Source organism: Pinus tabuliformis, chromosome 6, assembly GCF_031772625.1.
Source record: "Pinus tabuliformis cultivar Carrire ecotype Pingquan chromosome 6, CPIR1, whole genome shotgun sequence".
NCBI classification, from domain to species: Eukaryota; Viridiplantae; Streptophyta; class Pinopsida; order Pinales; family Pinaceae; genus Pinus; species Pinus tabuliformis.
In genome coordinates this window covers 2,033,895,658-2,033,967,746 of record NC_142292.1, presented here as the reverse complement: position 1 = coordinate 2,033,967,746, position 72,089 = coordinate 2,033,895,658, and the positions used below count along the sequence as shown (strand labels likewise).

At 38.6% G+C, this 72,089-nt stretch overlaps 3 protein-coding genes across 25 annotated transcripts; 1 reads left to right on the top strand and 2 right to left on the bottom strand.

The window, feature by feature from the left end:
- The first annotated feature begins 17,540 nt into the window (after positions 1-17,540).
- Positions 17,541-20,524, top strand: LOC149267417 (pentatricopeptide repeat-containing protein At4g02750-like). 3 transcript variants are annotated; one of them, XM_089432594.1, is made up of 2 exons: positions 17,541-19,590; positions 19,811-20,524. In XM_089432594.1, the coding sequence occupies exons 1-2, from the start codon at positions 18,508-18,510 to the stop codon at positions 19,859-19,861; spliced, it is 1,134 nt and encodes a 377-aa protein (XP_089288720.1). In that variant the 5' UTR covers positions 17,541-18,507; the 3' UTR covers positions 19,862-20,524. The 3 variants fall into 3 exon arrangements, with proteins under 3 accessions (XP_089288720.1, XP_089288715.1, XP_089288711.1); XM_089432589.1 differs by having other exon boundaries at positions 19,725-20,524; XM_089432585.1 differs by having other exon boundaries at positions 17,541-19,724.
- A 983-nt stretch (positions 20,525-21,507) lies between these two features.
- On the bottom strand, positions 21,508-26,626 carry LOC149267416 (uncharacterized protein C24B11.05-like). 13 transcript variants are annotated; one of them, XR_016260872.1, is made up of 11 exons: positions 26,199-26,619; positions 25,922-26,037; positions 25,658-25,752; positions 25,452-25,517; positions 25,229-25,326; positions 25,024-25,067; positions 24,616-24,703; positions 24,177-24,401; positions 24,039-24,104; positions 22,335-22,456; positions 21,508-22,123 (listed from the first exon to the last, which is right to left on the bottom strand). XR_016260872.1 is itself a non-coding variant. In XM_089432618.1 (10 exons), the coding sequence occupies exons 3-10, from the start codon at positions 25,704-25,706 to the stop codon at positions 23,525-23,527; spliced, it is 819 nt and encodes a 272-aa protein (XP_089288744.1). In that variant the 5' UTR covers positions 25,707-25,752; positions 25,922-26,037; positions 26,179-26,624; the 3' UTR covers positions 22,398-23,524. The 13 variants fall into 13 exon arrangements, 6 of the variants coding, with proteins under 6 accessions (XP_089288744.1, XP_089288749.1, XP_089288731.1 ...); XR_016260881.1 differs by having other exon boundaries at positions 21,508-22,014; XR_016260876.1 differs by having other exon boundaries at positions 21,508-22,011.
- Positions 26,627-26,671: 45 nt separating this feature from the next.
- On the bottom strand, positions 26,672-30,912 carry LOC149267415 (uncharacterized protein C24B11.05-like). Of its 9 annotated transcripts, none has more exons than XM_089432569.1 (10): positions 30,611-30,905; positions 30,334-30,449; positions 30,068-30,162; positions 29,862-29,927; positions 29,639-29,736; positions 29,434-29,477; positions 29,026-29,113; positions 28,587-28,811; positions 28,449-28,514; positions 26,672-26,866 (listed from the first exon to the last, which is right to left on the bottom strand). In XM_089432569.1, the coding sequence occupies exons 3-10, from the start codon at positions 30,114-30,116 to the stop codon at positions 26,861-26,863; spliced, it is 642 nt and encodes a 213-aa protein (XP_089288695.1). In that variant the 5' UTR covers positions 30,117-30,162; positions 30,334-30,449; positions 30,611-30,905; the 3' UTR covers positions 26,672-26,860. The 9 variants fall into 9 exon arrangements, with proteins under 9 accessions (XP_089288695.1, XP_089288687.1, XP_089288666.1 ...); XM_089432561.1 differs by lacking the exon at positions 26,672-26,866 and adding an exon at positions 27,233-28,117 and having other exon boundaries at positions 28,587-28,646; positions 30,611-30,912; XM_089432540.1 differs by lacking the exon at positions 26,672-26,866 and adding an exon at positions 27,233-28,117 and having other exon boundaries at positions 30,591-30,909.
- Between the last annotated feature and the right edge of the window lie 41,177 nt (positions 30,913-72,089).

Here is a 72,089-nt window from a genome sequence, read left to right as displayed (position 1 = left end):
TGAGGATACAATGCCACATAGTTCACCCGTGGGGGGGCATAGTCTACTTGAACACTTGGAACATACCAAGGGGTATTCTATAGTAAATTCAAATTGGGAGAGTGATTATCGGATGCAAGATGATCAATAGTGACAATACTTCCAATATGTGGAAAACACATGACTCGAAAGCGTGAATACCTTACAACATTCATAGCATAGACATAATCATGCCTAAGTAACATATTAAAATCTAAAGGTTGATCAACCACTGCCATATCTATTAAGACAGTCTTCCCACCTATAGTAATCGGAAATTTAGGAAGAACACCCATAGATTCACCAAGTCTTCTATCATAAGCTAACAACTAACTATCAAATTCCAACAACTTTGGAGAACCCAAATATTTCAAAGTCGAGGAGGATATAATACTTTCATAGGATCCTTCATCCATCATACATCGATAGACATTTGTGGAATTAACTCTAACCCTTATTTGAAAAGGTGCAACAAAAGGAAGACGAGGCTCGACAAGATTATCCCAATGAAAGGAGACACTCTTAGAACTTGGAGGGGGTACACTCGAAGAGACTGACATGCCCCCTAGACCAGAAGAATCTAAACTATAAATCAAGAAGACTATGTTGTTAGGCACTTCACCCCCAAAAGAGGAGTGGAATCGGCCAAAGATTGGATTGGATTGACCACTTCATCAACTAGTGGTTGATTAGACTATTGAGAAACCATAATAGATTTAGGAGTATAAGAATTTTCAGACTCGGATCATAACCTTTGTACCACTGAAATACCAGGGCAAAAATGAGTAATATGGTCTCCCTTACATATCTTACACGGGAACTTAGGTTAAAATGTTCTATGCCTAGGTTTTCAATCAACATCCATTCCACCAACATGACTAGCAGTGGTTGGTGGAGAGTCCCCAACATGACTCGCAAAGTTTAGTGACTCTTTCCCAAGAGAGTTAGGACTTATGCACCCAGTCCTACTCACAGAAGAAGATGAGTCAAAAATAAAATGACTCATACAGGTAGGTGACCCATTGCTAGTCTGACTTGTAGTGACTAAACTTATGCCCCTAGTGTGACTTGTAGTGGCTGAAGGCTCAACTCCAACATGACTTGCAGAGGTTGGTGATGATTCATGGAGAGAACTATTCTTCTTCTATTCTTTCTTATTCCTCCTCTTTCTCTTATTTTTAGATTTATTATTACAATATGGAGGCGAAATATGAATCCTAGATTTCTCTTGTGAAGAATATTAACAATTAACATCCATTTGGTGCCCTTGAAATAAATAATTCATCTTAGAAGCTTCAAGAACATTCATAATATTCAGAGTGGACCACATCCAAACTAGTAGTCCAACATTCAATCTAGGAATATTCAAAGTGGCCATCAAGGCGGTACCAACGTTTTGAGAGAAAGGAAAATCACAAGGATCCCCCTTAGGATGGGTCCCTTCGTTGGCCACCATAGAAATATTGGCCATACCTAGCTGCTATAGCATCATTTATCGCCCTTGTATACTTGATGCTCCAAGTCATGGCCTTGGGCGTTCCTTTCCCTTCAAACTTGGACCTTTTATTAAAAAATATTATTTTAAATTCCACACGTGACTCTGCGCTTCAAAAAGCGCGTACACACATGGGTCCATCTATACCCAACCCGCATATATAATTTGAAATATAAAAAATATAAAATCCCTATTTTATGGGAGGGGTTTACGAGTTACATTTGAAGCCCACATATAGGAGCTCATGGCCTAACTATATCCCAAATGAAACAACTATTTTGAGGTCATATAAATACACCACATAGGAAGGCCTAGGGGGGGAGAAAAAGATAGGATATTGATATTATATCCAATTGGCCCCTCATTAAGTCTAATTTATCACAGTGCCTCATACACTCTGAGGTATAGGAAACCCTTGTTTTCTTATAAATATTTCCATCTCCTTTATATGGCATCTATTTGTATGCATTTCAAAGAGGATTGTTGAGGCTTGGGTTTGACGGATCTGGAGGAAGGTTTCGCTTGGAGTCATGGTCGAATCAGGTTGTATTCTTCTAGATTTCTTTGCAAACATCAATAAAGAAGCTTTGTCCTATTCACGATAGTTATGATCTTTATGCTTTAACTCATGTTATGATCTAATTATGTATGATCCCATGTTTTATATCCATATTCTTATATGATCTAACATTCATATATTGAACATGCTTTGAACTATTTCTAGTATATATGATTTTATGGAATGTGTTGCAGGTTTTGAAGCATTGGAGGAAGCAGAGGGTTTGAACCCTGTGGGAACATCTTCGAACTTAGGACCTACGTGTACTCTCTCTTCATCCCACTTTATTAGTTTAATCATTAGGATTGTGTGTTTGATTACTTCTTGTTGTTGTATTCCCTTTGGTCTATTGGAGTTTCCAACCCAAACCCTAGGGAGTTCTATTTCGTAGCATAATTGATGACTCTGCTGGGGAATAAAATTTTGCATTTCCTTGTTGGGTTGTTTCTCTCTTGATCTGGGCCTTCTTGTTTGGTTTCTTGATTTTTCCAGTATCTTTGATTTGTTTGCAATATGGGAAAAAAGTCTGATCTTTTGGATCATGCCTAAAAAAATTATTTTCCTTTGTTGGCCTATTAATGCTTGGTTCTCAGTTCACACAGTCACATACAGACATGTTTTTGTCCAAAGAAACATGCATATACATGGGTTTCCTTTAGTACAGTCACGTATACACACAAGTATGTCACTGCACAGTCACATATGTTTGGTTTTGAATGGATTTTTCAGATTCTAAGTCCAATAAAGAGTTTTTCCTTATTTTTATTGCTTATTTTTAGTCATTGATTGTCTGGGAGAGTCTTTCTTCTTACATATTTTTAGTTTCCTATCTCTCTTTGTGGAAAAACCTAGTCAACCTAGGGTTTGCTTCTTAGTGAAGTGCTAGTTTTTTATGCTTGGGTTCAAGGCTTCTTAGTGAATTTCCTAGTTGTTCTGAGCTTTTGGAATAGGGAATTCGTATCAATTCACTTATAAACCAGCATTTACATTTCTTTTCCATGCTTTCTTAAAAGTTGACATATTTAGTTTTTTCTTGGTTTTTGAGAAAGTCCTTGCAATCTTGAAAAGTTTTTCTTGGCCTTCTTGAAATATTTCTTGTTTGCTAGAGTTTTTATGCTGCTATTCAAATCAGTTTGTTTGATTTTGCAGCCTCTTTTCACTTTAAGTCTTATCATGTTAATGATTCCTATGGCTTGTGAAATTTAAGGTTCTTTATGCTTGAATATTGATCTTGAAGTCTTTAGTAGTTTTTGTTTTCTCAAGAACTCTTTGTGCCTTTAAAAAGAAAAAAGATAAAAACATATTTTTGTTGCCTTTCTTTTTCTTTTTGGTTTTATTTTTTGTCTTCTTATTATTTTAGAGCAAGTGTGAAGTCTTTTCATTAGGTTAAATTTGCTTGATTTTTGGAAAAAATTTGTGATTGAATTTGTTCCTCCTTTTTGTCAAGTTTTGGCCTCTTGATCTCATTGAGAAACACATTCTCTTGGTTTAAGTGTATCCTTATAATATTGCATTAAGCATTTTTAGTTTGAATTAGGATAGTTGCATTGTAAGCATTTTTAGTCTTTTTGTAGATTTTGAGTGTGTGAGCGTGTGTTTTGAAAAATAAAAGAAAATTTTGTTTTCTTAGTTTGTTCGTAGAACCTTTTGTAGAAATCTATTTCATTGAAGAAAAAGAGTTGCATATGCATGTAGCCAAGTTTTCTATTGATTTCTTCTTGCATCAAATAACATCATAAGTTGCACTTCCATTTTTCCTTGACTTAAGAACAACCATTAAAATCAAGTGCTAAAACTAAAATGAACTAGAATTTTTTGATTTGTCATAGTTACATAAACTAGTCTAGGTCATTTAAGGCCTTGGAATAGGTGTGTGGAGAGTTAGATCTCCAATGCCACTTTGAATTTAAACATAGAAGTTGATTAAAATAGTGAAATCCAATTTCATTAAGTTGTCCATGAAATCTCTTCTCTTATGGGAGTTAAGAACAAGGGTGAGTGAAAACAGGGAAGAGAGATACCCCCCCCTCCTACTTGTTAGACCCCGAACAAAGACTGTTCCACTCGAATTATAATACGAACTGGTGACCTTAGTTTCCATTCCTAGGGACCACATAAGTGAATGTGGGAAGGAATACCTATGGTACCTGAGGTAGACATTGTATCACTCTCATTAGTACTTTTGGAGGGTTCCCTTGCGAAGCTCGGGTAATTGCACCGACAAAGACTTTTATCTGGGGGTCAGCATAACTGTTTATGTTACCTTCACTAGTAGGATTTGCCCGTAATTATACCAAACTATCTTTCAAAGGTCCTTATCTTCACATTCTTGCATTTTGGTGTCCAATCCTATTCACCCGGAGCAAAAATACCTGAAAGTAGCTTGAATGGTTGCATCTTTAGGGACATTTCAGTGAGTTCTCTTTGCTCCTAGATTTCCATAGATTTCTAATTTTTTGAGTATTTACAAGTTCTCTTAATAATTAAAAGTGGTTGATCAACTAGTTCGTGGGTCCAGGAGGCTTCATGGGCTCTCACCTATGAGTGTCGAGCCTTCTTCTAGAAGGTGTAGGAGAAATTCTATTGGTGATTTTCAATTAGTAGTAGCAAATTCATCAAAGATTGATCCCTCACTTCAGGCTATAGTTTCATTGGGTGGACCTAGTGTAAGTTGTGATTTGGCTAGGAACACTCTAGTCCTTTCTAGGGTTCTCTTCCAGTCGGAACGAAGTTGAGTTTGAAGAGATTCTTGAGTCCCATGTGACTCCTTCTTCACCTCTTCCTCCCAATTATCCAGATGTTCTATTATACATTAGGACCTTGATTGATAGGTAGGAAAATTTTGGTCTTTCTCGTTCTTTTATTCTGATGGCCACGGTTGGGAGCATGATTTTGGCTATGAGTGTTACTAGTGTGCATACTCCTCTTTCATTTCAAGGAGGATGTACAATTTCTATATCTATTATCACTCCTAGTACTATAATATTTGGCTCTACCTCCATTCCATCTTTGGGTGGGGGCACCCAATATTTTTCTTCCCACACTGGTTCCTTCTCCTTTGGGATGTCTTCTAGTGCAATTCCTTCAGTTCCTTTAACCGTTTCATTTGTTGTTTCCACAACTATGACTTCTATGGCTAGTGGTTCAGCATATTTCCATGGTTTTCTTTTTGGAAGTGGTTATATACCTCATTCTATCCCTTCTTTAGGATCACTTCCTTTCTCCACTCAAGGTAAAGGTTATAATCCTTTTCAAGGAGGTCAAGGATGGACTAACCCTTCTTTTAGTAGTTTAGGAGACGTGAATCAATTTTCTTTTGGTCAACAGGGGAACATGCCTTACTCCTCCATAGGAACCTTTCAGGTTTATTCGCCCTTCACCAATGCGTGGAACCCTTACCAAGGGCTCTCCTCTCCTTTCAATACTTCTCTTGGGGGGGATTTTCCTAGCTATGGTAACCCTTCAACAGGAGGTGGTCAAACTCTGAATTTTTCTAGACCACAAGGTTTTCCTTAAGGTTCAGTCTCTTCTACGAACAATCATCAGAACCCTGGTGCCTCTACAAATCCATGATATTATTTTCAAAATTTTGGGAATCCTACTCATGGTGGGTGGAATTATCAAGCTCCTCCATGTTTACCATTCCTGGAAACCCTAAATTTGCCAGATCTTTCAAAATGTACAAATGACCCAATCCGATATAATCTAACTTGGCTTCCAGTTCCCACAAAGCTTCCATCAAATATTCCAAAATTTGAAGGAAAGTTTGGGGAGGATCTGGCTGACCATGTAACAACATTCCATTTGTGGTGCTCATCTAACTTCCTAATTGACAATTCAATCAATTTGAGATTGTTCCAATGCACCTTATGATCCGGATTTAAATAGGAACGCAACAAAATACAGAGATAACCATATACACAAAGATGCAGTAGAAATAATACTTCATTTCATTAATGGAAAATACTGAAACATGCTTACAACCAAAAATGGAAATAAGCCAGCTAGGGAAATGGTAGCTTATCTCTAAGAAGAGATGTGGTGGCTACATGCCTCTGAAATATTCTGAACTGTGTTACAATGAGGCTCGAAGGCCTATTTATTATTGAGAAACAATGGAAAACCCTTCACATCCCAAAACCTAACCCTAGAAGATGAAACGCCAAATTGTGGGCCCCATTTTCGGGTGAGTTGGACAACCAACTTCCCGAGGTCACGAATTGGTCGTATTATCTCCATTTGATGCACATGATAGACCATTGGAAAGATCTCTCCGAGGACTACGACGGAAAAGACAATTTTTTGACAAAAAATTCACTGGCGCTAGATTTCCCAAAAAATGTCGTTTAGGGCCTCAAAACGGCTCTGGAAGTTTAGGACCCGAAAAAACTGCTAAAAATAGTAAACTGCTATAATTAAGGAAACTGAAAAACTGAATGAGATAGTTGTGGGGGTCCAAATGGGATAGGTGGGTGGCCACCAACATCCACCTGGATCACCTTAACTAGAAATGTTTCCAAGTGGTGTATAGAGATTTGAGTGGGGGTACCTTTTATTCACTTGGTGAATTGGCTACTATGTTTTTGAACCATCTTCAAATGCCCATTTGATATGATGTTGGAACTAAGATATTGGCTAGTTTCTAACAAGATAAGGAAACTCACATTTCTGACCATATTTAGGAGTGGAGAAGAAGGAAGAGGCTTATTAAAGCCAATATTCCTAATGAATTCCTTCTCGAATGGTTTTTAAAATATTTATAGCCAAAAATTTCTAAGGATGTATCACTCTATGGGGTATTCACTGAAGAACAAGCTATCTTTAGAGCCTAACAGTTAGAACTTATATATTCTCAGTCTTGGATTCTTGATAAGATTTTTCCTGATGCTCCTCGATCCAAGTTTGATTTAGCCAAACTGAAGCTAGGTCCCATGTCGACAGGATAGTCCAATAGATCGATAAAATCATGACTAACCTATTAAGTCAATTGCAACAGTTTTCTTTACAAACTGCTTCTTCGATTTAGGCATCGTCGTTAGCGCCTGTTGTTATAGACATTTTTGTGCCTTACAACATAGAGCATGAAATGTCAATAATCTAAGGAATCCAAAGTCCCTAAACAAGTTGTTCTTACCCTTAGAGGAACAAGGTCAGCAAACCACAGCACTACAGTTCAGTTCTCCACTGAAAAACACTCAAAAACAAGTCAGTTTTGGATCATTGCAGCTGCTCCACTAGGCATCTGCGCTGCATAGCAACTACAACAAAGGCTACCTGCGTTGCATAGCAGGTAGAACAAAGGCTACCTGCGTTGGGCGTACTTGGACATGTGGAGGAATCTTTTTCTCAAAGTGCCAGTGTCCAGGAAGCTTCCAAAAGACACTTGATCATAAGATTCGCCTAATGATGAGTTAAGAGCTTCTAAAACTCCAAGTGGAAAGCAGAAACTCTGAGTGAAGGACTGAAGAACAACTGGAGTTGAAGAGGACAACAAGTCACACATCAAGCTTGCTTATCTTCACTCCAAAACTCTATATAAGGATCTCATCCCATGGGATCTGGAGGGCGGAATTCAGTGCAAAGAATCGTTGCTGGTTTGCAGTTGAGAGTATTGGGTGATTGCTTGAGGGAGGTGAAGAAGAGATTTCTCTCCGTCGGGAAGGTGATGCTGGATTGGACCTCGCATGGTTGTATCACCGCCTGAACCTTACTTCCATATATTAATAAAGCATTTGAGGTTCTTCTATTCGCATGTGTTTCAATGATGAATTGTCTTACTTGCGTCTTTGATTTATGCTAATCCTTGAATCATTTATGCATGCATGCCTCTTGTAGTTTCCTTTTCTTGTCTTGTTTGCAGGTTCTCGTGTAGCTGGGCCTGTGAAAAGACTTGGAGTTGGGAGCAAGCGGCAACCAAAGGAGATAGGATCGACCATTTGCGCAAGACATCGGTAAGTGGATCTATCTTTTTTATCTCTTGCATGTCATAAAGAAGAAACTTTAGATAGCTTTGCTTTCAGCTGTTGCTAAGGAACTGTCACCCTTAGAGTGGGTTAGGGTCATTCCGAGTTGGATACTTTCCCCCACAACAGACTGGCGACTCCGCTCGGGATCGTGTCTTGTTGGTAGCTTGTGTTTCTTGCTATTCATTTCTTAAACAAAAGAGTACCAAATCGAACCGCATGCGAGTCCTTCGAATGCAAAGTAGAGGGCAGCTACTCTAGCCCAGTGCTGGGCATGTTTATGATCTGAAGAGCTGATCCACAAGGACTCTTTTTAGCTCTTTGTGATAGTGTTCATCTTCCTTCAATCATCCTCTAGAGTATACTTGACTGATAGCAACTGATTTGGCCAAAAATCGCTCATTTTTTAGCAAACTGTGAGCCGGAATCTGAGAGAGACGAGAGTTGTCTCATCAGTGCAGCTGCAACAAAGGCTACCTGCACTGACATCGCAGGTCCCGAAGGGGCTACCTGCGCTGCATCGCAGATTGACAGTGCAGCACCTGCGCTGATCCAGTTTTGCCTTGTGCAACTTGGATTCTCCACTGTCTGTTGCCCAGTTTTCAGTATTGTTTTTGCAGCCTGTTGTCAACCTGTATACCCAGCTGAAACCACTTCTCTTTACCCTCATTCCCCCTCAGTTGTATGAAGAAACCGTGATTGTTCTTATTGTATTTCTTGCTGTCATTCACTGTTTCCCATAGTGAAAGCGAACTAGTCTTGCTATGACCTCTTGGATCTAGACCTGTTAGAAAGTGTCGTTGTGATTCTAAGAGCTAGTTTATTGCTGTTCATAGCTGCTTGAGCATTTACTTTCGTTATATGGTTCGAATTTCAGTATTTCTTGTGTTGAAACGAGTGAATCTTAAGGTGTTCTTTTGATTATTGGACAAAACTTGTTTGCTTACGCTTGAAATCGAATTCGAAATTATACAACAACTTTCTTTTTGTATACATCAACATTAAGGAAGAAGAAAAGAAATACTTGCATTGTGCATGTGCATTTTGACAGTTTGCATGTCGATTTAGGAAAAGTGCATCAGTGTGTGCTCTATGATCTGTTTGAAAAGATGATGTCTTTCTTTTCCTTCAGTAGTTAAGGTTTTCATAAGTTGAAAGAATTGAAAAAGCTTGCTTATCATTCTTAGACTGCATTTAGGAGTTGTCTCATACATCACGTGGTGATCCATAAAGGCAAACTACTAAGCAAGATCAACCTAAAAAGAACTGAATTTATCTAACAACGCTTTGAAACATAATGAAACACAGTAGAGGTCTAGGTAGATACGTGAACCGGCGTCGTTAAACATAGTGACTGTCGATCTCTACGAAGGTGGGTGATTCCTCCTGAGGGACGATAGCACTAATACGGACTTGTGCCCCCGCGTACCGTCACGTATATTGGGGGACCCCTATAGGAACAAAGCCTTTATCCATAGGAAGCCGTGTCGGCCGCCCTACTGATCGCGATGCAGTGAACACAGCATTCACGAAGATCGACCACTCGTACCGTAAAACGTATTCTGTGGTTTCGCGAAAGGTTTGGCACACCCTTGCCTAGAACTCCAGAGTAGTTTCTTTTGGCCTTTTTCAAACTCTATAACTGAAAAAGTCCATCCGAGCATTTGTCACTTCGGGCTCGTTAATACATCGAAGGAGACTAGAGTCATCTTTAGCTTTTTCTCGACTCTTAAAACATGAAAAAGCAGGTTGTGTCTTTAAAAAGCATCGTCATATAAAATTCATCTTAAACGGAACATAATTACCCCTGATTCCTACGTTGATCTTAAAGTTGAGAACATGGAACACACCAACAAAGGGATTCCACATGATGGGAACCCTAGCCCTTTCTCCTCTTGGGGAGAAGTTGGTGCGCCCCACATGGCCACATTGTCGCTTCCAGGACTGACGATTGGCCTGCCAGTTTGGCTATTCTCAACCGCTGTAGTTCAGACCACCATGGTTCCTGAAAAGTCGAGTCAACAGTTAGACCAATCTAGAGCTACCCTCCATCCTTCCACTTCTTATGAGCCTTCCTCCGATCCTTCTTCTTCGAAAGGTCAAGCCGCCAAAAGCGGAGCTCCCATAGAAAAGAAGAAGGAAAAGAAGAAGAAAGAAAAGAAGCAGAAGGATCCAAAGGCACCTGGGGGCAAGCAAAAGGTATCTAACGAAAACCCACACACATCACGGACCGGGCCCAAATCGCCATGTGTCATATGTAGAGGAGACCACCTCCACCGTGATTGTCCCAGTATTCCCCGGATACTAAGGGACTGGTCCCCTCGTTTGCACGATTCGGAAGCGTCAACCTCTGACAACCAGGTTGAATGCTTACCGTCGACCAACGAAAGTGAAGGTCGCAGACGACGAAAGGGGATGAGATTCCCCTGCGAACTGTGTGAAGGCGATCACACCCTTCGCCGTTGTCCCTTTTTAGACGAAGCAAAGAGAGTTTTGGAAGATCAACCGGTGGCACCGGTGCTACTTCCTCCTGGATATCAAAAACTCGCGCCAAGTCCTTCGTTGGTCGAAAATACAGCTGCCCTGCTCATAGGGCCAGTTGAAGTGTCAGTCGCTGAAAGTGAACCTACTGAATCCGGACCGGACGAAAGTCCAAAGGTCGAAATGGCAGTTGACCCGGTTCTCCCCTCAGAAGTTTCATCTTCACATACCACAGTCACTGAGGATTCGTCTTCAGTTGACACCCCTACCGAAGAGAGTAAGGATGACACCATCCAGGTCCTCTTCGTCAACACCGATTCTGATGAACATCAGGGCAATGTGCCCACTCCTTTATCACAGGAAGGAGCATCGTCAGGATCATATCCGGCCGTATATTCGGTCCCACCACCAAGCAACCTAGTTGCGTCCTTTGATTGGAACCAACTAGGCGGACCCCGGTTACCAGCCAGTATACCATTTAGAATTATAGTCCAAATATACCAAATGGTGATGGCTGGAACTATCATTGATGAAGGGGCATCTGTGAGTATTATGTCCTCTATTGCTTGGAAAGCACTGGGTTGCCCGGCGCTTTTGCCTGAGACAAGAAATCTCTCGGGTTTTGACAGAGGAACCAGTCGACCATTAGGGATTCTACCTAATGTGCCTATTACCTTGAAAGGGAAGGCTATCAAGATGGGCTTGATGGTCGTCCAAGGACCCTTGGATTATAACCTACTCCTTGGACGAGACTACATATATTGCATGGAAGCAATAGTCTCCTCACTCTTTCGAATAATGTGTTTTCCATACGAAGGAAGAATGGTCAAGCTCGTAGACCAACTTTCATTTCCGGGATCACGCATCGCAAATAGTCACATACCTACCCTGAATGGTCTATTTGATCAATTTGATCAAGAAAGGTCTCTACCTCCGGTTCTTCTTCCTGATGAAGGCGAGTGATTCGGGAAAAGAAGGCCGGAACCTAGGGGGCATGCATCCTGGTCTGCTCTGGAGGCAGAAGAAACCTTGGGTGTAAAGTAGAATTTCCGCGGAAGAATATGACTAGTCCGTACCCCGTCCCCTCCTTCATCTTTGTGAATCTTCCTCTGAGCCATCTTCGTGGAGAAGAAGGACAAGAAGACAAAGAGAGACTGGGAATCTCAGAAGGGGCTGTTAGGAGTGGGGTTGTTCTAGAATAGGATTCTTCTGTCAAGGTTACTTGTTTGACAAAAGTCATTCACCTTTGTCTAGATAGGTAGGCTCCATCAAAGAAGGGGATCCATTTGCGGCAGCAAGTAGGTACCGTCTTTGGGTAAAAGGCCAACCTCACCCATTAAAACAAATGTTTTAAAGGATAAGTAGGGGCAGCCCCCAAAGAAAGAGATGCTATTGCTGCAACAGATTGTAACCATCTTTGTGTAACCTAATGATAGACATCGCCGAAGAAAGAGTTTCATTTGCGGCAGCAAATAAAACCATCCTTTGGGTAACCAGAAAGAGGTAGGCCTCTCCCGGTAGAACAATTTGTTTTACCTGCAAATTGAGGGGTAACCTTGAAATTAGACTTACACCTGGGGGCATGCAAACCTCTTGGAAGGCAAGCATAGGCGACTTTTAGTTTTAGGTAGAACTAACCCACTAACCCGTAGATAAGTCGATACCTGGCTTGCACAAAAAGAGGATATGGAGCAATGCATAGGGAGATGAAAGCTCTTTAAAAAATAGGAATCTTCCATGAGACCTTTCTACATTATGACTGGTAAGAACGAGCAGTTTTGGCAAATTTCATGCTCGTTAAAAAATAAACACAAGATCCGAGCAGTTTTAATGCGGAAATTCATGCTCGTTAAAAAATAAACGTAAGCTTGTGAGCATGCTTCCCCCAGTGTTCAAGCTCATTCAGAAAAATGAACCGGTAAATAACCATTTGAGACCGTAGATTCATCAGCCATAAAAGCCTTGGTCGTGTTTGTGCACTGTCACCTCCACTTTTCATTTGGCCGATCATTCACATCCACTTGATTGTTTACCTATTTTGAGGAACAGCTGCGAAGAGTGATCCCACCTAGCCATCCTTGTAATACTGCCGTGATTGGAAAATTCCAACCTGTACCTGGAATCTGCTGCTATCCCTGTTTATCACTCGTTCCTCAAAAGACGAGTCTTCTTTGAGCTCTTTTCACTGACTCGTAAAATATGAAAAGTTTGCCGAGTTTTGGCCTTCCAGCTCGTTAAAAGGACCGGAAGAGCTATCCCTCCTCTAGATTTTAATCTTTTTGGACCTGAGGGATTATTGCACAAAAAGATCGAGCGCTTGTCTGGTTCGGCTCGATAAAGATATCGAACATTCATCCCTTCTGTATTGTTTTATACTTTTTCGGACTTAAGGGATTAGATGACGAAAAAGGACCCCTGGAGTCTACTTTATGTACACTTTTCAGACTCTCTAAAAATGAAAAGGACTGAGTTGTCTTTGTCGCTGGACTCGTTAAAAATATTAGATAGCGACAAACTTGTCTTTAGACAAGAACAAGTTTCCCTATCGCTAGGCTCATTAAAAACATAGCGATGGGCTTGCCCGAAGGGCAGGTTATAGATCAAGCATATGTTATCCTCCTCAAGCTTGTCAAAAAATAAAGAGGTACTGGTCAGAAATGACTGGGGAAAAATTGGGAAGAACCTCAAAGCTTAATGGTAGCAAGTCGCTCTTGAACATGACACTTTTGCCTCCGTAAATATCGGGTTGGGTTATTATCATTCACCGGTCCCTTCACCATGGTCTCGCCATACCATCCATACATGGGGTAATGCTACCGATCCATCTCATCAGTGTCGTTATATGTTCAAGAGATGTCATTCAGAAAGTGTCAACCGAGTCCCATCCACTACCGTACATCATCTTTCATCCTTCCATGACCGCCACCCTGAATCATATTTCACAGATCGTTTTCACCAATCATCACTAGCTCCGTTCCGTGTCACTGATGTGGGATTCATTAAGGCCCTCCTTTGACGGATCACTTCTTGTCGACATCAGCTCACTATCCAAGAAGTTGATCTAGGAACACCCCCTCAGTACTGTGAAGCTTGCATGCCTCAATGGCAAGTTTCTCACTCCCGACGATAGGTATACATTAATGACCTTCGACCAGGAGACTTTGCGTGGTGTTCGACGTCAGATCCTATATTCACACCACGTGAATTGTGCTGCAGTACCTTGAGGGTCATCATCATTATCGGTGATTCCTCTCGCGCTTGTTAACAGTTTACATTATTGACTGGTAATCAAGCGATGTCTTTCCATGTTCGACTTCAAGAAATTCTCACGTGGATCGACTTGTACTAATGTGAAGATCAGACAAGTTTGAAGACCCCGGATCTAGTTTCATCCATCCGGGCTGCGATATATATTCAGGAGATAAAGACATAGACATGTGCAGCAGATGATCATCCTACTAAAAGGATGATAATTAAAAGCAGAGAATTATCCGTCTATTATCAGACGATCGTCTGTTTATGTACAGCAAATGTATTTACAAAGCTGAGCATGGGAAATGCCCGCCTCAGCTAGATCATGAAAAGAAAGTATGAAAAGATAATGTATTGTATTGTATTTTGTTACAGGTCACCTCCCGACAATTGAATGAACTTCGGATCCTCCTAGTAAAGCATTTCACCCGATAAACGACCTCATACTTTAGGGGGCAACTGTTATAGACATTTTTGTGCCTTACAACATAGAGCATGAAATGTCAATAATCTAAGGGATCCAAAGTCCCTAAACAAGTTGTTCTTACCCTTAGAGGAACAAGGTCAGCAAACCACATCACTACAGTTCAGTTCTCCACTGAAAAACACTCAAAAACAGGTCAGTTTTGGATCATTGCAGTTGCTCCACTAGGCATCTGCGCTGCATAGCAGGTACAACAAAGGCTACCTGCGTTGCATAGCAGGTAGAACAAAGGCTACCTGCTTTGGGCGTACTTGGACATGTGGAGGAATCTTTTTCTCAAAGTGCCAGTGTCCAGGAAGCTTCCAAAAGACACTTGATCATAAGATTCGCCTAATGATGAGTTAAGAGCTTCTAAAACTCCAAGTGGAAAGCAGAAACTCTGAGTGAAGGACTGAAGAACAACTGGAGTTGAAGAGGACAACAAGTCACACATCAAGCTGGCTTATCTTCACTCCAAAACTCTATATAAGGATCTCATCCCATGGGATCTGGAGGGCGGAATTCAGTGCAAAGAATCGCTGTTGGTTTGCAGTTGAGAGTATTGGGTGATTGCTTGAGGGAGGTGAAGAAGAGATTTCTCTCCGTCGGGAAGGTGATGCTGGATTGGACCTCGCATGGTTGTATCACCGCCTGAACCTTACTTCCATATATTAATAAAGCATTTGAGGTTCTTCTATTCGCATGTGTTTCAATGATGAATTGTCTTACTTGCGTCTTTGATTTATGCTAATCCTTGAATCATTTATGCATGCATGCCTCTTGTAGTTTCCTTTTCTTGTCTTGTTTGCAGGTTCTCGTGTAGCTGGGCCCGTGAAAAGACTTGGAGTTGGGAGCAAGCGACAACCAAAGGAGATAGGATCGACCATTTGCGCAAGACATCGGTAAGTGGATCTATCTTTTTTATCTCTTGCATGTCATAAAGAAGAAACTTTAGATAGCTTTGCTTTCAGCTGTTGCTAAGGAACTGTCACCCTTAGAGTGGGTTAGGGTCATTCCGAGTTGGATACTTTCCCCCACAACACCTGTGCCTTCACAACCTTTAACTATTAACATTGTCTAATCATCTAGCCCCAAAGGAAATCAACAATCTGATGGGAAGAAAAAGGTACGTGGTAAGAAGAAAGATAAGGATGGGAATGGCAATTCGAGCAAATACATTAATAATGTTGGGGAGGGTAAAAAGGAGCCAAAAAAGAAAGTTAAGTTTCCTTGCAAATTGTGCAATGGAGACCATTTATCTCATCTTTTCCCGAAGAGTCAGGATGCTTAATGCTTGTTAGTGCAGCAGGGTTCTTCTAGCTCCCAAGCTATTCTGACTAACCCTTTTCCCCAAGGGAAGCAAATATTTGCTACTATGAGTGCTGATACTGGAATCCCCACAGGGGGCAACCAGGAAGGGGAAAATCCATTGACTGTATACATGATGAGTTCTCATGATGATGTTGCTACAACATCACATGATTATGGTGAACTAGAATTCTCTAAGGCTAAGGCCACTCCCGATGTTCCAGAACCACTCCATATTTAGAGGCCCACAGTTGAGCCTATACCTTGGATTCCTAAAGACTCTAGAAAACATTTGACGATCAACCCTAATTCCAATGTTTCCCAGAACTACTCCATTGTTGAAGATCCAGATTAAATTCCTTGTGTGATGTCTATGTTAGAGTTACTCCAGGCATGTCCATCAAAAAGGAGTGAGTTTCTCATTGCATCATGGCAAGAGATCCGAAAAACTCTCTTATTATTACATTTGACATGTCATATATTAAGAACAAACTCCCTCATTGGCTTTTCAAATTAAATCTACATACCAAAAGACCAATATATTTTGAACTATAGTTGATGAGGGAGCTTCCACATGTGTCATGTTGATTGCATGTTGGAAAGATATTGGATCTACTCAAGCTATTCCTTCACCTACTCTCTTGAATGCATTTGATGGTCATTCTCATAGGCTACATGGAATTTTTACAGCCTTTCCCATCTGTGTTGGGGGAAAGGTGCTCAATATCAAGATGGAAATAGCCTATGTGGATTTGGATTATAATCTTTTATTGGGAGGAAATTGCATTTATGAAATGGATTCCATTGTAGCATCATTATTTCACATCCTATGCTTTCCCCATGAAGGGATAATTATTATATTTGATCGGATGGATTATTTTCAGAAAGAATCCAACGCATCCATTGATTCTACCATTCCATTGTTGAAGAATTCCAAGTACTCTATTGAGAATTTATGACTCAGAGTGTATTCCTCATTAATGGATACTTTTGATCTTCCTTCTTCTATTACTCGAATAAATTCCATTTCATCATCCAAGGCCCCTTCTCGAAGAGAGTTCTTCCAAAATCATTATTTTTAATATACTTGGCCCTTACCCTCTTCCACAACCACATTAGAATAAGGGAAAGTGGGTGGAATGGCATACCCCATGTCTGCAACTAATATTGCTTACCAATTTATAGTTAAGACTGCAGATTTTGATCCTACTCCTCTTTCACTGGGGGATTTGGATGGAGATGTGACTCCTACTTGGACTCTTGACTCTACTTCTTCTATGGGCGGCCTTGACACTATTTTACCATCTAAGGAAGCAATCCTAGAAGCAATGGCGGGTATAGAAAGACCGTGGGATGATTTGCATCATCGGTCATATTTTATCCTAGAATTTCATGAAGTAGAATCATGTTTGTCTAGCCCTTTGTCAATTGGTGGTCTTCACACAATTTTAAACCCTTTCGCTCCAACAAATATTTCTGTCGAAGGTAACATATCTATCATTTCGAAAACAATTCGAGTGAACATCTCCAGGGATCCCAATATAATTGAGAATGTTTTCATTGGAGCCGAATGCTCCCCTGAAGAAATTAAAATTTATACCAATATTTCTAAATATTTTCGTGATGTGTGGGCTTGGTCTTATGAGGAAATGCATGGAATTGATCCATCAATAGTTTAGCAAGAGATAAAGAATTACGCGAATGTGAATCCTATAAGGAAAATACTTCGACCGGTAAACCCTAGGAAAGTAGCAGCTATCAAATTCAAGGTTGAGAAGTTGCTTAAGGTAGGGTTCATATGCCCCATTATGTTGATTGAGTGGGTATCAAATTCAATATTAGTTGATACAAAACAAGGCACGGTCCACGTATGCATAGAATTTACAGATTTAAATAAGGCTTATCCAAGTATAATTTCCCCACACCTTTAATTAATCAGATTATCAATGAATGTGCAGGAAATGAGATTTTATCCTTCATGGATGGTTTCTGGGGTTATAATAAAACTAGCATTTGCACCAGATGTTGCAAAGAAAACGCCGTAAGGCATAAAGTGCGGAAATCCATTATCCATGTAGTGTGTGCATTATTCAACAAGGTGGATCTCTTTAAATTTGTTGCAAACATTTATGTTATTGCATTGCTAATTTATTTAGAATCTACTACTACCTCCTCTTCTTGGAATATTAAATTTCTTATCACCCCATGATGACAATTCCTCTAATTATTGGAATCACAATTTTTTCCACTTTAGTGGGTTTACCGTCAACCTAAAGAAACATGAATTTGAGTCACTCAACTAAAAAGAAATTGCTAAATTGCTATTTATCATGTTTTGAGTAAAAACAATTAATAACTCATATTTACAACCCTTGAAATATTTACAACCTTTTAAGTCTTGTATTTATAACTCATATTTATAACCCTTTAAAATGAAACTAACTATCTATATTTTTATTAATAATAAAAAGAATCTTCTTTATAAAACTGATACTCACATGCTACTCCTATTGAAAAGAATCAATACTCTTTGATAAGCAAGGAAAGCATTATACTCGACCTCAAGGAACTCAGTGGGCAAAATTATCAATAACTAGTTAATATTGATTTGCATCAATTTCTTTTGGTCCAACCAACAATTAAAATCCATCCCCTGCCACTACAACAATAATACACCATATATCACCTTCCCATTAAAACTGAGAATGAGCTGCAAGTAACTGTGAGAACGCGGATGCCTCATAAGCATGGAGTTAAGTTTGATCCCTGAGCTTTGCTACAATCCTCAACTGTAGAAATATTGAAATTTTTAAGAAGACTTTGGCCATTTCATAAGCTGCTGAGTTGACAGCAGAGTTTGTCTGTTGCTGAGTCCCAATCATAGAGATGTCTATATGAGTTATGTCAATGTCTAAGTAGAGCTGTTGAATATGGAATGTCGGTGTAAGTCCTCATCTATGTCCAACTTATGTCAAAGCAAGGATGCTACATAGGAACAAAGAATTGGTTAATTGGTTGTGTTAAGTTCATGTGCTGGCCTAGCAACCTTGGAACAGGGCAAACAGGTTCATGCTCAAATAATCAAAGTGGGATTGAGTCAGATGTTTTTGTGAGAAGTGCCATAGTTGATATGTATGCTAAATGTGGGAACCTAGATGGGAACCTAGATGATGCACGGCTATCATTTGATAAAATTTACAAACCTGACACGGTCTTATGGACCACAATTATATCAGCATATGCTCAGCATGGACATGGCAGGGAGGCATTACTACTCTTTGAAGAAATGCAACAAGCAGGCTTGACTCCAAATCACGTTACATTTCTTGGTGTTCTGGCTGCATGTAGTCATACAGGCCTAGTGGACAAAGGCTGGCACTATTTCTTATCCATGAGTCAGCATCATGGTATTAGACCAAGAGTGGAGCACTATGTCTGCATGGTAGATATTCTTGGTCGTTCAAGGCACTTGGATGAAGCAGAGGACCTTATCAACTCCATCCCTTATGAGCCTGATGCTATTCTGTGGAAGGCCTTGCTTAGTGCTTGCAGAGTCCATGGAAACCTTGATATAGGTAGACGTGCAGCAGAACACCTTTTTGATTTGGAACCTCAAAATGCAGCTTCCTATGTCTTGCTGTCAAATATTTATGCTACTGCAGGCAAGTGGGATGATGTTGCAAAGGTGAGAAGAATGATGAAAGATAGGGAGGTAAAGAAAAATCCTGGATGTAGTTGGATTGAAATCAAGAATGTGGTGCACAAATTTATTGTAGGAGATAGATCACACCCACAGTCAGAGAGAATTTATGCAATGCTGGATCACTTGTCTAAGCGGATGAAGGAGGCAGGATATATGCCTGACATGTTGTCCGCCCTGAAAGCAGGGAAAAGTCTAGCTAAGGTTCAGCTAATGCGACACCTTCTGAAGCAAAGAACGATCCATTACCCAGCTTCTGGAGTGAGGATACCAATCCTCGACCTCTCCCTTGGCTTACAGGAGCGGAAACCTTGCTCATTTCTTGTCTCTGCAATAATCCTCGTCTGGCGGGTAATTGACTCCACGAGGGTTCATCATCTCATCTTCCTCTTGCGATTGCTCTCTTGGTTGAAAGTGGTTCTTCTCCCCTTTTTGCTATGAGTTATCTAGGTCTTATGAGACCCGTCTTGTTTTCTTGTTCACAGGTGAGTGAATGGTTCTCAATCACAGTTCGAAGGTGGTTTGAAATTATCTTCCCCTAAATAACCAAGTGCTTCCTTTCTTTTTCCAGGTTGACAAATGTTCCACCAAGTCTGCGGCTTATTTATTTTTTTGTTATTAATGCATGGACCCTATTTAATTTCTACGGAAGAGTTTCTCGGAGGAGGGTTTCAGATTTAGCTATGGCTACTTCAACGACGTTTAGGTAGTTTTAACTGCTCTAATTTCTTCTTAATAGTCTAGTCAAGGAGAATGATTACTACAGTTTCCTAGCTTTTTTAGTTTAGACAATGCGATTGATATTTTCATATTGTTTTTCAATTTTCTGGATGTAATGGAACTTAGTTCTTCTTCTGCTTATACCCATACCATGACTATAAGGATTTATTTTAAATTCAGTGTGTAATGAATGACGATTTTTCTTGTTATGTTGTTATTCTATATTTTCAGAATGTCTTTCAATTTTATGTATGTAATGGAACTTAGTTCTCCTTCTACTTATATCCATACCGTGATTTCTGTGTGTAATGGAACTTAGTTCTCCTTATGCTTATACCCATACCGTGACCATAAGGATTTATTTTAAATTCAGTGTGTAGTGAATGACGATTTTCTTGCTATGTTGTTATTCTATGTTAGTTATCTTGACAACCACCATGGATTTGGTTCCCTTAAACTTGCTATTTACAAGAATATGGTTTGTGATCTTTCCCGGGTAAGCAAGGGTCTGGCCTGCCTGAACTCGGTTTAACCCACAGGTATAATGTTCTACACTTTTCTTAAATGCACAGTCAGGGATTACTCTTACCGATGGCTCTTGACGGTTATCAAGTGTGAAACTGTGCAATGCCCTGTTTGGAAACAACATGAACATGGAGTATGGGATGTTAGCCACCCCATCTCAAAGCAATTCAACAATTCAAATGTTGAAGTGTTTCATGTTGCCCATTTTCTCAGAGCATGCTTTCTTTGCAACCGACAATTGAACCATTGGAAGGACATCTACATGTATAGGTTTGTTATAATGATCACAACATGGTTTTTATGTTAGAATTTTCTTTAATCTTTGAAATTCACCTTGAATTGATTATAATTTCCAATTCTCAAGAGCTAATCTCATTCTCTGTTTGCTGATTAATGCAGAGGTGACAAAGCATTCTGCAACGTGGAATGTCATTACAAACTGATTTTGATGGGTGAACAAATGAAAAAATTAATTGCTTCTCCACCATATTCATGGAGTGATACTTGTTACGGTAGAAATATTTTCTTAAGATTAGAGGCATGAGAACTGTCCATCTGTTATATTCTATGTATTGTTTGCATCAGAGAAGCTGTGAAAAAATGCAAGGCCACAGATGATATAAAAATATATCTTTGTTTTGCTCGGAGGGAAAGGGAAGGAATGGGATGGTGTGCCCTTTTTTGAACCATATCAATTTGGAATGAGCTTTCTTGTGGTAAAAAATGCATGGCCACAGATGATATAAAAATATATCTTTGTTTTGCTCAAATGGAAAGGGAAGGGATGGGAAGAGGGATGGGATGGCGTGCCCTTTTCTGAACCATATCAATTTGGAATGAGCTCTCTTGTGGTAAAATTTGTTCTATTTTGAAATTTGATAAGAAAACTAGAACTATTGATGCTTGACATATTCTCTGAGTTTTGTTTAAGTGAATCTTATTGGTTTTAAATACAACCCCTGTTGTACTTGTTTCAATGTGATTCAGATCCAATTCACAGGAAAGATTAAAAAACACGAAGTGTGACTGCAATGCAAAATTTGCACATTATGTAATACTCCTAAAAATTCATCTGAACGATGTTTCATAAACTCATAAAATCGGTCTTAACTATGACTGATAACTGATAAGCCAGGCAGGATAAGTTATTTATTGGGGAAAGGTCATATGTTCGATCCCACAAATAAATAAAGAATGGCTCCTCTTAACACGATATAAATTGAGTACCTTGTTCAGTTTAGTGACACCCCTGCAATTAGAGAAGAGAAATGGATGAAAGGGAAAACAAAATTTGGAGATAAGCCCCCTATTTGGGAACAAGCAGCTGCAGTGTTGTTGAGTCTTTTTGGTTTCTGGATTGATCCTTTTCTGCTCCTTTTCTGCTGCATCACAGAAACAAGAACACCCACCTCGGAAGTTATATAGCTTTCTTCAACTTTCATAGTTTGTGCATGTCCATTGAAGTTGGTATTCTGCAGTGTTGTTGAGTCTTTTTGGTTTCTGGATTGATCCTTTTCTGCTCCTTTTCTGCTGCATCACAAAAACAAGAACACCCACCTCGGAAGTTATATAGCTTTCTTCAACTTTCATAGTTTGTGCATGTCCATTGAAGTTGGCATTAGAAGTGCCGACTTGGCTCCTGATTCCAAATTCAAAATAGAATAGATTGAGCTTTCATATAACACAGAAACGTAACCATGAATTTGTGCAAATTACACTTATTTATGAAGAAACCATGAAAACTTAGTATTTTCATTCAAAACAACATTAAAAAACTATATAAGTGTGAATGCAATTGTTGAATTTTGATTAATATCATGTGCTACTACTTTAAATGTTAATGAAATAACCTTTCCTATGTAGAAGGCAGAGTGATTACTATCTACTCTTAGGGCTACCGCTTGTTGACTACCTGGCCCTGCTGCATTTTCGAATGTTATATCCCGTGCTAAGAAGCCATCAGCATTTACAGCTGCAATTGTGAAAACAAATAAATTAGCAATCCTCAACATCTAAAACAAGATTTAGTGGGATCGAGGAATATGGATTGATTGAATTTTCCTTTGATAAGAGTTCAAAACCAAAGAACAATGGTAATTGTAAGTATTAAATTCCGTCTTTGTTTAGAAATAGCATACACATATTTATCTAGTTATCAGAATAAACAGAGGATCTGATTTTAGCATATGCCCATTGAAATTTCTCAAACTTACAAACCCCAATGCATGTTGAAAGACATTACACCTATCATATGAAAGGGTTCCAAATATCTTATTCTTAAAATGTAAAACGATAATTAATTTTTTTGCTGCTTTAATAGGATGAAAGAAGTGCAGAATCTGCAAAAATAAATGTTATTGCTCTCTTCTTCTCAGCAACCTACAATCTGAAGAAAAGCATTATTGCTTCCCTTGCAAATGACGGATTGCATTCCAAGCACTGCTGGATTTTGATTGTTTCCTTCTCCTCTCATTTGTATTTTGTTGATGCTTTCTAGACCAGCATTCCTTTGCAAGGGAAAGGGAATTAATCTGGGTTGAACTCAAGTAGAAAATTTCTCTCTCATTAATTGGATGGTCATTTTCACAATTGATTGTCTCCAAAGAAGTCTTGTCAGCCAAATCTCTACCTTTCCTCAGGCTTTTAAGTTTAACCAGCATGCAGGCCCTCAGTGTTGTGGTTTGGCATTTTTATCCAGTAGTTCTTAGCAACATGGCAGAAAGGGCACACTTTATGTCCATGCAGAAGGAATTGGAAGCAATGGTAGTGGATTCCTTGGCCACAGAATTGAACAAGCGTTTAAAGCCCTTTGGGTTCTGCAAGAAGACCCATAAAAATCTGCAAATGTATCAAAGAGAATTGCTTCCTAGATCATACTTGTACAATAAGTGATCATAGTAGAAGGTCATTTGATTGTGAAACCGTTGTGGGATTCAATCCAAGTGACCTGAATGTAGAAATTAACAAACTCTACAAGCTTATTTAAATGTGAATATTTTATCATTTTCCATTCAATGATAAATTTTTTCAGAATGGCTAGTTAACCCTCAATAGGAGTTTCTTCAATGGAATTCACATTAACAATTGAAAAGTCAAAGTTGTCATCTCTATCATGGCCCATGTATTTGGTTGTCTCCTTCCAAATTTCAGGAATTGCCTCCCTCACATTATGAATACTTTCTAGGGAATAATCAGCTTCCTCAGATTTTACAGAGCTGCCCACCTTCCCAAACAACATACCAAATTAAGTAAGAAACCAATAAATATCAAGCCACCAAGAATGATAATCTAGACTTTCAAGTAATCTTTTTACTTCTCTCAGATTCAAAAGAAATTTGACTACGAACAGGAGTTTTCGAGTCCAATGGTCAAAACTATTAAAACAATTTTCACAATTTACAACACAGAACTCTCTTTCCCCCACTATTTTTCTGTAACGAATAAATTCCATCTTAAACCTTTCCCACTATGTCACAAAGAATTATAAAGTTTCCTGCAATTTGATAAAATTATGACATGCACTAGTAATTTCTGAGGGTCATTTGAGGGCTTACCAGAACTGTATTAAGGCCTGTTGCTTTTGCTCCTGCTATGTTTCGGACATTGTCATCAAAGAAGAGCTGCAGAAGAGTTCGAAGAAGGATCACTGTAAAAATATGTAAACAAATTAAAGACAAACGCTGGAAACTTACTGTTCTTGGTGGATCTGCATTTGCAATTGTGAGTGCATGCTTCATGGCTTCAATTGAGGGCTTGATAAAAACAGGAGAAGTATTGGGTTTGCATTCATCAGTTTGTTGATTAAAAGGATAAGCCATATTAAGGCTCTCAAAACATATGACATCCTCAAAACAGTCTTCCAAGCCTAGTCTTTTTAGGACTTTACATGCATGAGTCTTATCTGAATTTGTAAATATCTGCACATAAGATATCTCCAAACAATAGTTATGGTTGCATTCATTTCATTTTATTCTTAGAGAAATAATGCCAACTATTGTATTTTTCATGATCTCTTTCAACTATCCACAGGGGAAGCAACCTTATAGAATTGTGTTTGTGCTTGTAAGGCTTTAAATTCTATTGAAGTTGACCTAAAAATTGAATTTATGCAACTCATTACCAAATACTTACCAATTTCCTTTGAGGCATGCTCATCAAAACGCTTCTCAGTGCAGGGTCTGGTTCAATGACTTCATATGGCAAGTTCCCATGCACAAATCTAGAAATTATGAAAATTACACATGTATAAGATTTTCCTTTTGATAAAATGCCAATAAAGCATATGCACCTAGCCAGATAAATTTCAATTATCTCAGGGGAGAAATAGAGGTGAATCTCCTCACTAAGCCATGATGCTTAGTGATACAATTTAAGCATGAATGTCATGGAAAATTAAATACAAAAGCTGAAAAGCTATTTCTATTTTTCTGAAATAGGTCTCTCACAGCACTCTATATTGATTTTCTTTTTTGCTCATTGTAGGAAAGGAAAAATGTGACAGAAACAATCATTCACAGCACAAACAAAATAGAATTGCACCTGTGATATTCATCTGCATCAACCTCATAACCCAGTTTCTGCAACTTTAAACAACAGTTATTAGTCACAGTCAAACAGCCTAAATCCTCCAAGCAATGATACCTCTGTTCTGCTCTATGAAGTTGTCACATGGTGATGCTTAAAGGGGAGTGAATAAGAATTGATTTTTTCTTGCAGATTGAATATGGAAGGCGGGAAATCTTACTCTCAGCCCAGCCAGAGTGCTCCCATTGGTTTTATAAAATTCTGTACGGAGGCTGGAAATAATTTCTCTGCTGAATCCGAAAACTTGTGCAAGAAACTCTGGAACAACATTAATCAAATCCATGAAACAACACCCAGGGAGAAAAAACTAATTGAATTCTAATAGAGGAAGGAAAAAATAATCTGTATGTAAAACTTAATACGGGACATAATTCACAGCACACCATCAATATTCTTGCGGCAGGCTGTGGCAATGCCTGTACTGGAAGGATACAGAGTATCATCCAAATCTGTGACAAAAATAAAACAGAGCGTCAAAATAACTTTGGAATTTCTGGCAAAATATTCATGATAAATGCAATTAAAGATATGCGAAAAGTTCAAATTGAAACAGAATCCAGGATTTCTTCTAAATTCATGCCAAAAGTACCGAAGAGCAGACAATCGAATTGAGTTGTTGATTGTTCCATCATATTCATATCACAGAATTCGCAATTACAGAGGCAATGGATATTTGCACTGAGCCTACGAAAACCACATTGAATATGCAAAGAAGTTATAGATATATATATAGAGAGAATTCAAGTTGCAGGCATGGTTGGTCGGAGGCTACGCGGTGAAGGAATCGACGTGGAATCCTGCAACTAGATTCATGTGAAATGAAGGTGTCACACTGAAATACAAACGCATTTACCATTTGGAGATTTTCAGTAGGATTGTGTACAGGGTTTTGTTCTTCAAGCAGCATTAGAAGCTTCTCTATTTCGTTCCTTTTAGCCACTGGAACGCCGAAAACACCCCTGTTCAGGCCTTGCATTGACATTCACAAAACCCAAACGGGCAATCAGCAATTTACTTTCAGAAAAGGCTTAAATCCTTCAGCTCCGAATTACTGTTATCATCCAAAATGCAATAAGGACCCCAAATTCAATAACAGAAAGCATAACATACCCATGTAAGAATAAGCTAACCTTGTAAGGAATTTTTTAGGGCTATTTTTAGTTGATCAGTGCTCCCAACCTCTGGAGTCTCCCTGGAAAGCTCTGTTCCTGCACTCGCATTCAGAGACCTGATCTGCTGCACATCGCATCTGATGGCGCCGCCTTTGATGGCATGATCCAGCAGCCTATGATCCAGTGGAATAATTACCCAGAGGAAAAATACGAAGACCGGCAAGAACAGGGAGCCTGAAACCAAATCCAGAGCGATGAAACCAAATCCAGAGCGATGAAACCAAATCCAGAGCGAGGGCAAGCGTTTGATCTGAGGTACAAACCCTGCTGCCCGGATGAAACTATTCGATGAAACGCCCAAACCGTTTGGGCAACCCCGATCAACGGCTGAAATGGTTGCAATCGTCTAACATATAATCCTGTGGCTTAGAAGATGACAGGTAGGCAGAGAGGGAAGTTGGTATTTTCATTCAAAACAACATTAAAAAACTATATAAGTGTGAATGCAATTGTTGAATTTTGATTAATATCATGTGCTACTACTTTAAATGTTAATGAAATAACCTTTCCTATGTAGAAGGCAGAGTGATTACTATCTACTCTTAGGGCTACCGCTTGTTGACTACCTGGCCCTGCTGCATTTTCGAATGTTATATCCCGTGCTAAGAAGCCATCAGCATTTACAGCTGCAATTGTGAAAACAAATAAATTAGCAATCCTCAACATCTAAAACAAGATTTAGTGGGATCGAGGAATATGGATTGATTGAATTTTCCTTTGATAAGAGTTCAAAACCAAAGAACGATGGTAATTGTAAGTATTAAATTCTGTCTTTGTTTAGAAATAGCATACACATATTTATCTAGTTATCAGAATAAACAGAGGATCCGATTTTAGCATATGCCCATTGAAATTTCTCAAACTTACAAACCCCAATGCATGTTGAAAGACATTACACCTATCATATGAAAGGGTTCCAAATATCTTATTCTTAAAATGTAAAACGATAATTAATTTTTTTGCTGCTTTAATAGGATGAAAGAAGTGCAGAATCTGCAAAAATAAATGTTATTGCTCTCTTCTTCTCAGCAACCTACAATCTGAAGAAAAGCATTATTGCTTCCCTTGCAAATGACGGATTGCATTCCAAGCACTGCTGGATTTTGATTGTTTCCTTCTCCTCTCATTTGTATTTTGTTGATGCTTTCTAGATCAGCATTCCTTTGCAAGGGAAAGGGAATTAATCTGGGTTGAACTCAAGTAGAAAATTTCTCTCTCATTAATTGGATGGTCATTTTCACAATTGATTGTCTCCAAAGAAGTCTTGTCAGCCAAATCTCTACCTTTCCTCAGGCTTTTAAGTTTAACCAGCATGCAGGCCCTCAGTGTTGTGGTTTGGCATTTTTATCCAGTAGTTCTTAGCAACATGGCAGAAAGGGCACACTTTATGTCCATGCAGAAGGAATTGGAAGCAATGGTAGTGGATTCCTTGGCCACAGAATTGAACAAGCGTTTAAAGCCCTTTGGGTTCTGCAAGAAGACCCATAAAAATCTGCAAATGTATCAAAGAGAATTGCTTCCTAGATCATACTTGTACAATAAGTGATCATAGTAGAAGGTCATTTGATTGTGAAACCGTTGTGGGATTCAATCCAAGTGACCTGAATGTAGAAATTAACAAACTCTACAAGCTTATTTAAATGTGAATATTTTATCATTTTCCATTCAATGATAAATTTTTTCAGAATGGCTAGTTAACCCTCAATAGGAGTTTCTTCAATGGAATTCACATTAACAATTGAAAAGTCAAAGTTGTCATCTCTATCATGGCCCATGTATTTGGTTGTCTCCTTCCAAATTTCAGGAATTGCCTCCCTCACATTATGAATACTTTCTAGGGAATAATCAGCTTCCTCAGATTTTACAGAGCTGCCCACCTTCCCAAACAACATACCAAATTAAGTAAGAAACCAATAAATATCAAGCCACCAAGAATGATAATCTAGACTTTCAAGTAATCTTTTTACTTCTCTCAGATTCAAAAGAAATTTGACTACGAACAGGAGTTTTCGAGTCCAATGGTCAAAACTATTAAAACAATTTTCACAATTTACAACACAGAACTCTCTTTCCCCCACTATTTTTCTGTAACGAATAAATTCCATCTTAAACCTTTCCCACTATGTCACAAAGAATTATAAAGTTTCCTGCAATTTGATAAAATTATGACATGCACTAGTAATTTCTGAGGGTCATTTGAGGGCTTACCAGAACTGTATTAAGGCCTGTTGCTTTTGCTCCTGCTATGTTTCGGACATTGTCATCAAAGAAGAGCTGCAGAAGAGTTCGAAGAAGGATCACTGTAAAAATATGTAAACAAATTAAAGACAAACGCTGGAAACTTACTATTCTTGGTGGATCTGCATTTGCAATTGTGAGTGCACGCTTCATGGCTTCAATTGAGGGCTTGATAAAAACAGGAGAAGTATTGGGTTTGCATTCATCAGTTTGTTGATTAAAAGGATAAGCCATATTAAGGCTCTCAAAACATATGACATCCTCAAAACAGTCTTCCAAGCCTAGTCTTTTTAGGACTTTACATGCATGAGTCTTATCTGAATTTGTAAATATCTGCACATAAGATATCTCCAAACAATAGTTATGGTTGCATTCATTTCATTTTATTCTTAGAGAAATAATGCCAACTATTGTATTTTTCATGATCTCTTTCAACTATCCACAGGGGAAGCAACCTTATAGAATTGTGTTTGTGCTTGTAAGGCTTTAAATTCTATTGAAGTTGACCTAAAAATTGAATTTATGCAACTCATTACCAAATACTTACCAATTTCCTTTGAGGCATGCTCATCAAAACGCTTCTCAGTGCAGGGTCTGGTTCAATGACTTCATATGGCAAGTTCCCATGCACAAATCTAGAAATTATGAAAATTACACATGTATAAGATTTTCCTTTTGATAAAATGCCAATAAAGCATATGCACCTAGCCAGATAAATTTCAATTATCTCAGGGGAGAAATAGAGGTGAATCTCCTCACTAAGCCATGATGCTTAGTGATACAATTTAAGCATGAATGTCATGGAAAATTAAATACAAAAGCTGAAAAGCTATTTCTATTTTTCTGAAATAGGTCTCTCACAGCACTCTATATTGATTTTCTTTTTTGCTCATTGTAGGAAAGGAAAAATGTGACAGAAACAATCATTCACAGCACAAACAAAATAGAATTGCACCTGTGATATTCATCTGCATCAACCTCATAACCCAGTTTCTGCAACTTTAAACAACAGTTATTAGTCACAGTCAAACAGCCTAAATCCTCCAAGCAATGATACCTCTGTTCTGCTCTATGAAGTTGTCACATGGTGATGCTTAAAGGGGAGTGAATAAGAATTGATTTTTTCTTGCAGATTGAATATGGAAGGCGGGAAATCTTACTCTCAGCCCAGCCAGAGTGCTCCCATTGGTTTTATAAAATTCTGTACGGAGGCTGGAAACAATTTCTCTGCTGAATCCGAAAACTTGTGCAAGAAACTCTGGAACAACATTAATCAAATCCATGAAACAACACCCAGGGAGAAAAAACTAATTGAATTCTAATAGAGGAAGGAAAAAATAATCTGTATGTAAAACTTAATACGGGACATAATTCACAGCACACCATCAATATTCTTGCGGCAGGCTGTGGCAATGCCTGTACTGGAAGGATACAGAGTATCATCCAAATCTGTGACAAAAATAAAACAGAGCGTCAAAATAACTTTGGAATTTCTGGCAAAATATTCATGATAAATGCAATTAAAGATATGCGAAAAGTTCAAATTGAAACAGAATCCAGGATTTCTTCTGAATTCATGCCAAAAGTACCGAAGAGCAGACAATCGAATTGAGTTGTTGATTGTTCCATCATATTCATATCACAGAATTCGCAATTACAGAGGCAATGGATATTTGCACTGAGCCTACGAAAACCACATTGAATATGCAAAGAAGTTATAGATATATATATATAGAGAGAATTCAAGTTGCAGGCATGGTTGGTCGGAGGCTACGCGGTGAAGGAATCGACGTGGAATCCTGCAACTAGATTCATGTGAAATGAAGGTGTCACACTGAAATACAAACGCATTTACCATTTGGAGATTTTCAGTAGGATTGTGTACAGGGTTTTGTTCTTCAAGCAGCATTAGAAGCTTCTCTATTTCGTTCCTTTTAGCCACTGGAACGCCGAAAACACCCCTGTTCAGGCCTTGCATTGACATTCACAAAACCCAAACGGGCAATCAGCAATTTACTTTCAGAAAAGGCTTAAATCCTTCAGCTCTGAATTACTGTTATCATCCAAAATGCAATAAGGACCCCAAATTCAATAACAGAAAGCATAACATACCCATGTAAGAATAAGCTAACCTTGTAAGGAATTTTTTAGGGCTATTTTTAGTTGATCAGTGCTCCCAACCTCTGGAGTCTCCCTGGAAAGCTCTGTTCCTGCACTCGCATTCAGAGACCTGATCTGCTGCACATCGCATCTGATGGCGCCGCCTTTGATGGCATGATCCAGCAGCCTATGATCCAGTGGAATAATTACCCAGAGGAAAAATACGAAGACCGGCAAGAACAGGGAGCCTGAAACCAAATCCAGAGCGATGAAACCAAATCCAGAGCGAGGGCAAGCGTTTGATCTAAGGTACAAACCCTGCTGCCCGGATGAAACTATTCGATGAAACGCCCAAACCGTTTGGGCAACCCTGATCAACGGCTGAAATGGTTGCAATCGTCTAACATATAATCCTGTGGCTTAGAAGATGACAGGTAGGCAGAGAGGGAAGTTGATCTCAGAGGGAAACGCCTTACGGCGTAATTATTATCCATCATAAAGATCAGAATAAGACAACTTTTATCTACCCCGGTGGTACCTTTGCATACAAAAAGATTCCTTTTGTTCCTAAAAATGGCGAGACAACTTTTCAGCGGGCGATGTCCTATTCTTTCCATGATATCAAAGATATCGTATTAGCTTCTTTGGATGACCCAGTTGCTCATTCATGAAATAGAATTGATCATCCTCATCATCTTCGATTGATTTTTTAACGATGTTGTCATTATAAAATTTGGTTGAATCCGAATAAATGTGTTTTCGCTATCACGTCCAATCGATTATTGGGATTCATAGTATCTAATGAAGGGATTCACATAGATCCTTTCAAGGTTGGGGAAATAGTTCCATTTCATCCCCTGTCTACCATCCTTCAATTTAAAAGTCTCCAAGGAAAAGCTAATTTCTTGAGGAGATTTATCGTCAATTATGCTAAGATCACAAAGGGATTTATGAGATTGTTGAAAAAAGGAGTTCCATTTCTATGGGGTGATTTAGCTCAGAAATCATTTGATGCTTTGAAAAATGCATTGACCTCTGCTCCTTTACTGAGTCCACCCGATTATAGCATGTATTTCCTCTTAGATCTCATTGTGGCAGAATCAACTGTCAGTATGGTTCTGGTTCAGGAAGACGATGCTCTCCATGAGCACGTGCTTTATTATCTAATTCGATGCTTGGTAGGTCCTGAATTATGATACTCTCCTGTAGAGAAATTAGCTTTGGCAGCTATTCATGGTGTCTAGTGACTTAGACACCATATTCTGCTTAGAAAAAATTTTGTCTTAGTAGTTTTCAACCCCTTTCACTTTGTTCTTAGTAGGCGAGTGATTGAGGGAAAATATAACATATGGATTTTTATTTTACAATAATTCGATCTTGAGTTCTTGTTAGCAAAATCTAAGAAATTTGTAGTATTTATGGAATTAATCTCTAAGCTGCCTTGGGAAGAAGAAATCGTTTATGAGAAATCATTCCTTGATGAACATCTTTTCCTTATTTCTTCACAAGGTCCTTGGTATGGAGATATTATAATATATCTTCAAACTTTGAAGTTTCCTCTCACTTTTCCAAAGGATGAGAGAAGAAAATTGCGTCACTTAGCTAAATTTTTTGTTATTATCGGTGAAACTTTATATCATTGTGGGGTTGACTCAATCCTTAGACACTGCTTAACCTTAGAAGAAGTTGAGTCAGTGTTGAGTGATTCCCATAGTGGAGCTTGTGGTGGTCATCTATCTAGGCTTTCTACAACCCAAGTAATCTTGCATGCAGGTTATTTTTGGCCTTTGATTTTCAAAGGTTGTGTTGAAGTGGTCAAAAAATGCCATCCTTGTCAGGTTTATACATAGAAAATGCATGCTCATCAAGCTCCACTCTTTCCTATTATTACCGTCAGTCCTTTCAAAAAGTGGGGCATTGATTTAACAACTTGTAACCCACATTCGGAAAAGGGTCATAAGTATATTATTGTAGCAGTGGACTACTTTACTAAGTGGGTCAAAGCTATGCCCACTTTTGCGAATTATGGTGAAACAATAGCCATGTTTCTATTCAACCAAGTCATTTCTTGTTTTGGTATTCCAAAGGAGATTGTCACTGGCCATGGCAGTCATTTCCAGAATAATATGATGGCTGAATTTTCTCTCATGTTGGGTTTTCACCAGGAGCATTTCATATCCTTACTATCCTCAGGCCAATGGTCAGGTGGAAGCCATGAATAAATCCTTGAAATTTTTCCAGCAAAGGATAATTAATAAATCTCCATCTACTTTTCATATCATGTTATATCCTACGCTTTGGGCATATCATATGTCAGTTGAGACTGCTACGGGTTTCAATCCTTTTCAACTAGTTTATGGTTTGGAATCAATTTTCCTTGTGGAGTGTGAAATTTCTTCTCTTAAATTAGTTGTAGAACTTCTTCCAGAGACTTCCAGTCTTGAAGAACGCCTCATTTATTTGGAAAGTCTTGACGAGCAGCATCGAGATGCAGCTACAATTAACGAAGCTCATAAAAGGAGAGTGGAGATCCAATATGATAAGGTTATGCATCCTGTGGTTTTCTCTGAAGGTGACCTTGTCCTAGTCTATGACTAAGACAAAGATGCCTGGGGGTAGGCAAGTTCAATCCCATGTGGTATGGTCCTTTTATCATTAAAAAGGTCTTGAAAAAAGGATCTTATGAATTGGTTGATTTTAATGGAAACGAGTTGTTGGAGCCCATAAATGGGCTCTATCTTAAAAAGTATTATGCTAAGGCTTCTGCCTAGCATTTGCTTGGTCTTGTAGATATTGTATACATTAGTGCATATATATCTATAGGTTTCATAGTGATATTGAAATTTTTCATCTTCTTTGGTAGGTATCGATGGATGATCCAATATATCTAGGGTTTGTCGATGGTGCTAGTCAACATATCAGAAATTTGGCTTCCGCAGCTTAGCTATTTTATCATCCATCCAATCATTTGTTGGCTTCAAGAGGAATATGTATTGGCCCTGCTTCAAACAATGTTGTTGAATATACTGATGTTGTTAGCTTACTATTTGACGAAATATCTTTTGGTATTGATTCGTTAGTATTATACTTCAATTCACAACTGGTCGTGTCTTAGTTAAACAACATCTATCATGTGAGAGGTCCTTAATTTCTGAGAGTGCGTTTATTACAAAAGTCATTTAATTTTATCACATTTATTCATATTCCATGACCAGAACACTCATTTGTTGATTCCATAGCTAATAAAGAATTACATTGGCATATTAATCATTCATAACATTAAAATAAAAAATAATCAAAAATCATATGTATATATGGTCGTCAGATCATGAAACTATTTGTATATAGATAGAAGTTATATGTTCAAAATATTATACAAAAATCAGGAAAAAATGTCCTACAAAATTAGGGCTTAAGCCCAATCATGTCTATAAAAAAGATCAAGATATATCTAATCTATATCTGTGAGCCCTTCCCTCGATGTGCATCTCAGAAGAAGACGATGGCAGTAGTCACCCATTGAAAAAGCCACAACTAGTCTCATGATACTCCTACCATGCATCTCTACATTTCCTCTGGTAAATCCTCCATTGTTGCCATAGGTACTTGGTAAGTCAAACTCTCCAAGTTCCTCTGTATGACATGGAGAAATGTCTCAGTCTCAGCAGTGGCACCCTCCGCCTCTCTTCCACGATGCCTCTACTTGGGTAGACCCTCAGATCTTACTGGTCCCACATTTATATCATCATCAAACAATTTTGTAAGAATTTTTGTCTCATCAAAAAGAATTTCAATTCATATTTTTGAAATCCAAAAAAATAAAATAATATTAAAAAACTTAAAAATAATTTTACCAATGGCACCCCATGCAGTGTTGGGTGGAAGCACCAGATCTGGATCTACTCTGAAATCCATGCCTACATATGGGTAGTCCTCAATAGCAATGACTTGTTCTTCCCACCAAAGGAAAAACTCGTCATCGAATGTCGTTCTAGGGACCTCACCACCCCCTAGTCTCTTCATTAAGTCAGCCCATCTACCTATCCATGGATCTCTTGGGCTGCTGATGGTGGAAATCACTTTGGGTCGAAGTCTTGGTAGTCTCTTGAAGAAGAAAGTACAAATAATAGTACCATACCCAAAATGTTTTGTATTATTCTTCTTGATGGAAGTAAGTTGTTTTTTCATGTTGGTTAGAAGGGTTGTGCACTAGTCAAAAACTGTGGTAAGGAAATCTACTGCTAAGCTCATTGTAACATGAGAAGCTTGGTGCAATGAGGTTGATCCAGCTACCCTCACAATGGTAAAAATGAGAATCCTTAGGGGCAGACTCTCCACATGCTTGATTAGGATTTGTATCCCTACCTTCTCAGGGTTTCCGGGGAAAATACAAATGTAATCATCCACATTAAGGCTTCCTCGAGCCTTCCCTTGCAAATTAACTGGCTCTCCTCTTAGGTAAAGTCCAGTAATGAAGTATATGTCTTCTACTTCAATACACAAGGGCATATGATCAATCATGAATTCATCTTCTTTTGGATCCTAGTAGTTGATGAGCATTTCCAACAATCTTGTATTGGTTTTCATGTTTGGCATTTTGAAAAACTTTAACAATTTTCATCCTCTCAGTGCATCCAGTGATAATGGATACTTCGTAACTTCATTATCTATTTCACTATGCTCTCTTTACCTCCAGGTACTTGTCATCCTACAAGTTCAATAATTCTCATCCATTAAAATCCGTGATTTTATATCTTTCACTGGGCGCATGCGAGTTGCCTTCATACACAATCACATATAGGGATTCCAAATATGTGACTTCAATATACCCAACCCATGTATGCGTAGAGTTAAAATCTGAAAATAAATCCTTACAATCAAAATTATTGAAAAAACACTTGAATTGCACAAAATTTCATCAAGAAATCGAATTAGGAGATTACTTGGAAGATTGATAGTTGTTATGGCTAAGAAATTTGGTGGGTTGTGGTTGTCGGGATTTGCTCCAGAGCTCTTGCACTCAATTTCCTAAAACACAAATGAGGCTTGGTAAGTCAAAAGGTTTATTTATAGTTGTAATTAAAAAAAAAACCACTTTTGCAAAGTTTATGTTTTATTTTTTATTTTATAAACTTTGTGACCTTTTGGCTTTGAGTGTTGGGATAGGTTTTTATTTCAAGATGAATTGGAGACTTTGAGACATTTATACCACTTTGATTCCATGATCGCTGACCCATCATGGCAAGTGTAGTTTTTATCACTGGCATATAGGTTAGGGAAGGTCACTTTTTCTATTGCATTATGAATTTTAGCCTCCATATTGTGATATATTTCCATAGGGTCGACCCCATTGTGTTATGATTCTTATACCATTTTCACTCACCGACTTACAAAATCATGACATGATGGTAGAGCCATTCTTTACCTGAGCTTCCTAGTTAGATCCTTGCTATCATATGTTTCCCATGCCGCAAAGATTGAGTACACTCGGGAGTCCTCTTTAGTCTCGCCACAACTTTTGCGATGAAGCTTCATTCTCCTTATTTGCTATCTTTTTGGCTTTATACCATATAGGCTCCCACATGTTGAGTTGTACTGTTGCATTTCACGTTGACTATTTGTACCTTTTGGCCTTAAGATGACTTCACTTGGACTCATGTATAAGCCACTTCTTGAGCATGTATTTATGTAAAATCAAACTTGCAATCACTTAGTCTTTGCAACTTGACACCTTATGCCCGTGGAAAGAACATTTCTTTGAGTGTCATTGACCAGTTTCATCACCTTGCATTGAGCATAGAAATGTTCCACTCCCAAGAACTAGCGCAGCTATATTTAGACACTCATTCTCTCCATTGTACCATAGGCATTCTTTTATTCCTTTTCGGGATTTTTAAATATGAAAAGGATAAAAAAAATTATATATTGCAAAAAAGAGCGGGAACGGGACTTTACTTCCATAATTAATGGCAGCAAGAGTCAGTTGTGTCACCCTTGAACAAAGCACTCAAAGCAAGTCTTTTCTCTATCGGGATGGGCTTTACTTTGACTTAGGAGAGCCATAATCTTGTCATTGAGTCAGTACTCCTCCGGTTGGTTATCTTCTCCAATCATATGGAGAGTTTGTTTATGCCTCCTGCATGTCAAAATTACACAAAGTTATCATATGCTGCCATACAGTCACATTTGAGTCATGCTTTTGTTCAAGGGAAATAAACTTGAGTTGGAATTTCTGTGGTGTCTCTTGACTCATTTTCAGTCATCCTTACCGGTCTGTTAGAGTTATGTTCAATATCACATCAATTATTTGGTACTTTCCTCGTTCTATTTAAGAAGATCTCCATTGACTTCTGGTTGGCGGGTTTTCTCTTATCGACTTCAAAAAATTGCTCTGAGATTAGGCCTAGAGTCGCACCCTAACCCTATTTCCATCATTGCTAGGTGACCTTATTCTTAGCATCGATCAATATCATGGGTCTTTGACTGAGTGGTTTACCTTTTGTTCAACATCATCTTACATTATCACACATTAAGATTCATGTAGTACCTTGGTTTCCATTTGACCCTATTGGTGGATTCCTCGCCTTTGTGTCAGCTTTCATTATTAGTTAGTTTAGACGGTTTCCGTCGTGCGCTAGCCACATATTATGTACGCTGGAAACATGCTTTGGTATGGTTACTTCATATTTCTTCGTCTGATTCCTTCCAAATTATTGCCTTGTGGGTTACACTCGTGTTGGATTAATGTGGGATGCCTTAATGCCTTCCTTCCAACAGATCATTCCCATCGACTCCAACTCATTGCTCTGGGAATAAGGTCTAGAGTCCTTTTTCAGTACCTTGGGGTTTGCAATCATCAGTGGTATACTCCTTCATTATCGATGGTGATAATACATCAATGTCTCATGATTGGTAGATTCTCTCAAGTGTTCGAGTTCAACTCATTTATTCGCACATGTTAGATTGTACTGGGGTACTTTGACTCTCATCATCATTATCGATGAGTTGTATTACATTTGTAAATGATATACATCAATCACCAATAATCAAATGATTTCTCACATCGTCGACTTCAGCTCATTTATTTCCATAGTGTAGAAATGTACCATGGCAGTTAGTGAAGACATTAGGTTGCTTCAACATTTTTGGTTCACTTGTTAGTTCCTCTAGTTTTCTTCCATTGACACCATCCACCTTATATGTTGCAGTTCATGCTAGTAGCATTTTATATGTTGGAACCCGAGTTGCATGCAGTACCATTATTCCACTTTTTGACTTTCTACTTTGAGGATCAGTTATGCAACATCAGTGATCATATATCTACTTCAACATCATTGATCAGTTCTTTTGTATGTGATATTGTGACATGACCTTGATATGTACTTTTGCGGCTATGATCAGATGATCCACTATGTATTTCTCAGTCTACGCTTGGTATGCAGACATGCTTTACTATCTCTAAGCATGGGTATGCCCACTTCAGACATGAGATTTATTTCAGATCCCTTCCACTGGTTTGGCACGTTGGAATCTGGTGATCTCCTCCCAAGTCTTCACATAATTCTTTCGATACACTTAATACGTTTTGGCCATCATGTGCCCCTTCTGATCTCATATATTAGAGGTCATACGTTATAGCATCATTTATCACCCTTGAATACTTTATGCTTTGATTCATGGCCTTGGGCAACCCTTTCCCTTCATATTTGGTCCTTTTACTAAAAACATTATTTTAAATTCCATATGTGACTCTGCCCTTCAAACCGTATGTACACACGCAGGTCCATCTATATCCAAACCATGTCTATCATTTGAAATATAAAAAATATGAAATCCCTATTTTAAGCACATGATTTACAGGTTACACCGGAATCCCACCTAAAAAAAAATTAGGTGGTATAAATACACCTCATGGGAATGTCGAGGGAGAGAAAAATATGGGATATTGATATTATATCCAATTGGTCCATGATCAAGTTTGATTTATCCATGTGCCTCTTTCACTCCCAGGTATAGGAAACCCTTGTTTCCTCATAGAGATGTCCATTTTCTTTATATGGCATCTATGTGTATGCATTTCATAGACGATTGTTGATGCTTGGCTTGGATGGATCCAGAGGAAAGTTTCGCTTGGATCCATGGTGGAATCAAGTTGTATTCTTCTAGATTTCTTTGCAAACATCAATAAAGAAGCTCTGTCCTATTCCTGATAATTATGATCTTTATGCTTTAACTCATGTTATGATATAATTATGTATGATCTCATGTTTTATATCCATATGCTTATATGATCTAACATTCATATCTTGAACATGCTTTGAACTACTGCTAGTATATATGCTTTTCTGGAATGTGTTGTAGGTTTTGAAGCATTGGAGGAAGCAAAGGGTTTGAACCCTATGGGAACATCTTCAAATGTAGGACCTACGGGTACTCTCTCTTCATCCCACTTTAATAGTTTAAGCATTAGGACTGCTTGTTTGCTTTCTTCTTCTTGGTGTATTCCCTTCGATATGTGGGGTTTTCCAACCCAGACCCTAGGGTGTTTTACCCCGTAACACCAACTTATATGCAGATCCTTCTCTTACGGGATTGTTCAAATGAATTTTCAAGGAAGTGAGATGCAAAATCAAACCCTTTACCTTGAGGAGGTAACTCCACAATTTCAAGAGAAATATCAAAATCCTTCCAAGACCAATGGAGTGGTTGGTCGGTCACTCTGAATCAAAGCTCCAAAAGTGACAAGATAGATCCACCTAAAGCCATCTAAATATAAAGAACAAAGAGCCTTCCACTATAAAGTCCTTAAAGATACAACCAAACAAGCAGCTTCCAAGTATTTCCGCTCTAGGTGATGAGTACATGACACTAAAATAAAATAAAGCAAACCTAAGGACCTTCCGAAGATAGTTTGGGATAATTATGGCCCAAGCCTACTAGCGAAGGTATCAAAAAAAGTTACGCTGACCTCCAGACAATGGCCTTTGCCTGTGAAAGTACCCTGATATGAATTTAAATAGGAACGAAAAAAATTACAGATATAACCATAAATACAAATATGCAGTAGAAATAACACTTCATTTCATTAATATCAAAAATATGCTTACAAACAAAATGGAAATAAGACTAGCTCGGGCGATGGTAGCTTATCTCTAAGAAGAGATGTGCCAGCTACATGCTTTTGAAATGTGTTACAATGAGTCTTGAATGCATATTTATTATTGAGAAACAATGGAAAACCCTAAACATCCAAAAACCTAACCCTAGGAGATGAAGCACCAAACTATGGGCCTCATTTGGGTAAATTGGTACATCAACCCCCCGGGGTCGTAACTTTGGCATACGATCTCTGTTTGACGCGCACAATACCTTGTTGGAAATATCTATTCGAGGACTACAACTTTTGAATGAAAACAAATGGTCCATTGACCATGATGGACCCCATTTTCCTAAAATACATTGTTTAGGGCCTCAAAACGGCTCCAGAAGTTCAAGACCCGAAAAATTGCCAAAGTAGTAAATTGTGCTACAATTAAGAAAACTGAAAAACTGAAAGAGATAGTTGTGGGGTCCAAGTGGGATAGGTGGTTGGCCACCAACATCCACCTGGATCATTCCTCCCCCCTTAGGAAGTAATGGTCCCCATTGCATTCAGTGCCTCCATGCGATGGGGAAACTTTTGTTGAACTTGGTCTGTGGTGAGGTGTTCTGCAATATCTGATATGTTCAATAATGGTGGGAAGCATGGTTGAGGGCAGTCCACATTGAACACTCAATGCGAGCCAAGGAATGGGGAAATTTTGTGCTACAAAGAATTGTTTTCCACAACCTTGGTAATGGTGTAGGGACCATATCGGAGTGGTCTGAGCTTCCGATGGGCTCTTGTAAGGCATTTTTTCTGCAGATGAAACCAGACTTTATCGCCCACTTGAAACTTGTGTGGCACCTGATGTTGATCATGTCACTACTTGTACTTGGAATTTTCCAGAAAGGAGTGACGATATATCGACCCATTGGGTAGAGGTGCTCTAGGAGTTTGATCAAAAGAATTCTTGACCTGACAGTTCAATGATACCCCTGTGGGTGAGGAGAAGATGTTCATGTATTCTTTCATGACCATATCCACCTGCTTCTACTGCATGGAGGAACCCTTCCTAGGGGACATGGATGTGGCTATAATCTTCCCCTTACTTGGAGAGCGAACCAGAAAGAAAATAATTTTCGTATTCTAGCAGATCATCTTACTCCATTTCTTAGTAGAGATCAAAGAGGTGGCAGTAGGTGGGACTACCTCCGATATCCTGTATAATGAATTACCCAAAGAAATAATAACAGCGCGAGGCCTTGACTCATACACAGCATGTTGCTTCCACAAGTATGGTTGGCCTAATAATACATTACAAAAATCAAGAGGTGCAACATCACACAATACCTCATCTGTGAAGGGCTTGATGTTGTAGGGAAGGTGGCACTACTAGTAGACTCGGAGATATCATCCTTGGTGAAGACACCCGATGTTGTACTATTGCGGGTATGGTATGGTCAGTAGCCTAGATGCTTCATGATCTCAGCTAAAATGAGGTTATTTTAGCTGCCATTGTTGACAATGAATTGCAATGGAGAACCCTTAACCACATTTGTGAGTGGAAAAGACGCTCCCCCTCCTCTGGATCTTCGGGCTCATTCTTCTAGATCTTGGAAGTGGCAATTGTGGTGTTGGGCTCTGCATCACTAATCTGATTCCTTTTTTCATTCCTCTTGTCGGGTTGTTAATGTTTGGCCTGACACTCACTTATGTTGTGAGTGGAGCTCTTATGGAACTCACACCACTTTCTCATGTCCTTCTTTGGCTTTGCAATGTTGTTCATTGATTTCGACTTTGGTGGGTTGTCCTGGGATGCCACTCCTTGGCTTTTTCCTTTGTTTTGTGGTTTGGGGGTTGTTGTCATGCAGAGTGTCTAGGCACAGTGACAACACTCAGACCGAGGGTTGTCACCTTGATTCCCGATCTCTCCGTTTAAGCTGTCTCCCTAAGCTAAGGGGGGTGGACCCTGTGGGATAATGGAAGACCAACTGGGTTGGGAGACACAGCGAGGGAATCAAGTATTTGATCGATAATTAAAAAATTTATTAGATCTTAATTTCTTAAGACCAGTGCCTTCACTAGATGAAGTGAAAACTAAGTAATTGGTTTGTTGCTGTTGTTGATGAAATAATTAACGATTGCTTGAAAATGTTTGCAAAATATATAACATGTAACAATCATTAGATAATCCAAGCAAGGACGACATATTTTTTATAGATAAACAATGTCTTAGCAATTAAATTTCAAGAGATGCAAATGCTTTAATAACCATAAAATTTAAATGCTAACCAGCTAGAATTTAAAATTGTTATGCTTGAAATTCCAAATCTAGGAAATTTATCACTTTTCAATAGTTAAACTCCAGATAAAAATTTAATCCCATTTAACTATAGTAAAATGATGAATACTGATACCAAAAAAAAAAGACATCAAAAGGAATTTCCAATTTTTAATTATTCTTTAAAAAAAAAAAAAAAAATTTAAATTTTTTCATGATTTGGGTTTTTTAGGATTTTTTAAATGTTCATTTTTTTTATTTCTAAATGATTAAAATATAAATCAAAATCATAAAGAAAAACTAAATTCTAAAATAAAACAAAACTAAATAAAAAAACCTAAGGACTAAACCTTTTTATGCTTTTGTGGAATTTTTATTTTTTATTATTATTATTTTTTATATTTTATATGTTTTAGATTTTCATGATCTTATAAAGCCAAACCAAATAAACAAAATCGGGACCTACACTAAAAATGAAATAAATGAAAACAAAATCGATTTTTTTTTTCAATTTTTTTGATTTTTTATTTTGTACTTCATAAAAATAAAACAAAAACAATACTACTTATCTAACCCTAACTTAATAATCAAAGTGTTTCTCTTTTTCTTTTTATTGTTTTGTGGTATTACAGGTTTGGTCGACGGCAAGGAAGGGGGACGTGAGGAGGCCAGAAGACTGCATGAGAGAACGTTGTAGATAGCAATGGCTGCGTAGAGGAGATGGATGTGGGGTTGAATAGTTGAATGCAGTGGAACCGGAATGAGGGAAGAAGGGGCTGCATGGAGAGTTGAATACGCAGGTCTTGAGCTCGATGGTGCTTGTGTGTGTAGGTTGAAGGGAGCTAGATGAAGCAGCAACGAGAGGAGGGAAACACGCAGAGAGATAATGGAAAAGCAGATGGCTGCAATGAACACAGAGGACACAGTTGGAGGGACCACTACGGATGGCTGCGTGGAGGAGGAATATGATGGTGAAGAGAGCGGATGAGCTGCGGGGGTAGTGGCTGAGGAGATCTGCGGGGTTTAGATAAGATAGGGAGTTGTGTAGGGAGCTCGATAGGAGATGGAAGCGTGGATAGGAAGAGCAGTTGTGGGAGAAAACTGAGGCTACCAAAGGGAAATGCGTGGAGGACAAGGATTTGGATGGTTTCGTGAGGGAAGGGATGGCAGAAGCGAAGTATAGAAGGCACTAGGACAAAAGCCTGGAGAAAAAGAATGTAGACAAAGAGAGTAGGTTTTACAGGTAGAGAAAGGAGAGACGTGGGAGTGCTATAGCAGTGTGAGGTGTGGAAAGAGTGGTGATACAGCAATCCCACAACCTGCTTAAAAAAATTTCGAAAAAATTTCCTGTAACACAATGAAACCCCAAGCAACAACAGAAAAATAGCCAGAACAAACCCTCGAATTTCTTTAGAAACCCCGCAAGAGCTGATCCTAAGGCCAAATCTTACCCTCCAGGGCCTAGATCTGGCTTCAAACAAAAAAATTTCCTCAGACCTGCAACCTGCAATGGAAAAACAAAACACCCAGAAACATGCAAGGAAGAAACCATAAAAAAAATGCTAAATAATTACAATATTCACAAGATAAAGGCTCTAAGCAGCTAGATCTATCGTTATGCCACACATATATTTTTAAAAATTTTAAATTAAGATGAAGTGCTTCAGAAAACGCTTCATGCATCCACAACAGAAATTCTAATGATTAGCCCGAGATCAAAACCAACTGAGCTCTTCAAAAAATGATATCCGAGAGTTGGTTGGTCCAATTGAAGACTTCCCTAAACGCTCGGTGATCTCAAAATCAAGGATTTCCTACACAACTTAATTCAACCATTAACATAGAGAGAGAAAACGACAATGAAATTCAGATTTAATGGAGATACCTGCCATTATATTCAGAAATTAAACTATCATTCAAACCCTAATGATCAAACAAGATACATGTGTTTAAATCACTCTTCAATAAGCTAACATCAATGGCTGAAAGTAAATATATGCAAGAAGATAAAACATCTTACAACATTTTTCTGAAGAGTAACACCAGCAGAGATTAACCCCAAATTATTTCTTTATTGCACATAAAAAAAATAAAAAATTACAAGAGAGCTTTCCTTAGCACATGATCAGAAGATCGAAGAAATCAACTGACAACTGACCTCCTATTTAAAGAAAAAATTCCCAATGGCTAGTTCGAGTGATCCTTGTCAAATCAATCTCGATCATTGATGAGGATCAAAAAAATATTTTAATCTCATCTGTTGAAATTAAAATAATGAGGAAATTCGAAATTATCATTTAAATGCATTTTAATTAATTCAAAAATTTAATTTTTGAATTAATTTCCTCAAAATTTTGACTTTGACTTAATCCTAGGGACCAAGGGCATAAAATTTAGCAAAATAATGATTTAACCTTAGTCCCTGGACCTCTTAAAATTTAATTTTTTAAAGGATCCACGAATTTTACCTTTGGAAAATTTAAATTTTACTAGGACCTAGGACCTATGAGGGGATAAATTATTTTTCTAACCCTCAAGACATTTTACATCATGATTTTTACATTTTTACATCTCAAGGGGGAAAACCCATTTGATATAGACCCTCACAGACTACCCAGTTCCGTGACACAAATATAATCTAGCAGGTCAAGCAATTTATAATAAAATAACCTAACCAAATAGTTAGGATTATTCCCAAATCACTTTTACATAGACTCAATCTAGCACACTAGGACTCCCCTAAGATTCTAATGAAAAAATCCATTCTGGCTTTGGGGTTAGGGAGAAGGAAAACTCTGTCGATCATGGATCGGTGAGACAAAAAACCTTCCGGAATATAGATCATCACCAGAAAATTAGGTTTACCTAGACAATTACATACATGACACAAATCTGCTGAGATTATTTACAATTTACACATGCAGACTGGGTTTACAATATAGCATGATCAGGCTGATGATGATAGTTGAACGGCACGGACATGTTAATCAAGAGCTATCCCTCTTGCAAAAAAAGAATGGGGGGTACTGCTATGGGTCGTTGACACATAGCGGTCAACATCTGGCTCTACTTGGGGACACGTTGCTACAATGTAGGAATGTGAGAATCTATAATTTTCATCCAGACAACACACAAAAAAACATAAGCAGCGTCCATCCAAAAATCATCATATAACATTAAGCACAGGAAATATATAAGCTCTTCATTTATTAACTATCTAGTAACATGAAAAGTAAATCTAATCCTAAGGCAGAAATAAAATGCTAAAAAGACAAGGAGTAGGGTTAGAAATACAGAAGATGCCCCATGGCATCAGATGCATTCAATATAGTGTATACTAAGCATTTTCCTGCTTTTAGGAAAATCTATCAACTGTTTCTCGGATGTGCCATGTCCAATTCTGCATATGGTAGGACTTTTTCCTATCCGAAAATCAATCTTCTCGTGGCCATATGATGAATCAAATTGCCTTCTCATTCTCTTTCTCTTGCATTTTTTCTTTGTGGAACATTCTGCTTCAAAATTATCAGATGAAGTATGTAAGATATGCATGACATGTCTTTCTTCATCTTGCATCCGATTTTATCGTTTTCTGTTTTATCCAGGTAACCTTCAATTAACCACTTTTCAATGGAACCAATGACTTCATCATAATGAGATGGAGCTTGTTGCAATAGATAAGGAGGCTTATGATCTATTGACATCTCCTTGTTTCTTTCATCCTCTAACTGATGTTGAAATTTCTGTACCTGTATTGTTATGGCATCCATCTGGTTAGAGTATTCAACCTTCATAGCATTGATTTCCTTGGCATGGTCTTCCTCCATGCTCAATAAATTATTCTAAAGACATATCTGACTAGCTTCTATATCTTTTATTACTTTATCATTATTTTTCTTTATGGTCATCAAGAAATGTTGCATAAAGTTTATCTCTTTCTTATGATTTGCTTGCATGGTAGCCAACTGATTATTATAATTGAATTTCATGATGGTCATCTCTTCATCCATATTTAATAACTTGTTTTGCATAGAATTAATTTCCCTATCATGATTAGATTTCATGGTTTCCATCTCCTTATCTCGCTTTTCCAGGTAGGTGTATAAAGTTCTCATATGATTGATGTAATCAATTACAATTTTTTCTTGATTAATTTCCATATTTTTTACCAGCTGCATTAGTTCCTCTATAATTTTCTTCTAATTTTCCCTTTCATTGTCGACACTGATTTGACAATTTGTCCCTGATTTTCCATTATCATGGATTCGATCTGCAACGGTACAGGTGGATGGCACATTCTAATATGGAGAATTGTCTTGAAATCTTTCATCGACTATTGAATCCTTCACAAAATCACTTTCATTCTGTTGTATAATTTCTGGGGCACAAAGCACGGTATCTTGATAACCATATCTATATTTAAAAGCATGAACGATGTCTTGTAAAGAAGTGAAAGAATCTTCAAGACAATTATTAAACCAATTCAATGCATCACCCTCTAAAGAAAATACAAATAGATGCATTTTTACATCTTCATGATCATACTGGCAAGAACTACAATATATGAGCATTATACTAGAAAACCTTCATAGATGCTTTCTAACAGCAACTGAATCACCACCCGAGAACAAATACCACCCAAGAACAAAGACAATTTATGAATAGCCACTTCCGAAATATCATGGAGAACATCAGTAAAATGACACGGGGTAAACGAATAATCCATGATGAATAATGAGGGACCAAATGGATGATAGAGAGAGACCTCTGCTCAAGAAAATCAAGAGATCCACAAGAAGCAAACTTCGAGTATAAACTCTTGTAGAAATGAAAGAAGTGGAGTCACCACTTAAACATGAATCTAACTCGAGGATCCAAAAGACAACAAACAACCGGATATAAGGGGGGCTTCTTATCTGGGAAATAATAAATGGAAGAAGTGGAGTCACCACCCAAACAAGAAACAAGCCGAGAAGTTGTTATGAAACCAGATCAAGAAAAGATAGAAAAGATAGATCAACGCCTTAGAATTCAGCCTCTTCGAGGGGGCAACCTCCTTTACATTACATAAATGAAAAATTCTTGGATGATACAAATGACAAAACCTCCTTTCTATATATAGGAGTCTAAGGAGTCACAATATAATCCAACCGACCTAACAATAATAATATAAAGCCACAAAATAACAATAGAGGGATTCTATGGGGCACAGAAATAACAATATGGGGGTAATAGGGTCACAACAATATAAATAAGGGGTATAACTACAATAGTAATGGGGTAATCACTAGTATTATAGGGACCCAACATGCCCCTCTCCTTCAAAAAAGTGTTGTCCTCAACGCTTGAGTAGTTCTGGATACTTCTGCATAAAATTCTCATCCTCCCATGTGGAATCTTCAGCGGATAAGTTCTTCCACTTGATAAGATACTCTGAAATTGATCGATTTCGTAGCTGTCGAGTTCTTGTTTCTGTGACTGCTTTCGGTTCCAATATAATTTTTCCTTCCTCGTCAAGTTCTGGAAATATTGTTTGAATTGGGAGCTTGTCACCTATAACCTTCTTTAAACATGAAACATGGAAAACTGGGTGCAATCGAGAAGCTGCAGGAAGCTCCAATTTGTATGCCATAGTACCAATCTTTTGCAACACCTTGTACGGACCATAATACTTTGGTGATAATTTATTATCCTTCTTAGCTTGCTTTAGGGACATTTGCTTATATGGTTGTAGCCGTAGGAATACCCAATCACCTACATCAAAACTTCTTTCACTGCGATGTTGATCTGCCTGTTGTTTCATTCTATTTTGTGCCAACACGAGGTTATCCTTTAAGAGTTGGAGGACTTGTTGTTGATGTTCGATGTGATGTTCCACTGCCTGAACCTTAGAATTTTCTCTTAAATATGATGTGATGGATGGTGGTTGATACCCATAAAGTGCCATAAATGGGGTCATTTTTGTTGCTGTATGGAAGGAAGTGTTATACCACCATTCAGCCAGAGGCAACCATTTGACCCATTGTGTCTGTTTATCAGATACAAAGCAACGAAGATATCCTTCCAAACATTTGTTTACTATCTCAGTTTGCCCATCAGATTGAGGATGATAAGATGAGCTATGAGCTAACTGAGTACCAAGACAAGAAAATAATTTTGTCCAAAAATTTCCAGTGAAAATGGGATCTCTGTCACTTACAATAATCTTTGGGTTTCCATGTAGCTTTTGAATTGTTTCCATAAATGCAGTAGAAACTGTACTGGCTTTAAATGGATGTGATAATGCACAAAAGTGTGCATACTTGGTAAGTCTTCAACTACCACCATGATGACACTCTTTCCCTCAGACTTGGGTAAACCTGTGATAAAATCCATTGAAACCTCCTCCCAACGTTGGCTTGGAATGGATAAAGGTTGTAATAGACCTGGTGTCTTAATTGTTTCAACTTTATTTTGTTGGCAAACCAAACATTCCGCCACAAACTTTTGAATATCTGATTTAAGGCCATCCCAAAAAATTCCTTCTTAACCCTGTGGTAAGTTTTTAAAAATCCTGAGTGCCCTCCTAAGGGAGAAGTGTGCAATTCCATAAGAATCTTTTGTTTTAGCTGGGAATTCTTACAGAGGTATAAGCGATCTTTGTACCATAACGAATCATTTTGCCAGCTAAATGTATCAGAAGTACTGGAATCTTGTTGTAGCTTTCGAATAAGTGCCCACACTTCTTCATCATTCTTCCATTCCTCCCTTGCTTCGTTTATCCAATCTGGTTGGATAATAGAAATGGCACACAACAATGCTTCCACATCCTCATCCTTTCTTGAGAGTGCATCTGCCACCACATTTTGCTTCCCTTTTTTGTAGATGATTTCAAAGTCATAACCCAACATCTTTGTGACCCACTTTTGTTGCTCTTCAGAGGATAATCTTTGTTCTAAAAAGTATTTAAGGCTATCATGATCCTTTTTTACCTTGAAGTGTCTTCCCATTAGGTAGGGTCGCCATTTCTTAAGTGCATGGAGTATTGCCAACATTTCCTTCTCATAAATAGCTTTGCTTAAAAACTTTCCCTTGATTGGACGACTTTCAAAAGCAATGGGTCTTTCATCTTGCATTAGAACAGCACCAATTCCATTTCCTGAAGCATCACATTCCACAATAAAGGTTTTTGTGAAGTCCGGTGTAGCTAAGACCGGTGCTTGGCACATTGCCTCTTTAAGATGTTCAAAGGCCTTTGTTGCTTCTGGAGTCCATGAAAATGAATCTTTCTTCAATAATGTTGTTAGAGGTGCTGCTATTCTCCCATAATTCTTAACAAACTTGCGATAATACCCTGTCAACCCAAGAAATCCTCGCAGATGCTTTATGGATGTGGGGATTTTCCATTCCTTAATGGCTTTAATTTTGCTAGGGTCTACCTTAACTCCTTCATGAGATACAATATGACCCAAATATTCCACCTCCTGGACTCCAAAGAAACATTTGGATCTTTTTGCATATAATTGTTTCTCCTCCAATAGTTGTAGCACCCTGTCAACATGTTCAACATGATCCTTCCAAGACTTGCTGTAGATTAGTATATCATCAAAAAATACTAACACAAATTTTCTAAGGAATGGTTTGAAAATTGAATTCATCAAACCTTGAAATGTTGAAGGTGCATTGGTAAGGCCAAAAGGCATGACCAAAAATTCATAATGACCCTCATGAGTTCTAAATGCCGTTTTCGGAATGTCTTCAATCTTCATTCTGATTTGATGATATCCCGAACGAAGATCCAACTTGGTGAAGTAAATTGATCCATGCAATTCATCCAGTAATTCATCAAAAACAGGAATGGGGAACTTATCTTTAATAGTGAGCTTGTTGAGCTCCCTATAATCCGGACACATGCGCCATGATCCATCCTTCTTGTGCACCAATACTACTGGAGCTGAGAAAGAACTTTGACTCGGTTGAATTATACCAGCCTCTAGCATTTCTGCAACCATACGTTCAATTTCACTTTTTTGGACATAGGGATATCTGTACGGCCTGATGTTTGGAGGAACACTTCCTGGAATCAGATGAATAGCATGATCATGATCACGCATAGGTGGGAGACCTTTGGGAGTCTCAAATACCTTGGAATGATTGTCCAAGACTTTTTGGAGATCTGGAGAAATAGATGATTCCAATGTGGAAACATCTAGCGAACATAATTGTGCAATTACACCTCTTTGCTCCTTTTTTAGAAGCTTTGTCATGCCATTAGAGCTGATTATCTTTCCTGGTTTCCCTGCAATACCCCTTAATTCAACTTCCTTTCCTTTCGTAGAAAATTTTATGAAAAGTTCTTGAAAATTAAAAGCTATTGTACCCAAGGATTGTAGCCATTGGACTCCTAGTACAACATCAGCACCTCCCATTGGAATGGAAAGCATTGGGCTAGTCAATACATATTCTCCAATGGATAGCTTGATATTATGGCACTTTCCAGAGCAATTTATTGTTCCTCCATTTGCAATCATCACTTGACACTCTGGTGCTGGATATAGGAAGCAATTCAATTCTTTTGCTACCCTACAATGAATAAAATTGTGGGTGCTTCCTGAATCAATCAACACTATTACCTTTTTCTTCTTGATTTGTCCTTCTATCTTGATGGTTTGAGGAGTGGTAATTCCCGCCAATGCATTACAAGATATGGTCGGATTTATTTTTCTTCATCTAGGCTTTGTTCCTGGAGTATATCTTCTTCTTTTGACCTTTCTTGCTCCTTTTCTTCTTCCTCTTCACAATCTATGTAGAATAATTTCTTCTCAGCACACTTATGACCTTTAGTGTATTTGCTATCACAACTGTAACAAATCCCTTTTTCTCTTTTTTCCTCCAATTGTTGTGGTGTCAACCTTATAGGTTGTGGAATACTAGGGGCAACAACACTTCCGTCTTTATAGTTGTGAGTGGTATGCTTCCTCGTTTCCATAATTTTGCTTTCCATTTTTCTTGCTAACCTGAATGCCTTCCCTATTGAATCAGGTTCCCAAAGGCGTTGGATATTATCCTTTAAAGACCCTATGAACACATCAATCCTATGCCCCTCTGGAATATCTTTTACCCTTATGTTCAATTTTTGGAACTCCTCAATGTGCTCCATTACTGAACCCTTTTGTTTGAGACTTATCAATTGGCTAAAAAAAGTGTTGCTTTTTGTATCTTCATAATGTGCTATCAATTCTTCCGTAAAAATTGCCCAAGTGATAAATTGTTTACGAGAGCAAAGCCATTGATACCATACAAACTGATTTGGTTCCAAATATACAGTTTCCATACGTACCTTTTGTGCGTTTTGCACATTATTGAGATCGAAGAATTGCTCCATCTGTAATATCCATGTGGCGGGATCCTTGCCATCAAACTTCCTCATATCGATTTTTGGAATATGGTGATTCTTCGATCCAACATTAGCGTCTATGGAATCATGATTAACATTTCTTTTGTTCTCATCATGAGTTTCCTTTACTACCTTTTCACCATTAGTGACCATTTCTTGTAGCAACTTCTTCAATTCTTCCATGTCTATCTTCAAATCTATCTTCAAATCATCCATCTTAGCTTCCATGCCCTTTATCTTAGATTCCACGCCATTTACCTTAGATTCCACGCCACTTATCTTAGCTTCTGTTAGCTTTTGTGAGCGTGACATTTGTTGCACTTGTTCTTGTAATTTTGATATATCATGTAGCATTTCTTCCTCTTCTTCATGAGTCATGCTAGAGCTTTCAGGTTCCTTACTAGGTGTTTTCATTTTCTTTCCCTGGGGTATCAGTTATCGATAATAATGCTTTACTATGCCCTTTGAATTCCGTTAAACCAAGCTTACACAAAAATTTAAAAAAAAACTACACACCTTTTTTTCACTTTATAGAAGCCTGATATTGAATCTGATGTATCTCTGTAATTTCGGATCATCCAATTCTGAAATTGCTACCTGTAGTAGCCTTCTGCATCCTCTTTCCAATGCCACAAGTCTGAGCCAAATTGGATTCTCCAAGGAAGAGTTATGTGAAATCTCCCACAGTGACTTGCTTTTATACTGGTTCAGTAGAGCGAACTTGTACGACGTGCCACGAGTCACTGTTTCAATCTTTGAATCTAAAACACACGTACAAGAAACTACAGTCCGTCCTCTTTCTGTACCTTCTTATGAAATTTCAATCTGATCCCCAGAGAGAAATTTATGACGATTTTCCCCAGGTCACCTGTTTTGAATGTAAATCAGGAGTCTGCAAAAAGACCAACTTCCTCAGATCATATCTCCGCAAATATCACGCGAAAAGCTCTGAAATTCGGACCCAAGGTTCAGAACGATTTCTTCTCAAATGGGTTTTTTTTGCGACTTATGAAACATCAAAGAAAAAAAATTATAGCGAAAATGCCACGATGACCTGTTTGGAGCAGCGAAACCCTAGAATCCAAAGCTCTGATACCAAATGTTATGAAACCAGCTCAAGAAAAGATAGATCAACGCCTTAGAATTCAGCCTCTTCGAGGGGGAAACCTCCTTTACATTACATAAATGAACAATTCTTGGATGATACAAATGACAAAACCTCCTTTCTATATATATGAGTCTAAGGAGTCACAATATAATCCAGCCGACCTAACAATAATAATATAAAGCCACAAAAATAACAATAGAGGGATTCTATGGGACACAGAAATAACAATATGGGGGTAATAGGGGCACAACAATATAAATAAGGGGTATAACTACAATAGTAATGGGGTAATCACTAGTATTATAGGGACCCAACAGAAGTCTAGGTGCTACAAGTGCAGATGAAACAATTAACGAGATGACGAAAGACAGGGCAATGAAAAGATCAAATGACGCCAAGAAATGTTATGTCGCTTGACAGGGTAATGAATAGCGGAAAAGATGAGATGATTAAAAATATGTCGAGAAACCAAGACTAAAAAATGTTGGCGTTGCCAGCTAAAATGAATGATAGAAATATGAAAGATGAATGATGAATGTCGAATAAACCAAGGACAGAAAAAACTATGTCCCCGGCGACAACATTTTTTGGCGCCGCTGCTGGGGATATTTTATTCTCGGCGTTTCAATGACATTTCCTCATCATTTTTAATCATCTCATATTTTCTTCCATTCATTAACCTGTCATGCAACTCAGCATTTCCTGGCATCATTTGATCTTTTCATCACCCTATCTTTCTTTATCTTGTTAATCGTTTCATCTGCACCTTTAGCACTTGGATTTCTCGGTTCGTTTCTTGTTTGGGTGGCGACTCCATTTATTTTCATTTATTTTTTCTCAAACAAGAAGCCCTCCCTTATATCTGGTTTTTTGGATCGTAGAGTTAGATTCATGTTCAAGTGGCGACTCCACTTCTTTCATCTCTTTATTTTCTTGAGCAGAGGTCTCTCTCTATCATCCATTTGGTCCCTCATTATTCATCATGGATTATTCATTTACCCCGTCTCATTTTACTGATGTTCTCCATGATATTCCAGAAGTTGTCATTCATAAATTGTCTTTGTTCTCGGGTGGTGATTCAGTGATTGTTAGAAATCATCTATGCAGGTTTTCTCGTATAATGCTCATATATTATAATTCTCCCCAGTATGATCATGAAGATGTCAAAATGTGTTTATTTGCCTTTTCTTTAGAAGGTGGTGCTTTGAATTGGTCTAATAATTGTCCTAAAGATTCTTTCACTTCTTTACAAGACATCGTTCATGCTTTTAAAGATAGATATGGTTATCAAGACAGCTCCCCTTGTGCCCCTGAAATTATACAACAGAATGAAAGTGATTTTGTGAAAGATTCAACTGTTAATGAAAGATTTCAAGACAATTCTCCATATCAGAATATGCCACCCACTTGCACCTTTGCAGATCAAATCCACGATAGTGGGAAAGTAGGGACAAATTGTCAAATCAGTGTCAACAATGAAAGGGAAAATCAAAAGCAAGTTATAGAGGAACTAATGAGGCTGGTAAAAAATATGGAGATTGATCAAGAAAATTTTGTAACTGATTACGTCAATGATATGTGAACTTTATACACCCACATGGAAAAGCAAGATAAGGAGATGGAAACCATGAAAGCTAATCATGATAGGGAAATTAATTCTATGCAAAGCAAGTTATTAACTATGGATGAAGAAATGACTATCATGACATTCGATTATAATAATCAGTTGGCTACCATGCAAGCAAATCATAAGAAAGAGATAAACTATATGCAACATTGCTTGATGACCATAAAGGAAAAGAATGATAAAGTAATAAAAGAAATGGAGGCTAGTCAGATATGTCTTCATAATAAGTTATTCAGCATGGAGGAAGACCATGCCAGGGAAATCAGTGCTATGAAGGTTGAACACTCTAGCCAAATGGATGCCATAACAATACAGGTATAGAAAATTTAACATTGGTTAGAGAATGAAAGAAACAGGGAGACATTGATAGATCAGAAGCCTCCTTATCTGCTATAGCAAGCTCCATCTTATTATGAGGAGGTCATTTGTTCCATTGAAAACCGGTTAATTGAAGGTGATCTAGATAAAATTAAAAATGATAAAAATCATATGCAAGATGAAGAAAGACATGTCACACATATGTTACATACTTCATCTGAGAGTTTTGAAGCAGAAGGTTCCATGTCATCAGTGATACACCCTGCCAAAAAGAAAAAACGCAAGAGAAAGAGAATGAGAAGGTGATTTGATGCATCAGATGGCTGCGAATAGCTTGATTTTCGGATAGGAAAAAGTCCTACCATATGCAAGATTGGTCATGGCACATCCGAGAAGCAGCCGACAGATTTGCCTAAAAGCAAGCAAATTCTCAGTATACACTATAGTGAATGCATCTGATGCCATGGGGCATCCTCTGTATTTCTGACCCTACTCCTTGTATTTTCAGCATTTCATTTTTGTTTTAGGATTAAATTTACTTTTCATGTTACTAGATAGTTAATAAATGAAGAGCTTATATCTTTCCCGTGCTTAATGTTATATGATGATTTTTGGATGGACGCTACTTATGTTTCGTTGTGTGTTGCGTGGATGCAGATTTTGGATTCTTACGTTCCTACAATGCAGCAACGTGTCCCCAAGTAGAGCCAGATGTTGACCACTATGTGTCAACTACCCATAGTAGTACACCCCCTTTTTCACAAAAGGGATAGCGCCCAATCGATATGTTCTTGCCATCATCAACAACATGATCATGTTATATTGTAAACCCAGTCTACATGTGTAAACTGTAAATAATCTCAGCAGATCCGTATCATGTATGAAATTTCCTACGTAAACCTAATTTTCTAGTGATGATCTACGTTCCGGAAGGTTTTTTTTCCCACCTATCCATGATCAGCAGAGTTTTCCTTCAGCCTAACCCAAAATCCGTAATGGATTTTGTCATTAGAATATTAGGGGAGTCCTAGTGTGCTAGATTGAGTCTATGTAACAGTGATTTGGGAATAATCCTAACTATTTGGTTAGGTTATTTTATTACAAATCGCTTGATCTGCTAGATTATATGTGTTGCAGAACTGGGTAGTCTATGAGGGTCTATGTCAAATGGGTTTTCCCCCTTGAGATATAAAATTGTAAAAGTCATGATGTAAAGTGTCTTGAGAGTTAGAAAATATTTATCCCCTCATAGGTCCTAAGTCCTAGTTAAATTTAAATTTTCCAAAGGTAAAATTCGAGGATCCTTTAAAAAAATTAAATCTTAACTAGTCCAGGGACTAACATTAAATGGTTATTTTGATAAATTTTATGCCCTTAGTCCCTAGGGTTAAGTCAAAGTCAAAATTTTGAGGAAATTAATTCAAAAATTAAAATTTTGAATTAATTAAAATGCATTTAAATGATAATTTCGAATTTCGTCATTATTTTCAATTCGACGGATGAGACTAAAAGATATTTTTATCTTCATCAACGGTCGAGATCTCTTTGACAAGGATCACTCGAACTAGCTGTTGGGAAATTTTTCTTTAAATAGGGGGTCAGTTGTCATTTGAGATCATTCGACCTTTGAGTCGTGTGCTGAGTGAAAGCTCTCTTGTAATCATTTTTCATGTGAAAATAAAGAAAGACTTTAGGGTTAACCTTAGCTAGTGTTACTCTTCGGAAAAATGTTGTAAGATGTTTTATTTTCTTGCATAGATTTACTTTCAGCCATTGATGTTAGCTTATTGAAGATTGATTTAAACATAGGTATCTTGTTTAATCACTAGGGTTTGAATGATAGTTTAATTTTTGAATATAATGGCAGGTACCTCCATTAGATCTAAATTTCACAGGTATCTTGTTTAATCACTAGGGTTTGAATGATAGTTTAATTTCTGAATATAATGGCAGGTATCTCCATTAGATCTAAATTTCACTGTTGTTTTCTCCCTCTATGTTAATGGTTGAATTAAGTTGTGCAGGAAATCCTTGATTTTGATATCACCGGGCATTCGGGTAAGTCTTCAGGTGGACCAGCCAACTCCCAGATTGCATTTTCTGAAGAGCCCAGCTGGTTTTGAACTTGGCCTTATCATTAGAAATTTTGTTGTAGACGCATGAAGGGTTTTCTGAAGCACCTCATCTTAAATTTAAAATTTTAAAAATATATCTATGGCATGGTGACAAATCTGGCTCCTTAGAGCCTTTAACTTGTGAATACTGTAATTATTTAGCAGGTTTTTTTGGGGGGTTTTAGTTTCGTCATTTTTTCTGGATGCTTGTTTTCAGGAGCAGGTTGCAGATCTGAACGTGTAGTGTTGTTCTGAAGTCAAATCTAGGCCCTGGAGGGTAATATCTGGCCTCAGCACCATTTTTTCAGGATATTCTTCAAAGGATTTTTTGGTCTGAAGGATTTCAATTTTTCTAAAGAATTCATAAGTTTTGAAAGCGAAATTTTTAGCAGAGGAATCTAGGAAATCCTCTCGGGCTCATTGGGTTACCATTTTTTTTCTTTTTCCTGAATTCTTTTTATATTTTGGAAAATTTTGAACTCGTCCTCAGCTCCAACCCACGTTTTTTATCCTCCTCTGTTCTTTGTCATCGTTGCTCCATTTCTGCAATCTCCCACAACGTACATCACATACTCTCCTGCATGATTAACCTTCTGTCTACTGCACGCTGCTGACCATGCCTTTGCGTTGAAATGCCTACCCTATCTATGTATTTCCTTCCCACGACTCTGTCTACAACACATCTGCAGCTCCTTAAGCTGCCACCCATTCACTCTCCACGCTGCAATCACCCAGCTCCGTACAACTACTCCTTTGTTGCCTGCAAAACACATAAAAACCTTGCATTCTCATGTCCCTCCTCATCAACACAGCTCCTCTGCATGTTCATTTTGCTGCCATGCAAGCTAATCGAAACCTGCATTCTTCAAGTGTTGCCTCCATCTGCAGTGTATTACATTTTCCAGGCCCGAGGATCCTTCTTCGCAGCACATTGTTTCATCAAACTTCTAGCGATGCCATCGAACTCTTCTACTCCATACCACCCTTAGAACCTACAAACACATTAAAACTCAAAGCATTCGATTTTCATTGTTATATATTCGGTGTGGCTCCTATTTAGATTAGGGTTAGAGTCAACATAGTTAGATTTCATTTTTTTTTAATCTTTGATTTTCATTTGTGTGGTATCGTTAATTTTTATTTTCATGAAATGTGTTATGTTTTGATTTAATCATAAAATCCTAAAAAAAAAAATTCTAAAAGTTAAAAAATAGAAAAATAAAAATCTAGAAAAAGTTAAAAAATAAAAAGAAATTAGATTTGGATTTTGATTTCATTTTGTTGTTTTATTTTTCACTTTGAATTAAAAATTAAAAAAAAAAAAAAAAAAACATTTAAAAAATCCCAAAAGCATAAAGAGGTTTTTAGGTTTTTATTTAGTTTTTAGAATTCAGTCATTTTTCTTTATGATTTTGATTTATATTTTAAATCATTTAAAAAATAAATAAAAAATAAACATAAAAATAAAAAAATTTCCTCATTCATCAAGGGTAAAATTTAAAGGAGAAATTTTGTGGTATTAATATTTGTCATTTTTCTATGGTTAAATGTGCTTAAATTTCAATATTTGAGGATTAACTATTGAAAGTGGTGAATTTTTCCTAGATTTGGGCTCTCCAAGCATAAACCTTTTATTTTTAGGATTGAAATTAGTAAGCATTTAAATTTCGTGATTGTTTCAAATATTTAAACTTTAGAAATTTAATTGCTAGAACATTGTTAAGTCATTGTGCAATTGATCGTTTTTCTTGAATTATTTGACGCTCGTCACATGTTAGATATTTTTCAAATATTTCTCAAGCAATCGTTAATTTCTTCCTAAAGCAACAGTGGGTAATCAATTACATGTATCATTGACTCCATAAGGCACTGGTATTAATCATTTTTAATCAAATTATAAATCTTTTCGAGCCTTAATCAAGTATTCGATTGCCTTGTTGTGTCTCCCGAACTGGCTGATTCATAGCTGGTTCTCTTTTATCCCATAGGGTCTACCCCCCTTAACCTGTTATAGGGAGATGACTTAAAAGGAGAGATCTGGGATTAGGGTGACAGCCCCCAACCTGAGAATTGTCGCGGTACTTAGACACTCTGCGCGACAACAAGGGCATCTTTCCCTTGCTTCAAATTCACAGACCCAAAGTCTCGCTTCTTCTGTTTAAAATTTTTCTCGATCTTAACGGCGTATCAGTACGACATGTCGAGCAAGAAGATGTCCAGGAACTCCATCTTGTCTTAGATGTACTTGTGTAGGAAGTCGTGATGCTTGAGTACCAAATGTTTCTCAAAATCCCTGATACCCAACTTTGTGCGAATGGTATGCAAAACATTAGTAAACTCTGGCACATCTTGGTCTCTTCCCTATTGCAGCATTGTCCACTTTATGCATTTATCCTTATAGCTCCCGACAGGGTAGTACTACTATATGATGGCATCCCAAAATGAATTCCAAGTGGTTGCGGCTGAAAAAAGTGAGGTCGTACTTTCATCCTTCTACTCACATTAGGTTTCCCACCAGTCCTTGACATGGGGGGCGGTTTTAACAAGAGCAAAAGTAATATTTTCTCAACTAGAAAAATCATGAATAGAAACATATCCTTCTAGAAAAGTTAACCATTTATCTACGACAATTGCATCTATTTGGCCCTCAAATATGGGAATGTCAAAGTTTACTTGTACCTTAAAAGGAGTTGAGCCTCCAGAGTGGTTGTTGGACATGGATGCGTCACCGGTGGGCAACCGTTGAAGGATCTAGGAAGAGTTATCCATCATCGCGTTCCTTTGTTTCTCGAGGGCCTCCTCAAGAAATATTTTGATAGGATCTCCTACCCCCTCAACTTTATTTTTTTCCCCCATGGGTCATCGTCAGGGTTTGTGAGGTTGATCTTGCAAAGGTCCAACTAGATCGAGCCCTAACTCCTTATATCCCAACCTCATTGGGGACATGCAAAGAAAAAAAAAGAAAGAGCAGACCAATCTGATACCACTGATTTGGATTTAAATAGGAACAAAACAAATTACATATATAGCCATAAATATAAAGATGCAGTAGAAATAAAATTTCATTTCATCAATATCAAATACTAAAATACACTTACAAACATAATGGAAATAAGACTATCTCAGGCGATGGTAACTTATCTCTGAGAAGAGATGTGGTGGCTACATACCTATGAACTGTGTTACAATGAGGCTCGAAGGCCTATTAATTGCTGAGAAACAATGGAAAACCCTAAACATCCAAAAACCTAACCCTAGGAGATGAAGTGCCAAACTATGAGCCCCATTTGGGTAAATTGGTACATCAACTCCCCGAGGTCGTAACTTTAGCATACAATCTCTATTTGACATGCACAATACCTCGTTGGAAAGATCTATTTGAGGAGTACAAATTTATGACCCATGATGGCTCCCGTTTTACCAAAAAATGTCATTTAGTTCCTCAAAACGGCTTCAAAAATTTAAGACCCAAATAACTGCCAAAAATAGTAAATTGTGCTATACTTAAGGAAACTAAAAAACTGAAAGAGGAAATTGTGGGGATCCAAGTGGGATAGGTAGTTGGACACCAACATCCACCTGGATCATTCCTCCCCCCTTAGTAGGTAATGGTCCCCATTGTGTTGAGTGCCTCCATGCGATGGGAAAACTTCTGCTGAACTTGGTCCTTGGTGAGTTGTTCTACAATCTCTGATCTGTTTAATAATGGTTGAAAGCATTATTAAGGGTGGTCCACATTGAACACATAGTGCGAGACAAGGAATGGGGAAATGTTGTGCTCCAAAGGATTTTTTCTCACAGCCTTGGTAATGGTGTAAGGACCATATCGGAGTGTTCTGAGCTTCCGATGGGCTCTTGTAAGGCATTATTTCTGCAAATGCAAACAGACTTTGTCGCCCACTTGAAACTTGTGTGGCACCCAATGTTGATCATGTGGCCACTTGTACTTGGCATTTTCCATAATGGAGTGGCGATATATTAGCCCATTGGGTAGAGGTGATACGGGAGTTAGATTGGAAGAATGCATGACCTGACAATGCAATGATACCCTTGTGAGTGAGGAGAAGATGTTTCTATATTCTTTCATGACCATATGCACCTGCATATATTGCGTGGGGGAATCCTTCCTAGGGGCCATGGATGTGGCTACAATCTTCCCCTTACTTGGAGAGCAAACCAGAAAGAAAATAAATTTCCTAGTCTAGGAGATGATCTTACTGTATGTCTTAGTAGAGATCAAAGAGGTGGCGGTAGGTGGGGCCACCTCCAGTATCCTGTAAAATGAATTACCCAAATAAATAATAACAGTGCAAGGCCTTGACTCATACACAGCATGTTACTTCCACAAGTATGGTTGGCCTAATAATACATTACAAAAATCATAAGGTGCAACATCACACAATACCTCATATGTGAAGGGCTTGATGTTGTAGGGAAGGTGGCACTGCTATCAGACTTGAAGATATTGTCCTTGGTGAAGCCACCCGATGTTGTACTATTGCGGGTATGGTATGGTCAGTAGGCCCAACCGCTTCATGACCTCTGCTGAAATGAGGTCATTTTCGTTGCCACTATCGACAATGAATTGCAGTGGAGAACCCTTCACCCACATTTGTGAGTGGAAAACGTGCTCCCCCTCCTCTGGATCTTCAAGCTCATTCTTCTGGATCTTGGAAGTGGCAACAGTGGTGTTGGGCTCCGCATCACTGATCTACTTCCCTTTGTCATTCCTCTTGTTGGGTTCTAACTCAGAGTTGGAACATGCATTTGATTATGAAGCCTTCAGCTCGACCATCAATGACAGCTTGGCCTGACACTCACTTGTGTTTTGAGTGGAGCTCTTATGGAACTCACACCACTTCCCTGTGTCCTTCTTCGGCTTCTCGATGTTATTCTTTACTTGTGGTTTAGGTTGGTTATCGTGTGCCACCCTGCCTTGGCTTTGTCCTTTGTTCTGTGGTTTGGAGCACCTATCCCTTGCTTCATATTCGCATATCCAAATTCTCACTTCTTCTGTTTACACTTCTGCTCGATCTTGATGACATATCGGTACACCGTGTCAAGTGAGGAGATGTCCAGGAACTCCATTTTGTCTTGGATGTTGTTAGCTTCCTATACCAATAGGTTTCATTTTTCATGATTGACTATGGAAGTGCCAAATATGATCATCCTTTCCATGCTGCAAAGGTTCCATATTTTCAAAAATCAAAAAATTAAAAAATGTAAAGAGGGTATGCCCTAAAAGAAAAATCAAAGGGCAAGAAGAATGAATTGGTCAACAAAAGAAAAAGAAAATGAACCCCAAAGAAAGACCAGGAAAGTGGCCAGTCAAAATGCCACTACTATCTTATTTGTGCAAAGCAAGTTCACAATGTGCAAACACTGTTTCTTAACACACTTGATGGATGGCCCAACAGTTCAATCTGGGCCAGTCCATATTTAAATTTCCTGCTGTAGAATAGAGAATGAAGGTCTGTCCAAACAGTTCAAGCTTGGCAGATCACTAGATAAGATAGAAAAGAAAAGGGTCTCAACTGCTTAATCTGAGCCCTTAGAAGAGATAAGGGTAGATCCAGATAGGAGGGCAGTCAAAAGAAAAGAGAAAAATCATGGTTTGCAAGTTCAAGTGCACCCAATCAAAAAAGAAGAAAAAATGTTAGGAATTGTAGAATGGGTAGGTAGATTGAAGTTGCAGAAACAAGTCTATCAATAGTGTCATCTTTTTCAACGTGATCTACTTCATGGATATCTCAAGTGCCATGGCAGAGGTGTGATGATAGATCAGATGTTGCAGGTCTAACTTTCCCTCTCCTCCCTCGCAACAATCATTCACTAACATCCATTAAAGGATTGAGATCTGCTCAAAAACTCTTAACTCCACTCCATTTTCATGAAAACTTAAGTCAAATTGCAGGTTTGCTTAAGAGTTAAAAGCCACATTTCTTGTGTAAAGTTTTATTTCTCCTAACACCCCAAAGCCTAGGTGATTCAATTTCATGCACCTAGCACTTCCCCTCATATTCATATTAATATTCTAACTTTTTTATATAAATCCCGCTTACATTTCCCCTCCCCTATTATGTATAAAAATACACAAAAAACCCAAAAAATATTGTAAATAACCCGCCCCGGCCTAATATGGCTATATTATATTTCCTCGGGAGTCATTGGTCCATCTAGGACCAATAACAGCCCACCACTTGTTACCCTGGTGTTAACGGGAAAAGTGTCTACTCAGAACGCCCCTATCCCACTAAGGTGTGACAGTACCTTAGAAACAAACAGAGAAAACTACTTTCGTATTCTTCTTTATGAACTATAAACGAAGAGGAATAGGATGGACCAACTTGTGTCTTGCGCTAGTCCTTTGATCGAATCTCTCTCCTCTTTGACAGATTCCAGCTACCTGCTCCCTTACTTTCCCAGCTTCACCAAGTTCCTGCAAGATCACAGAAGAGGAAAACTACACAAAGACATGGATTTATATTCATAAATAGCTTAGGATCAGATTTAAGCTAAACATGCAAATATAACAAAACATCATTAATACACAAGCATGTAGGAGAAACTCAAATAGTTTTATTGATATAACAAAAAGATCCAGGAGGAGTTACAACCGATGATTCCTGATCCAGCATCAACCCCCCAGCAAAGGAATCCCCTCTTCACCTCCAACAAAGCATAAATCACCCAATACTCTGATCTCTATCTCAAAACCAACAGCAATTCTCTGCAATGTACAAAATTCCAGCCTCTGGATCTCTGGGATGAGGATCCATATATAGATGTATCCAAAGAGGATGAGTCAGCTTATGATTTGACTAGTGGCTTCTCTCTGTCAGTTCTTGCTTCCACTTGGAGACTGAGAGCCTCTTACTCATCCTTGGTCGAACTCGGTGAGGCAAGTGTCATTGGGGAATATTCTGGAAGCTTCCATTTTCTGTCCACCTCGCGGAATGACACTGCCATTTGTCATTTCCCGCTCAGCGCACCCTGGTAGTGCATTTAGGTGCGTTGCAACGCACCTAGCTAGTGTACTTGGGTGCTATGCAACGCAGCTAGCTAGTGGAGCAGCTGAAATGATCCTGATTTGACTGATTCTGAGCAATTTCTGGTGGAGAACTTCTGGGAGAAGCTGTAATTTGTTGACCTTGTTCCTCTAGGGGTCGGAACAACACTTTTAGGGACTTAGGATCCCTTGGTTTATGGACATTTCATGCTTAGAGCTGTAAGGCACAAAAATGTCTATAATAGTTGCCCCCTAAAGTATGAGGTCGTTTATCGGGTGAAATGCTTTATTAGGAGGATCCGAAGTTCTTTCAATGTTGGGAGGAGACCTGTAATAAGATACAATACAATATATTATCTTCATATTGTTTTCATGATATAGCTGAGGCGGGCATTCCCATGCTCATCTTTATAAATTCATTTTCATGTACATAGGACAGACAATCGTCTGATGGTAGACTGATGATTCTGATAGAGCCATCATCCTTTTGGTAGGATGATTATCTGTGATGCAACGGTGTACATTTCAATGTGTTTATTCTCCTGAATATATATCGCAACCCGGATGGATGAAACTAGATCCGGGGTCTTCAATCTCGACCGATCTTCACTCAAAGTACAAGTCGATCCATGTGAGAAATGATTTGAAGTCGAACATGGAAAGACATCGCTTGATTACCAGTCAATGACGTAAACTGTTAACAAGCGCGAGAGGAATCACCGATAATGATGATGACCCTCAAGGTACTGTAGTACAATTCACGTGGTGTGAATAAAGGACTTGGCGTCGAACACCACGTAAAATATTTCGGTCGAAAGTCATTGATGTATACCTGTCGCCGGAAGTGAGAAACTTGCCATTGAGGCATGCAAGCTTCAAAGTACTGAAGGGGGTGTTCCTAGATCAACTTCTTGGGTAATGAGCTGGAGTCAACAAGAAGCGATCCGTCAAAGGAGGGCCTTAATGAATCCCACATCAATGACACGGAATGGAGCAAATGATTTTGATGGAGGTGAAAACGATCTGATGATATATGGTTCAGGATGGCAGTCATGAAAGAATGAAGTGTAATGTATTGTAGTGGATGGGACACAGATGACTTCTCTGGATGACTTCTCTTGAACATGTCGGCGACACTTATGTGATGGATTGGTAGCATTTACCCCAAATGTGGATGGTATGGCATGACCATGGTGATGTGACCGGTGAATGAAACAACCCAACCCGACTTAGGCACGAAATGGAAGTGTCATGTTCAAGAGCGACTTGCTACCAATAAAGATTCTTTGAGTCTCTTCCCAATTTTTCCCCAGTCATTGCTGACCAGTACCTCTTTATTTTTGTCAAGCTTGAGGAGGATAACATATGCTTGTTCTATAATTTTCCCTTCGGGCAAACCCATCGCTATGTTTTAACGAGTCTAGCGATAGTGAAACTCTTTCTCGTCTAAAGACAAGTTTGTCGCTATTAATCTTTTTAAGGAGTTTAACGAAAAAGATAACTCGGTCCTTTTCATTTTTAGAGAGTCTGAAAAGGTACGTAAAGGTAACTCCGAAATTCCTTTTTCGTCATCTAATCCCTTAAGTCCGAAAAAGTATAAAACAATACAGAAGGGATGAATTTTCGATATTTTTAACGAGCCGAACAAAACAAGCGCTCGATCTTTTTGTGCAATAATCCCTCAGGTCCAAAAAGATTAAAATCTAGAGGAGGGATAGCACTTCCGGTCGCTTTAACGAGCTGGAAGGCCAAAACTCGACAATCTTTTCATATTTTACGAGTCAGTTGAAAAGATCTTAAAGAAGACTCGTCTTTTGAGGAACGAGTGATAAAATGGGTAGCAGCTGATTCCAGGTAAGGGTTGGAATTTTCCAATCACGGCAGTGTCACAAGGATGGCTAGTGAAATCACTCTTCGCAGCTGTTCCTCAAAATGGGTAAACAATCAAATGGAGGTGAATGATCGGCCAATGGAAAAGTGGAGGTGACGATGCAAACACGACCAAGGCTTTAATGGCTGAAATGCTTCATTCACAGTGGTTATTTACCGGAGAATAGTTCAATTTTTAATGAGCTTAAACGCGGGTGGAAACATTTGCTCATGTCTTATGTTTATTTTTTAACGAGCTTGAACTATGTGCTAAAACTGCTCGATTAATCCAGTCATATGATAAGAATGTCTCATATAAAACGGCAACTTTTAGATTTTTGCCCCACATCCTTTCTTTATGCAAGTTAGGTGACGACTAATCCTACGAGTTTAAAGGGTTAGAGGTCCTAAAAATTTTAAAAATAAATAGCCACCCCTCGCTTGCACTCCAAAAGGTTTGCATGCCCCCAGGTATAAAGTATGGTTTCAAGGTTACCCCTTCTTTAGTCCAATAAAACATTTGTTTTACCGGGAGAGGCCTACCTCTTACAGGTCACCCAAAGATTGCTCGATTCGCGGTGCAAACAAAACACTTCTTCGGCGGTGTCTACCGAGATAAACAAGGGTGAGTGACTCAGTTCTGCCAACTCACATAACTTTGACAAGAGAATCTTATTCTAGAATAACCCCTCTTCCACCGACGGATGGGGTACAGACTAGTCATATTCTCCCGCGGAAACCTACCCTATACACGAATTTTTCCTACTGAAGCAGACCAGGATGCATGCCTCCTGGGTTTCAGTCATATCCCTCCAAATTACTCGCGCTCATCGGGAGGATGGACTGGGGATTGAGACATTTTTTGCGTGAAGAGACCATTTAGGGATGGTATATGACTATTTGCTATGCGTGATCAGGGAAATAAAAGCTGGTCCACGAGCTTGACCACTCTTCCTTCGTGCGGAAAACACATTACTCTAAAGAGTGAGGAGACGATGGCTCCCATGCAATAAATATAGTCTCGTCCAAGGAGTAGGTTATAATCCAAGGGTCCTTGAACAACCATTACGTTCATTTGAACTGTCTTCCTTCTCAATGTTATGGGCACATCGGGAAGGATCCCTAAAGGTCGACTGGTTCCTTTATCAAAGCCTGTCAGATTTCTCATCTCAGGCAAAAGCAATGGCGAACCAAGCGCTTTCCAAGCAGTAGAGGAAAGGATACTCACAGAAGCCCCCTCATCTATGATGGTACCAGCCATGACCATTCTATATATTTGAACGATAATTCGGAATGGTATGCTTGCTGGTAAAATGGGTCTGCCTAGTTGATTCCAATCGAAGGAGACAACTAGGTTGCTTGGAGGTGGGACCGAGTAGACGGCCAGGTATGGCTCTGACGAACTTCCCTCCTGGGGTAAGGGAATGGGTAGATTGCCCCCATGTTCGTTGGAGTCTATGTTGATGAAGAGAATTTGGACGGTGTCATCCTTGTTCTCTTCAGTGACTGTATCATCCGAAGATAAAACCTCTGAAGGCAAGACTAGGTCAACTGCCGCCTCGACCCTTTGACTTTCGTCTAGTATGGATTCAGATGGTTTATCTTCGATGATAGGCGCTTCAGCCGACCACTTGAGCGAGCCAGCTAGATTCTCAACTAGCGACGGACTCGGCAAGAGTTTTTATATCGAGGAGAAAGTCGTAACGGTGAAACCGGACGATCATCCAAAAATCTTTTCGCTTCATCTAAGAAGGGACAACGGTGGACGGCATGATTGCCTTCGCACAGTTTACAGGGAAATCTAGCTTTCCCTTTTTGTCCTGGGGCTTCACTTTCACTAGTTGACGGTGTGCTTTCAACATGATCATCAGAGGTTGATGACACCGGATTGTGCAAACGAGGAGACCAGTCCCTTAGTATCCGAGGGATGCAAGGACAATCTCTATGAAAGTGGTCTCCTTTGCAAATGACACATGGCGATTTAGGCCTGGTCGGTGCAATGTGTGGATTTTCGTTAGATGACACTCATTTTCCCCCATTCGCCTTTGGCTCCTTCTTCTTCTTCTCCTTCTTCCCCTTAGGAACTTGACTTTTGGCTTTGCCAGCCCCATCAAGCGAAGAGGAAGGAGGAGAGGAAGAATTAGAGGAAGTAGAAGGTTGGTGGGCAACTCTGGACTCGTCTAATTGCTGATTCGATTGTTCAGGAATAGTGGTGTTCTGAACAACATTGGTTGAGAAGAGCCATACTGGCAAGCCAATTGTCAGTCCTGGAAGCGACAATGTGGCCATATGGGGTGCACCAACATCTCCCCAAGAGGAGAAGGGACTAGGATTTCCACCAAGGGGAATTCCTTGGTTGGTAGACTCCATCTTCTCAACCTAAGATCAACGTGGGAAAAGGGTAATGAATATTCCGTTTAAAATAAATTTTTAGACGCTTTGACACAACTTGTTTTTTCAATTTTTAAGAGTCGAGAAAAAACAAAAGATGACTCTAGTCTCCTTCGATTTTTAATGAGCCTGAAGTGACAAGTGCTCAGATGGACCTTTTCCGTTAAGGAGTCTGAAAAGGAACGAAAGGGACTTCTCTGGAGATCTAGGTAGAGGGAGTACCAAACCAATCGCAAAACTGCAGAATACTTTTTACGGTACGACAGTCAATCTTCCTGAATGTTGTGTTCGGTGCATTGCGATCAGTAGGGCAGCCGACACGGCTTCCTATGGATAAAAGGTTTTAAGCCTATAGGGTTCTCCCAATATATACTCGACGGTACGTGGGAGCACAAGTCCGTACTGGCACTTATCGTCTCAAAGTGGAGGAATCACCCAACCATCAGTGAGGACAACAGTTACCAGGCTTTACGACGCCGGAATACGTCTCTAGCCTAGACCTCTAAATGTTGTGCGTTTGTTATGAAACCAGCTCAAGAAAAGATAGAAAAGATAGATCAACGCCTTAGAATTCAGCCTCTTCGAGGGGGCAACCTCCTTTACATTACATAAATGAACAATTCTTGGATGATACAAATGACAAAACCTCCTTTCTATATATAGGAGTCTAAGGAGTCACAATATAATCCAGCCGACCTAACAATAATAATATAAAGCCACAAAAATAACAATAGAGGGATTCTATGGGGCACAGAAATAACAATATGGGGGTAATAGGGGCACAACAATATAAATAATGGGTATAACTACAATAGTAATGGGGTAATCACTAGTATTATAGGGACCCAACATGCCCCTCTCCTTCAAAAAAGTGTTGTCCTCAACGCTTGAGCAGTTCTGGATACTTCTGCATAAAATTCTCATCCTCCCATGTGGAATCTTCAGCGGATAAGTTCTTCCACTTGATAAGATACTCTGAAATTGATCGATTTCGTAGCTGTCGAGTTCTTGTTTCTGTGACTGCTTCTGGTTCCAATATAATTTTTCCTTCCTCGTCAAGTTCTGGCAATATTGTTTGAACTGGGAGCTTGTCGCCTATAACCTTCTTTAAACATGAAACATGGAAAACTGGGTGCAATCGAGAAGCTGCAGGAAGCTCCAATTTGTATGCCATAGTACCAATCTTTTCCAACACCTTGTACGGACCATAATACTTTGGTGATAATTTATTATCCTTCTTAGCTTGCTTTAGGGACATTTTCTTATATGGTTGTAGCCGTAGGAATACCCAATCACCTACATCAAAACTTCTTTCACTGCGATGTTGATCTGCCTGTTGTTTCATTCTATTTTGTGCCAACACGAGGTTATCCTTTAAGAGTTGGAGGACTTGTTGTTGATGTTCGATGTGATGTTCCACTGCCTGAACCTTAGAATTTTCTCTTAAATATGATGTGATTGATGGTGGTTGATACCCATAAAGTGCCATAAATGGGGTCATTTTTGTTGCTGTATGGAAGGAAGTGTTATACCACCATTCAGCCAGAGGCAACCATTTGACCCATTGTGTCTGTTTATCAGATACAAAGCAACGAAGATATCCTTCCAAACATTTGTTTACTATCTCAGTTTGCCCATCAGATTGAGGATGATAAGATGAGCTATGAGCTAACTGAGTACCAAGACAAGAAAATAATTCTGTCCAAAAATTTCCAGTGAAAATGGGATCTCTGTCACTTACAATAATCTTTGGGTTTCCATGTAGCTTTTGAACTGTTTCCATAAATGCAGTAGAAACTGTACTGGCTTTAAATGGATGTGATAATGCACAAAAGTGTGCATACTTGGTAAGTCTGTCAACTACCACCATGATGACACTCTTTCCCTCAGACTTGGGTAAACCTGTGATAAAATCCATTGAAACCTCCTCCCAACGTTGGCTTGGAATGGATAAAGGTTGTAATAGACCCGGTGTCTTAATTGTTTCAACTTTATTTTGTTGGCAAACCAAACATTCCGCCACAAACTTTTGAATATCTGATTTAAGGCCATCCCAAAAAAATTCCTTCTTAACCCTGTGGTAAGTTTTTAAAAATCCTGAGTGCCCTCCTAAGGGAGAAGTGTGCAATTCCATAAGAATCTTTTGTTTTAGCTGGGAATTCTTACAGAGGTATAAGCGATCTTTGTACCATAACGAATCATTTTGCCAGCTAAATGTATCAGAAGTACTGGAATCTTGTTGTAGCTTTCGAATAAGTGCCCACACTTCTTCGTCATTCTTCCATTCCTCCTTTGCTTCGTTTATCCAATCTGGTTGGATAATAGAAATGGCACACAACAATGCTTCCACATCCTCATCCTTTCTTGAGAGTGCATCTGCCACCACATTTTGCTTCCCTTTTTTGTAGATGATTTCAAAGTCATAACCCAACATCTTTGTGACCCACTTTTGTTGCTCTTCAGAGGATAATCTTTGTTCTAAAAAGTATTTAAGGCTATCATGATCCGTTTTTACCTTGAAGTGTCTTCCCATTAGGTAGGGTCGCCATTTCTTAAGTGCATGGAGTATTGCCAACATTTCCTTCTCATAAATAGCTTTGCTTAAAAACTTTCCCTTGATTGGACGACTTTCAAAAGCAATGGGTCTTTCATCTTGCATTAGAACAGCACCAATTCCATTTCCTGAAGCATCACATTCCACAATAAAGGTTTTTGTGAAGTCCGGTGTAGCTAAGACCGGTGCTTGGCACATTGCCTCTTTAAGATGTTTAAAGGCCTTTGTTGCTTCCGGAGTCCATGAAAATGAATCTTTCTTCAATAATGTTGTTAGAGGTGCTGCTATTCTCCCATAATTCTTAACAAACTTGCGATAATACCCTGTCAACCCAAGAAATCCTCGCAGATGCTTTATGGATGTGGGGATTTTCCATTCCTTAATGGCTTTAATTTTGCTAGGGTCTACCTTAACTCCTTCATGAGATACAATATGACCCAAATATTCCACCTCCTGGACTCCAAAGAAACATTTGGATCTTTTTGCATATAATTGTTTCTCCTCCAATAGTTGTAGCACCTTGTCAACATGTTCAACATGATCCTTCCAAGACTTGCTGTAGATTAGTATATCATCAAAAAATACTAACACAAATTTTCTAAGGAATGGTTTGAAAATTGAATTCATCAAACCTTGAAATGTTGAAGGTGCATTGGTAAGGCCAAAAGGCATGACCAAAAATTCATAATGACCCTCATGAGTTCTAAATGCCGTTTTCGGAATGTCTTCAATCTTCATTCTGATTTGATGATATCCCGAACGAAGATCCAACTTGGTGAAGTAAATTGATCCATGCAATTCATCCAGTAATTCATCAATGACAGGAATGGGGAACTTATCTTTAATAGTGAGCTTGTTGAGCTCCCTATAATCTGGACACATGCGCCATGATCCATCCTTCTTGTGCACCAATACTACTGGAGCTGAGAAAGAACTTTGACTCGGTTGAATTATACCAGCCTCTAGCATTTCTGCAACCATACGTTCAATTTCACTTTTTTGGACATATGGATATCTGTACGGCCTGATGTTTGGAGGAACACTTCCTGGAATCAGATGAATAGCATGATCATGATCACGCATAGGTGGGAGACCTTTGGGAGTCTCAAATACCTTGGAATGATTGTCCAGGACTTTTTGGAGATCTGGAGAAATAGATGATTCCAATGTGGAAACATCTAGCGAACATAATTGTGCAATTACACCTCTTTGCTCCTTTTTTAGAAGCTTTGTCATGCCATTAGAGCTGATTATCTTTCCTGGTTTCCCTGCAATACCCCTTAATTCAACTTCCTTTCCTTCCACAGAAAATTTCATGAAAAGTTCTTGAAAATTAAAAGCTATTGTACCCAAGGATTGTAGCCATTGGACTCCTAGTACAACATCAGCACCTCCCATTGGAATGGAAAGCATTGGGCTAGTCAATACATATTCTCCCATGGATAGCTTGATATTATGGCACTTTCCAGAACAATTTATTGTTCCTCCATTTGCAATCATCACTTGACACTCTGGTGCTGGATATAGGAAGCAATTCAATTCTTTTGCTACCCTACAATGAATAAAATTGTGGGTGCTTCCTGAATCAATCAACACTATTACCTTTTTCTTCTTGATTTGTCCTTCTATCTTGATGGTTTGAGGAGTGGTAATTCCCGCCAATGCATTACAAGATATGGTCGGATTTATTTGTTCTTCATCTAGGCTTTGTTCCTGGAATATATCCTCTTCTTTTGACCTTTCTTGCTCCTTTTCTTCTTCCTCTTCACAATCTATGTAGAA

Excerpts from the sequence above, each read along its gene's own strand:
- LOC149267417 (XM_089432585.1), top strand. The coding sequence starts at position 18,508 with ATGTCAAAGCAAGGATGCTACATAGGAACAAAGAATTGGTTAATTGGT.
- LOC149267416 (XM_089432618.1), bottom strand. The coding sequence starts at position 25,706 with ATGAATATGATGGAACAATCAACAACTCAATTCGATTGTCTGCTCTTC. Across the intron at positions 25,518-25,657 it reads ATTCGATTGTCTGCTCTTCG|ATTTGGATGATACTCTGTAT; the intron begins GTACTTTTGGCA and ends TTTTTGTCACAG. Across the intron at positions 23,708-24,038 it reads CAGGCCTTAATACAGTTCTG|GTGGGCAGCTCTGTAAAATC; the intron begins GTAAGCCCTCAA and ends TTGTTTGGGAAG.
- LOC149267415 (XM_089432540.1), bottom strand. The coding sequence starts at position 30,116 with ATGAATATGATGGAACAATCAACAACTCAATTCGATTGTCTGCTCTTC. Across the intron at positions 29,478-29,638 it reads GCACTCTGGCTGGGCTGAGA|TTGCAGAAACTGGGTTATGA; the intron begins GTAAGATTTCCC and ends TGTTGTTTAAAG. Across the intron at positions 29,114-29,433 it reads GATGCAGATGAATATCACAG|ATTTGTGCATGGGAACTTGC; the intron begins GTGCAATTCTAT and ends CATAATTTCTAG.